General features: G+C 36.6%; 5 protein-coding genes and 1 pseudogene across 7 annotated transcripts in view; 3 read left to right on the top strand and 3 right to left on the bottom strand.

Moving 5' to 3' along the window:
* LOC114262904 (phosphoserine phosphatase, chloroplastic) overlaps nucleotides 1-785 on the bottom strand; it is a 4,863-nt gene extending 4,078 nt beyond the window's left edge. The window contains exons 1-2 of the mRNA XM_082866655.1: nucleotides 383-785; nucleotides 1-75 (exon numbers count right to left, since the gene is read on the bottom strand). The exon at nucleotides 1-75 is cut by the window's left edge and continues 58 nt beyond it. Coding sequence (XP_082722781.1) covers nucleotides 1-75; nucleotides 383-605 — 298 coding nt within the window. The 5' untranslated portion in view covers nucleotides 606-785. The remainder of the gene's footprint in view (nucleotides 76-382) is intronic.
* Nucleotides 786-15,968: 15,183 nt separating this feature from the next.
* On the top strand, nucleotides 15,969-16,664 carry LOC145824159 (uncharacterized). The gene has a single exon (XM_082923768.1). The coding sequence runs from the start codon at nucleotides 15,969-15,971 to the stop codon at nucleotides 16,662-16,664; it is 696 nt and encodes a 231-aa protein (XP_082779894.1).
* A 14,838-nt stretch (nucleotides 16,665-31,502) lies between these two features.
* On the bottom strand, nucleotides 31,503-37,144 carry ATP3 (gamma subunit of Mt ATP synthase). The gene is made up of 9 exons (XM_028203334.2): nucleotides 36,857-37,144; nucleotides 34,851-34,894; nucleotides 34,586-34,738; nucleotides 34,047-34,160; nucleotides 33,821-33,948; nucleotides 32,581-32,703; nucleotides 32,366-32,485; nucleotides 32,063-32,184; nucleotides 31,503-31,953 (listed from the first exon to the last, which is right to left on the bottom strand). The coding sequence occupies exons 1-9, from the start codon at nucleotides 36,952-36,954 to the stop codon at nucleotides 31,884-31,886; spliced, it is 972 nt and encodes a 323-aa protein (XP_028059135.2). The 5' UTR covers nucleotides 36,955-37,144; the 3' UTR covers nucleotides 31,503-31,883.
* A 3,665-nt stretch (nucleotides 37,145-40,809) lies between these two features.
* LOC114308540 (Mitochondrial substrate carrier family protein) lies at nucleotides 40,810-47,047 on the top strand. Its single transcript, XM_028254151.2, has 9 exons — nucleotides 40,810-40,971; nucleotides 41,831-41,946; nucleotides 42,225-42,282; nucleotides 43,015-43,164; nucleotides 43,586-43,790; nucleotides 44,415-44,460; nucleotides 45,680-45,800; nucleotides 45,925-45,997; nucleotides 46,551-47,047. Exons 1-9 carry the CDS (start codon nucleotides 40,890-40,892, stop codon nucleotides 46,783-46,785), a joined length of 1,086 nt encoding a protein of 361 aa, XP_028109952.2. The 5' UTR covers nucleotides 40,810-40,889; the 3' UTR covers nucleotides 46,786-47,047.
* Nucleotides 47,048-48,353: 1,306 nt separating this feature from the next.
* LOC114308538 (PHD finger-containing protein 6) lies at nucleotides 48,354-63,908 on the bottom strand. 2 transcript variants are annotated; one of them, XM_082866653.1, is made up of 9 exons: nucleotides 63,607-63,793; nucleotides 62,476-62,944; nucleotides 57,183-57,268; nucleotides 56,099-56,571; nucleotides 54,532-54,652; nucleotides 50,023-50,250; nucleotides 49,822-49,943; nucleotides 49,093-49,646; nucleotides 48,354-48,935 (listed from the first exon to the last, which is right to left on the bottom strand). In XM_082866653.1, the coding sequence occupies exons 4-9, from the start codon at nucleotides 56,508-56,510 to the stop codon at nucleotides 48,675-48,677; spliced, it is 1,698 nt and encodes a 565-aa protein (XP_082722779.1). In that variant the 5' UTR covers nucleotides 56,511-56,571; nucleotides 57,183-57,268; nucleotides 62,476-62,944; nucleotides 63,607-63,793; the 3' UTR covers nucleotides 48,354-48,674. The 2 variants fall into 2 exon arrangements, with proteins under 2 accessions (XP_082722779.1, XP_082722778.1); XM_082866652.1 differs by lacking the exon at nucleotides 62,476-62,944 and having other exon boundaries at nucleotides 63,607-63,908.
* LOC145789617 (UBP1-associated protein 2A pseudogene) lies at nucleotides 51,197-52,529 on the top strand (annotated as a pseudogene). The gene has a single exon (XR_014327728.1). The product of XR_014327728.1 is annotated as a UBP1-associated protein 2A pseudogene (transcript).
* Nucleotides 63,909-72,089: the final 8,181 nt, after the last annotated feature.

Below are 72,089 nucleotides of genomic sequence, written 5' to 3'. Positions count from 1 at the left end.
TCCCCTCATCCAGGCATACTGTACTATCCACATCGAAGCATACTGCATCTGCATTTTGCCACACCTCAAGCACCTCTACAAAGTTAAGAAAACACTCATCAACTGTGGCACTACAAATCCCAAGTATCAAGAACCCAGAATGCAAAAATCCAGTATTCAACAATTAAATCCATTACTCAATCTGTCACACTTTTACTTAATGAGCAATGTTTCAAACCTTTGACAACAGAAAAATAAGAACTTGTCACATTTGATGGGATATTCAACTCAATTCAATCCAAAAACCAACCTAATTTTCAAATCAAACCCTATTCAAGATATGAAACATATTGGCCATATCTAAAATAATAAGAGAATAATTACTTGCATTCTTGAATATAACCTTTGGATGGTAGCGTATTGTCAAGGTGGCCCGCTGCTGAAGCTTCCAGAAGCTGAACTGGAGCAACTACAGAATTCAATCGTTTAGGATATTTCATTGTCCCAAATGGACTTACAAGCACTCTTTTCGCCAGCTGCAAAGTAAATGTTGGAGTAAGAGGAGAATGATGTTGTCTACAATAAGCACAAACTGGGATGATTCGTGCACTGATCAACCCTTCCATCAAAATTTTCTGTTGTTAACAAATCGAACAAACATTTTTACAATGGTAAGTTTTGTGTCAATCACTTCAAGATTTCAATCTCTGAAATAGCTTGCAACAACGCAAGACTAAAATAAATGCCCAATAATAAATCACATAAGCATCAGTTCATACATAAAGTCCACTCTAAAACTATGAAGCACGTGTATAGATATGGATATGGATATGGATACATCAATAAGGTAAAATCTAAAAAAACGTAAGGTACATGTACGGCTGCATACGTGTATAAAAAAATAAAAAGCAACTCCTAATTAGTATACGTTAATGTGTGTTTGGGAGGTAAGAGATTGAGAATATTTATTTTAAATTAGTACACGTTTATAAAAAAAAATATTTATTTTAAATTTAAAATAATGCAAAAATTAGTTAAATAGACCAAACCTACAATTCACATTTAATGTCAAAAGTAAAGACTAAGGCCCCATTTATTTTCTGAGTAGCTGGTTGTTTGCCGGGACATCCAGCAGGTCAACCAATCAACACAAAAAAATTATTTTTTTATTTTTTTTACATGTTGGCCATTTTTTTTTTGAACATTAATGTTTAATGATTTTATACTTTCTGTTAAGTAAAAATCATAATTTTATTTGTTTTATTATTTTATATAAAAATAATTTAACAATAACCACACTAATAACTATCGTCAAAATAGACACAACTTTACTAATCCCCTCACTAACAATTCCGTTACTATCAATCCCCTCTATTCTATCTCTGAAAATAAATGAAGCCAAAAGGTGTAAAACCAAAATTAAACATCACTATATTAAATAACTTGTAAACCATAACATATATCACATATGAACAAAAGAACCCATTTTCCGAAGCTAGCAGCCAAAAACACAAATACCCAGAAACAAATAAATAATTATAGTAACAAAGAATGTGAATACAACATGAATGTGATTATTCATTCGAAGTACAAGATTATCTGAATTTGTTTTTGTTAATAGAAAAACTGAAATTTAACTTGATCAAAACATAATTGAGCCTCTGTTTGGCAAGTTGGTTCTTGGGCTTTTTTGGCTATTTTAGCCACAAAAGACAAAATAGGCTATTTTAGCCATAACAAACAAAACATCACATCCAACCCATAATCATTACATTCTTCTCTCACAACAAAACTCAAAAAAGCCAAAAAGCCAAAAAGCTCTTCCCAAACCAAGCTTTTAAGCCCAGGCTAAAATAGTCAAAAAAGTCAAAAAGCCAAAAAGCCAACCTACTTCCCAAACGGAGGCTGAGAATGAATGTTACAGATCTGTCTTCAATTAGACAAATATTGAAGCCCTGAAACAGAAGCAAATCTATAACATTTGGAACAGTCTCTCTACTGTTTATGGAGGAAAGAGAAAAGCCTCTCTACTGTTTATGTTTGTGTTTTTAAAAATAAAATATTAAAAATTTGTGAAGTTGCCGACCATTTTTCTTGCACTTGATCCAAACGTGCAAATTAGAATTTAAAAAATGTTTTGTAGTTCGAAAATGCTTTATCTTGAATGGCTCGAATGTCTTAAGTGACGTTATTTTGATTCTTTTTTATTTTTTTCTTTCTTTCCTTTTCATTTTCTCTTTGAAACAGACCAAAGAAGGAGAAAAATAGAAGAGGAAGAAGAGAGAATGAGAAAAAAAAAGAGAGGGAACAGATCTATGGGTGTATACATAGAGATTTGTGTATACACAAACAGCAGAGGGTCGCGGAGTCGCCTGTGGGTAGAGGGGTTTGCGACGGTGATGGCGGCGCCGGTAGGTGGAGGAAGAGCATAGATCCGTGTATATACACAGATCTATGTGTGTATACACACAGAGGATGGTCGATGGTGGTGCCAGTAGGTGGAGGGGTTTGCGACGGTGATGGTGGCGCCGGTGGATGGATGGAGTTCCGGCTCTATTCCCCCTCTTTCTCTGTTCTCCTCCCTCTTCTCTCTTTCTTCTGTCTTCCTCCATCTTTCTTCTTTGGCCTCTTTGTTTGAGAGAAAAGAGAGGGAATTTTTTTTGCCAAAACAACGTCGTTTTGAAATTCGAGCCAGTCGAGCTACAACTATTCGAGCTACCTGAAAGGACTGTTATAATTGGAAAATGACTGGTAGCTCGAAAAAAGTGGCCCGATTTTTTTTGCTAAAACGACGTCATTTTGCGATTCTTTTTTTTTCTTTTTTTTTTCTTCCTTTTCTTTCTCTTCCTTTTCTTTCTTTCTTTTCTTCTTCTTCTTCTTCTTCTTTTTCGTTGAACACAGGAGAAGAACAGAGGGGAAGAGGAGGAGAGGGGGAGAAAGAGAGAGGAGATGAGAGAAGGGCCCCTCCTATGCCTCCGCCGCCGCCGATCGTCGCAGCCCCGCCTCCAACCCCGCCTCCTCCAGCCCGATTTTGATGGCCCCCTCCCCTCCAGTTCTCCTTCTTCCTCCTCCTTCCTCCTTCTTCTTCTTCTCTTCTTCTTCTTCTCCGAATTCGAGCCAAATTTGAGCCTCCGAATTCGAGCTACGAATTGGAGTCCGTTATAATTTTATTTATTCAAAGGGTCAGGGTTTAAAATAATTTATCTAAAAAGATAAATTTAAATAAAATGATCAAAATATCATGTATATATATATGATATACACAAATCAAAACATGAAAATCAACTATCTTTTCCTTTCTCTCTCTCTTCTATCTCTCTCCTAGCCTCGCCTTCGCCGCCCACTGCCTCGTCTCACTGTCGCAGTCTACCGTATTTTATTGCCGTCATTGCCACCAACCCCCCTACCACCTTCACCGCCCTCTCATTCTCCATTTTTGAAATCTTCATTCTCATTTTCCCAAGATAAATTGCTAACTCTAACTCTCACTCTCATATTGTTATGACCCAAACCCGCCCCCATGGGTTAAGGGCATAACCAGCCAGTAATCAAGAGATTACCTACGGCCTCAAACCAAGCCAGACATAACTCATCAGAGTAAAGGGGCCAAACGGAAGCAAAATTCAAATGAACTGTCCATAGCGCTGTGCTTACATGGCACCTCATCACAAACCATACATACACATATTAATAACTCACGTCAGAAAATACAGTAACATAAAGTTCTGTACAAACAGGATCATTCTAGTCTAGGTCAACTAATCCAAACTATGTACAAACATAAATTAAAGTCCTCACCAACATAACAAAATAATACAAAATAGCATAGGGCGAAGGCGTGTCTTGTGCGTGAGACGCAAATGCTGACTCTTCAAAATCTTGGTTATTCCACACAAGCTTCACTGAGGTTGGGTTTGGACCTCTCTAGGCTCACCTACAAACACATGAATGAGCGTGAGCGAAAGCCCAGTGAATAATATCAAACGACCTTAGGCCCAATTCATATTTCTATCTAATACATATATATACTCATATGTAGGTCAAATAACTGCGGTTCCAAACACATTGGACGGCCTCAGGCCCAATCTATTCATGTCAAACTGGCCTTTGGCCCACTTATCTTTCATTCATGTCAAATTATCTTTCATTCATGTCAAACTGGCCTTTGACCCACTTGTCTTTCATTCATGTCAAACTAGCCTTTGGCCCATTCATACTTTTATGTCAAACTGGCCTTTGGCCCATTCATTCTATCATTCAAATCATACTGGTCTCTGGCTCATTCATTCTTTCCTGTCAAACTGGCATTTGGCCCATTCGTTCCATCATTCAGATCATACTGGCCTCTGGCCCATTCATTCATGCATGTCAAACTGGTCGCTGGCCCATTTATTTGGCATAGCAAACATTTGTCCACCATTCAAATAAATAAACTTATAAGGCTTACATAGGAGTAAACAATTGGACAAATATTATACTTCAGATATCTTTAATAAGATATTACTCATAGTGATCGGCTGGGTGGTTTGCCCTGGAGCTTGACCCTACACGTTACATGAACACAACGGGTCACAAACAATTCAATCCGTTCTTAATTCACATATCCCTCTTTAGGCATCATTCTTATTCTTTTAATTCATTCATAATGCCCAATGCATGCCTAAGAGTGCTTGGAAGTGAAAAAGAATGGAAAACGAAACACAGAATGCATTTTCAAAATTTTAGAAACAGGGGTCCCCACTCGAGCGTGGACTTCCCCGCTCGAGCGGACCCAAGAGGTCTGCAAAAGTACTGGTTATTTCATTTTCGCGCTCGAGCGTGAACTCAGACGCTCGAGCGGAAGGTCAACCTACACAGCTCCCCGTTCGAGCGTGAACTTCCCCGCTCGAGCGGACACCATGTCTGCAAAAAGTTCTGGAAGCCCGTATTTTAAGCTCGAGCGGGCGCTCGAGCGGACTTCAAGAATTCTGGGTTTTCCAGAACTTGTTCTTGAGTTCAATTTCGACATTCAAAGGCTCCAAAGCTCGAATTAAGGTACCAAAATGGAGAAACACAATATATAGAATGAGCACACAAACAATATCGAGCCAATTGCTAGAAATCATGGCCCAATCTTCAAAATTAATCAACATTTCTTTTGTATAATTCAAACTCATGTCTTCAAACCTCATACAAGCTCCATATCTTTAATATTCAAACATGCATGCTAATTTTGACTTCATTTCTATTTCAAATGATGCAAATGGTGTTCATTCTCATGGAATTCAACATAAACATGCTTGTATGTATGATTCAACTCACAATCTTTCATAATTCACATACTACATGCTAGATTATGTAATTTCATAAGAATTCTCTACATGCATGCACATATGGACTTCAAATTCATCAAAACCAACTCATTTCATGTTCTAGATCACTATTTAATCTTCAATTCATAAAATCACAACTCAAATTCATGAGTTAAGGGTTGATTACTCACCTAGGAGCTTTAATCTCCCAAACTTATGCTTAATCCTTGAGTTGGCCTTCAATTTATTCTAGCTCAAGACCAAAACTTCAATTGTCTCCCTCTCTCTCTTTCTAGCCGACCCTCACTTCCTTTCCTTGGAGCAATTTTCGGTTTTGAGCTCAAAAAGATGAATATAAGCATAATAGTCCTCCTTTTATAGTCCCTCACTAATCACATTGATTAGACTTAAATAACAAAACTTAATTAATAGTTCTGAATCTAATTATTTTGATCCGAATCAATTTTCAATTAAATTTCACCATAGGCTCTAAAAATTACGCCAATTATAATGGCGCAGTCAATTTCAGGTTTTGTGACCGATAAGGCCTTCAATTGAAATTCCAAAGCAGATAATCAAATAGATATTCCTACAATGAACAGATAGAAATTCAAAACCACATATTTTCACATAAATGGTGCACAAAATCATATCAAACACATAATCACATTCATAATAAGGACCAATTAGCGTAATACGGAACAGGGTTATCACATATATTCCCTTCTGCAAACACTCCAATCGATGTCTCTCTCATGGTTCACTCCTATCATCGCCTCTGCTTCGGTACCGTACGGGTAGTCTAGATGTCATCCCCACCTCGCATCGCCTCCCTTCTCCATCAATACATTCTCCACTGCGGAGATCTGAATTAAGGGTTAGAGTTGATCCTCAACAAGGTTCCATCGGCATGCCCCAACAACAAGGCAGATCTAGAGCTGTCCGATTAGCGACACAGAACTCTTTCTCTTTCTCTCTCCTCCTTATTGTCTAATATACAAGTATTTAGCTTTCGAATGTATGTATATGTATGTATATTTATATATGTACGGGGAGCAAATATTTGTCACTTTTTGTACTCCTCGTGTCCAAGCTTCTCTTCACTTAGAATAACCTGAAAACATAACGACGATGAGCTACCGAGTGGGTGATGGCCAGAATACCCCTCCGAGGGTCACGGTAGCACAGTTTTAGAAAGAAATAAGACAAAAGAGAGAGAGCTTTGATAACCAGAAGATCGCAGTGTGTAAGGGTTCCAGACCTCTGTATGGAGGCGTTGCACCGTTTATATAGTTTCTGCGCGCACCTCTCTGTCCACTCTCTTTTCTTCTTTCACGTGTAAGCATAAATACTGCCAAACACCAAATAGTGAAACCGCCTAACGGTATTTACCCGTACAGATGGCGAAATCTCCTTCCTACAATCCAATCATGCCACGTGATACTTCTTACCAAGCTGTGCCTAGCGCGGCATCACAATCTTCCCCCAGGACTACGCTACTTGCCCGGCCCTAACAAATAGACCTAAATGTCAGCTCAATTGAGTTGGCAAGTTCACAATAAGCTCCTGCTTGGCCGAACATGGTCCACCATGGATAGATTCCGTCCAACTCTTGGTGAGATTTACATCTCCAAACCGGGCTAGAACCTCAAACTCCCATCCTAAACCTAATCGGGTTAATATCTCGAACTGATGCGTATCCAACATTTGGTCGTGCCAAGACCCCGGTCGAGCGTGTGGCAATTAAAACCTCGATCGAAGTTACCAAACTAGCTCGGCCCATGTCTAGTCACAAATATCCCTCTCAATTGCCCCTTAATTTCGATTGCGCCTGCATAATTGGGATTATATTCGCTGGCTGAGCTCATTTTCTTGCTTGGTCATTATCTGCTCAGTCCTGCACTTGGCCTCCCGCACTTCCAAATTAGTTCACAATCTTCAATCGCGCTAGTCCTTATGCTTACTTAGCCTGTCTTTTCAAGACTTACACCGGTCTCATCACAGACACGTGTCGTTCGTCCGTTGGCTCCATACAGCCAACCCAATTGTCCCACACCGTCCTTTTCAGATTCAAATTTTGGCGCACCTCCCACTCTCATACATATTACACACTTCTTTGTATCTCTACCTTCACTGTTCATTATCCTCTCCATAAACGAGCCATGCAAACTGACTTTTAACAAGTTGTACTTGGTAAATGGTGCTTACATGTCGACCGGGCAAATGGGGCAAGGACGTCGACCTTACAAACGACATGCAAGTGTCGGTCAAAAAAATGATGCATGATGTTGGCCTCGTAGTGTGGACAAATATTAAGTTATTGAGATCGACCCTACAACTTTCCCGCCAGACTGGACTCCTGCCTTAAAATTACGAAGGCAAAGCAATGACCTAGGCTAAATGGATTGTCCCTGGACCATGTCGGACCATGTCCACTACTCAGTTAGAATTCTTTTCGACTGAACAAATCATCAGTTTTCTGCCGAAAGTTGGCTAGCAAAATCGGCTTGGCAACTTCTTGGCAAGCAAAATTAGCTTAGCTCGGCGATTTACTTCTCGGCGAGCAAAATCAGCGCAACTCCTTGGTAAGCAAAATAAACTTAGCTTGGCGATTTACTTCTCGGCGAGCAAAATCGGGTTGGTAACTTCCTTGGCGAGCAAAATTAGCTTGGCAACTTGCTTCTTGGTGAGCAGAATCATCTCGGCAAAGAATTTCAAAGTTGGCGAGCAAAGTTAGCTCGACAACTTGCTTCTTTGTGAGCAAAATCATCTCGGCAAGGAACTCCAATGTTGGCGAGCAAGGTTAGCTCGGCAACATGCTTTTTGGAGAGCAAAATCAGCTCAGCATAGAACTTTAAAGTTAGTGAGCAAAGTCAGCTCGGCAACTTGCTTCTTGGTAAGCAAAATCAGCTCGGCAAGGAACTCCAAATTTAGCGAGCAAGGTCAACTCGGCAAGGAAATTCAAAGTCGGCGAGCAAAGTCAGCTCAGTAACTTGCTTCTTGGCGAGCAAAATCAGCTTGGCAAGGTGCTGCAAAGTTGGCGAGCAAAGTTACCTCGGCAACTTGCTTCTTGGCAAGCAAAATCAGCTCCGCAACTTGTTTCTTGGCGAGCAATATTAGCTCAATAAGGAACTTCAAAGTTGGTGAGCAAAGTCAGCTCAGTGTAGACCGCCCGAAACTCCACTCCGCGCGGAGGGCGCGAATCGTGGTTCTTAGCTACTACAATTCGGACTCATGTCACTGTTCTGAATCTAATTTCACAAAGTGCAATGTAAGACTGATAAATCACCAAAGAGTCCAAATCCGACAAATCGTTTTGGGAAATCGATTTTAATCAAAAAGTGCCAAACATGGACTGCTTTGCCAGTTTTCATATTCACCACCTAAATATTTTATTTTTGGAAAATTTAGGAAACCTTGACTCGTGCCTAAGGCCACGTGTCCGTCATCACCAAAGTTGCCTTGGCTAGGGAACTTGGGTACGAGAGGGGAAGGTCTTGAAATGAGCACCTTCGCTCGCCCGATCAAAGATCAGCCTTTACTAACATGATATGTTGTTTTTGAAAACACATGTGCTCTTATTCTGGTTTATTAGCCTAATTTACTATGTGATGCGCACAACATACAAGTATAGACTCAATCACAAGAATTGGAACAAAACAATTCAATGTTTGTTTTTGAAAATGGTTTGAAGTTGCTACCCTCAAGTAGGCTAAGACGCGGATTTGCCACCCTCAAATGGGCTTAGAAAACATGATTTGCCACTCTCAAATAGGCTTAAAACGCACATTTCGATGAATTATTCCAATTCAAACAATGAAGCCTTCATCCACAGGCATTCATGCAGTTAAACACTTAAGCAATTAGCCTCATGGCAAAAATGCTATACATGGCAACATACACATCTCATGCAGTATATTAAAGCGTGAAAGCTTATCTAGTACTCTGAGCCAAAACAGAAGCTAGTTAGTAACCAATGCATGATCCTAGCTATGTCAAGAATGCCTAATACAACACATGCAAAATGCAACTAAGATAGGCTCGGCTATTCTAAGATGTCATGTGAACGCAACTAGATAACATGTATTCAAATTGGTATTGAAATACAATGCAGTTTGTATGATACGTCGAGCCTGGTGCATGCAAGACAAATGAATGATGCACGCATGCAAGCATAAGTATGCTAATCGAAATATGCCCTAAAACTAACCATCGAAAGCTAATAAGTAAAAAGGAGAAAGAAATTGAGGTTAGAAGACATGCATCACACATACGCACACTTATTACAAAATTATGCCCTCTCGACGGAGGGTCCGAATGAATCAACTAACTAGCTATGCTAAGCTAATTAATTACAAACCAACTAATTAATCAAATTAATTAAGTTACAAAACCAACTAAGTATGAAAAGCATCAAAATTAGGCTGCCACAGCTCCGCCTTAAATAATAAAGGATGCATGCTCAGTCGCGTCCTCCTAGAAATCCACTACTGTGCCTCGTGATGCCTCTGTTTGCATTCTTTTGGACTTCTGAAAGTTGTGCCAACTTCCAAGATACGTCTGATCCACCTTAGGAATATGCTGATGGATGATCGGCCAAGAGGAATGGTCATCGACCAAAGTTAATGGTCATCGACCACCTTTGATAGTCGATCAGTAGCCTTGATGGCCGGTCGGCCACTGATTCCTGCAATCTCTCCTTTTGCTGCAACAGAGCACAAACAGAGGCATGGTAGTGTATTTGCAAGAGAATGTGTGTGCAACCACACTCCTTATCATGTCTCAAGCTCAAAGGAGTGTAGTGCTCTGCTCTCAAGCCACCAATCACGCATTTCGATGCATGATGGCCAAAGAGTCAAGCTTGCACAATGTTGATAAATGCACAAATAACACATAGGACTCGAGAGGCCTCCACCCTATCATGCACAATCAAGGGGGACGGCGACTAAGAAATGAGGCACGTTTCATCACTTCAAGTATGAAACGTTCCTCGTTCCTCGTGTTTGGATTAGCGTCCGATCCAAACACAATGCAATGCAACACAAACATGTTGTCTTGGCATGTTTTACTTTGATTCATTTTGTTTAGCCATTTTAGATTATCGATAAGTCCTTTAACCGGTTAAGTCCAAAAGTGAGAGTCCTCTAATTTTGAAAGAGGATCTGAGCCACAAGCACCTTGAGCATGGAAGAAGCCTCATGCTTTTGGTTGGTAGAAACCCTCAAGAGAAGGCTAAAACCATTAGGCATGAGAGTCTCAATTTCATGCTCAAGCCAACAAGGGGTACAAGACCACTTTCAAAGTGATACAACAAATGAAAAATAGCATGCAATGGTATGCATTTCAGCACTGAAATAAGATGCTAAATGACATTAAAGCATGCAAATGATGCATACAAGACATGCTTGAAGCCAAAGGCATTGAAACTAGCAAAGAGCTTAGCACTATAGGCATACAATACTAAGCCTAAATGACCAAACTAACCCCGAACAGAGGTTAAACATGCCACATGCTGAAATGGGAGCTCAAAATGCTAGAAGAACATGCACACGTGTTGGCCTATGAGCAAGGCATAATGGCACAACTCTTAAACACAATTAAAGAGTGATAAACATGAGAGTATGGCAAAGATATAAGCTCTAAAATACCATGCCAAATGATGCCAAGGCATACAAACATTACAAGTATAGCATGATAGAGGTCTCAAAACTCAAGACTAATCAAGGCATTTGTACTATAGCTATACGAAATATGAGTCATATGACCAAGGCAGCCCAAAACGGTCCTAAAACAGCCCAAATGGAGTTCTAAAACATTCTTGAAACAAGTCAAAAATAGCTAGAATGAAAGGCTAACACAATAGCACATGTTAGGCAATTTAGCACAATTGCACTACAAGTATACAAAGAAAAGCTTGAATGATGAAGACCACTCAAAACAAAGTTAGAGCTGCCAAAACAACACCAAAAATGGGCTTAGACTAAGCCAACACATGCTAGAATAACAATCTAACTCATTAGGCATGCAAGGCTAGCAAAGAGGATTTACACTACACGTGCAATAAGCATGCAAGAGGTGACCAAGACAGCCAAAAATAGAGTTATGGCATACTGAAATAAGCCCAAAAATAAGCTAAGAACAAGCCAACACATGCTAGAAAAACATGCTCAATAATTAGGCCAATAAGGCATACAATCAGGACAAGAGGAGAGGGGACCACCCCCTCCCATTTTGAACCTCAAAACCACATTTTTACCACTGAAAATCCACTGGATTTTAGTGTGAAAACCCATCTTTTAATTATTCTTTAAAGAAAATTTATTAATTAATTTTGTCTACAGTCTATCTGAATTATGCATTAGTGTAAAAGTTAGTTTTAAATTGACTCAATTCAATCACTAACAAGACATTATTAAGAATAATAATTTTGTGGGTGTTCAATATTTGTTGTTTATAAATTATTTAAATTATGATTCAATATAATAACTATTCTTACTAAATACCTTAGTTAAAAATCTTAGTGTGTCAATTTTCAGAAACCCACACAAAAAAATATATATATATAAATAAATAAATAAATAAATAAAATACAAACAAACAAACCGTGGGCAAACAACCCACAGCTCCTACCAAACCCACCATCATTTATAAAATTTAGGGAAGAACTTATGAAAATTAGAGAAAGTTTGCTCTTAGAAATTGGAGAAAGGAAATGGAATGTTTTTGAGGAAATAAAATAATGGAAAGAATGAGAGGGAGAGAGAGATGTCTTCAATATTTATATGCATGCAAGCCTTCCTTGTGCATGCAAGCATCCGGTGAGAAAGAAAAAAAAAAAAAAAAAAAAAAGAAGAAGAGAGAAATCCCCAAAGCCACCAAGCTTGGTGTTAGGAGAGGAAGAAGAGTAGGAGATTAAAGAAGTCAAAATTCTCAACCATTTTGTCACTCTATTACTAAGTAAGAAAACCCTCTCAACCCTCTCATTTTGTTTTTATATAATTGAAATTTTTCAGATTATGTACATTTGATACATTGTCTAAAACTGTGTTGAGAATAATCTGTCTTGAATCTGCCAGCATGTTACCTGAATTTTTAGACAATTTTATACTCAGAATTTCGAGATGATTTCTTCTACAAAGTTGTTGATAATGATGTCTAGTTTATCCAGAAATTTTTGGAAACAATTCTTGAGCTTTCTACAAATTTATACAAATTTTTAACTAAACCTGAAACTGTGTTGAGAATACTCTGTCTTGAATCTGCCAGCATATTACCCGAATTTTTAGACAATTTTATACTAAGAATTTCGAGATGATTTCTTCTACAAAGTTGTTGATAATGATGTCTAGATTATCCAGAAAGTTTTGGAAACAATTTTTGAGCTTTCTACGAATTTATACAAAATTTTAACTAAACCTGAAACTGTGTTGAGAATAATCTGTCTTGAATCTGCCAGCATGTTACCCGAATTTTTAGACAATTTTATACTCAGAATTTCGAGATAATTTCTTCTACAAAGTTGTTTATAATGATATCTAGTTTATCCAGAAATTTTTGGAAACAATTCTTGAGCTTTCTACGAATTTATACAAATTTTTAACTAAACCTGAAACTGTGTTGAGAATACTCTGTCTTGAATCTGCCAGCATGTTACCCGAATTTTTAGACAATTTTATACTCAGAATTTTGAGATGATTTCTTCTAAAACGTTGTTTATAATGATGTCTAGTTTATCCAGAAATTTTTGGAAACAATTTTTGAGCTTTCTACGAATTTATACAAATTTTTAACTAAATCTGAAACTGTGTTGAGAATAATCTGTCTTGAATCTGCCAGCATGTTACCCGAATTTTTAGACAATTTTATACTCATAATTTCGAGATGATTTCTTCTAGAAAGTTGTTGATAATGATGTCTAGTTTATCCAAAAAAATTTTGAAACAATTTTCGAGCTTTCTACGAATTTATACAAATTTCTAACTGAATCTGAAACTGTGAGACAGATTTTACCTTATATTTGAAAATTTATTTAAAATTCTATACCAAGCCAAATCTGGTAATTTCTAACTAGAAGATGAAATTTGAGAAGTCTAGTTTCATAATAAATTCTTAGATTATGGGTTTGATCTATAAATTTAAGCATGGGATTAATATAAGGAAATGTGACAAATCTGTGTCATAAACACCCTTAGAATTTGTTTAGAATTATTTATAAGTTATTTTTCGAAAAAGCTTTCTGAAAAATAACCATAACATGTTTATTTAGTATCCTGTAGATTGATATGAATTTTAGAGTTGTATAAGTAATGTATTTATAATTTTATTTGCAAGATATATACTCTGAAAATTTTTCTGGACAGAATAAAATCACCACTTTAATATTATGCTAGTCTAATTTTGTAAATCAAAAATTTGTGCATGTGTGTGTTTAGGGTTTAATTCTTGTATCTAAGTTATTATTTCATACCATGGTTTAAATAAATTGCTTATTTACATTCTATACTTTTATTTAGTATTGTGTGACACATGCAATATTTTATGATTGGGAATTTTAATGAGTTGGTATAACATTATTTGTGATTAAAAATTTGAAATTATTTGTGATTAATATCAAAATTAACTGAAATGATTAACGGCATATACAAAGTTAACAATTGACGGTTAATACCAGTTGTTCGGAGTGAGTCTTGGTTTAAAGACTATACGGAATTAAGGGTTGACGGTTAACACCGGTTGTTCAGAGTGAGCCCTGGTTTTGAGAATTCTCACGTAAATTGTGTTGCGAAACTCTAAGATGGCACGAGACTTATTTGAACCCTTTTCGGTATTCGATTTTGGAATAAGGGTGGATGTGCAGGTGGCACACAGGGAGGTTGCTTACCCCTGGCAGACCGTTTCCTTGGGGCAGACCACGGATGCCACTACTTGGGTATATAACTCCGGACGTGGGCATCCCTGGTAGTTACGGTTGGTAACACTTAAATATTTGACCAAGGGAGGGTTTCAAATTAACCGTTGCCATGCTTAGTGGTTGGTAAGTTAAATCTCTTTGGTGAGATTTCGAGTGTCACCTAAATTATTAAAATTACTGAAACTATTCTAATGGTTGTAATTTCTGTGTATAATTATATTGTTATCTCAGGTTTAGAATATTATTATTTGTCTCTTAAAAAGAATGGTAGGTTGGTTACGTTTTCTTACTGTGTTGCAAAACTCATGGCATATATCTTGTTACCCTGGCGTTTCATGCCAGATTATGTTGAAGAAGGGACTGAGGCTGAAATTGGAGCTGCTGCCAATATCGAACCTTGGCTGACTTAGAGTCAATATTTTGTCAGAATAAAATCCTGTTATCCCTTGTATTAGGATTAAACTATGTTGTGACGTTGTGTGTGAACTTGTAGTTTTATTCTGTCGTTGGACTTTGGCTTTGTAAGAACTTAAAAGTTCCTAACTAGTAGTTAAAATTCTATCTAGCAAGTTATTGTTATTTAAAATCTTATGACGTTTCAAAAAAAAAAAAATTTTTTTTGGGGCGTCACAGCGTGGTATCAGAGCCTAGGTTTGAACCTTTGGGCCATGGGTAGTAGTTTATTATTTTTACAATTAAGAAAACCTTAAGTTAAATTGTAATTCTCGATGACCTAACTAAGTTAGAACCTTTTTATTTGTAGGATGCCAGGGTCATCAGACATTAACTCTAACGAGGAAAATTCAGTGGAAAACTATGACATAGAATCCGACCCAAGTGAAGACGTGGAAATGCCTATAGAAGACTATGAATCTGAGCCTGAGCTTGACCCTGAACCTGATCCTGAACTTGAGCCTGAAACTGAGTCTGAAGAAGTTGAAGAAGTTGTACCAATATACAACCCCTCGGAGGTTATTGTGATTGAATCAGACACTGAGGATGAGTCTATGGAAGGCAATACCGAGGGGAACCCTGGAGATATAGGAGCCACGTTTAAGGGTTGGGATGTGCAAAACGGGTTGCAAATTGGCTCTTTTGTATACGTCAGACTTTATCCCCTCGGAGGTTGTGCTTGGAAAAATGAGAGTTAGGTGGGCACCTATATCGGACCTATCCAGATTCTAAGACAAGAGACTCCCTGGGTATATCAACTAGGCCCCTTTCCGGACGGTTTCACCGAAAGAGTGGGCGACCTTTTTGACTTTTGGAGCCTTCAGTATATCATGCCCGACCCAAGCAGAATTGTGAGGAGAGATGGGTCAGTGGACTTCAGAGATTGGAGGACCTATCGGGAGGAGCCGGTGCTGTTGCTAGGGCATTGTGTGTGCGAAACTGCTATCTTCGTAAGGGTGCTATGGCGATTCATGGGACTTTTCCAAGCCACATGGGAGCCGGAAGCCCTGGTGTGGAGAGACTTTCCTTGGCTATTTTAAGGGGTCTTAAGGGGACTATAAACTAGGCTAACTGATTGTTTTGTATGCTAATATGTAAAAGAAATTGCCTAGTTTAGAATTGTGAGTGTAGGAGTTAACTCGGATTGTAGGGGCTATCTCTTGCCCGTAGTATGTTATTTAATCTTTTCCTTTGTTCTATTTGTATTTTGCTAATTGTAGCTTATCTAATCTAATTAATGAAGTTTTTTTTTTTTACTGTCTTTGCACATAAGTATAATAATAATACTGATAATAAATAAGTGAATAAATCACAAGAAAATCCCGTCATGCAGAATGGCTGGACGAACAAGAAATAATAACAACGGTAATGGCGATGGAGTGCCTGATGGCGATGGAGCTCGAATTATACGCGCGATTGTTGATAGGGTAGGCAATATACCACCCCGCAACCAAGATCAAAACAAATCGGAGATGATAGCAAAGTTTGAAAAGCTACGTCCCCACAAATTCCTTGATGGATCAAACCCCCATGAAGCTGAAGCTTGGTTAAGACAAATTAAGAAGTTGCTAGATACTTCCGACATCCGAAATGAACAAGATAGAGTGACTATAGCGGCATTTCAAATGGAAGGGGAAGCAGATCATTGGTGGGAAATGATCAAAAGTACTCGACAAGTAGAGACATTAACTTGGAGACAGTTCGAAGACCTGTTCATGGAAAAGTATTTTCCTAACTCGCTAAGACAAGAAATGATTCAAGAGTTCCTTCAACTGAAACAAGGAAAAATGTCAGTCGCTCAATATGCGAACCGTTTTGAAGCTCTTTCACGGTATGCTTCAGCCATAGTAGCAAATGAAGGGGATAAGGTTAGGCGATTTGAATGGGGTTTGGACACAGGCATTAGAGGAAAATTGATCGTAGTACAACTCTCCACTTATGCCCAAATGGTGGATCGAGCTTTAATTATGGAACGAGAGTTAGCAGATTCTGAACGCATTCGAAATCAGCGATCAAGGAACAACAACTAACCACGCGGAGGAGGCCCAGTCCGCAACACCAGAAACCATCCTGCGCCAGCACCTTATGCCGGAGGGATGCAGCAGCAACAAAGACAAAATCGAGGAAACCAGCAAGGAGGAAACTTTGTAAGTGAGTGGAAAGGAAGATGTTTCAGATGTGGTCAACAGGGGCATCGTCGAAGTGAGTGTCCTCAAGGAGGGAAGTATTTTATGGATCAGCGAGGGGCACAACCATACAACAAATGCCAACCAGGGCAAGGTTCTAAGCCTACTCAACATGCCCAGACCAACAAGGGGCAGCCTCAAGCCTCTAAGAATGCAGGCCGACCAAGAACACAACCACAAGGAGCTGGAAATGGAAAGAAACCGGGAGAGACTAACCAACAGGTAGTAGGAAGAATGTATGCTCTCCAAGAAGAAGAAGATGTTGATAACCCATCAGTAATTCAAGGTATGTTAATCCTTATGAATTCTTGGGTTAAAGTATTATTTGATTCTGGAGCTTCGCATTCTTTTATATCCACTGCATGTGTGACAAGTTTGGGTTTAAAGCCAGAAGCGTTAGAGATAGCTATGAGTGTCGCTTCATCCTTAGGAGGTCAAACCCGAGTAAATCTAGTATGTAAATCTTGCGAGCTAGAAATCTCCGGTTCACATTTGATCTGTGATCTAAGAGTTATGGATATGTCGGATTTTGACGTCATCCTAGGAATGGACTGGTTGTCAGTTCATCGAGCCATTATTGATTGTTACTGTAAGACAGTGACATCATCCTCCCTTAACGGCACGAAAATCCAATTTAAAGGGGATAGACAAGATTCTCTAACTCCAACGTGTCGCAAGTCGCGATGGCATGATCAACTAACTGGATGGTTGGCAAGCCTAATTTTGGAAGACGAAAATCGAGAGGATCCAGGATTACCCCATGTGGTGTGCGAGTACGCTGACGTTTTCCCTGACGAATTACCAGGATTACCTCCAAAACGAGATGTAGATTTCACGATTGAGCTTCAACCCGGGACTTCACCGATTTCAATAGCACCACATCGTATGGCGCCAGCTGAACTTCGAGAATTGAAGGAGCAGTTGCAAGAACTGTTGAGTAAGAAGTTCATCAGACCAAGTACGTCCCCTTGGGGAGCGCCAGCATTATTCGCAAAGAAGAAGGATGGGACCTTAAGATTGTGCATCGATTATCGATAACTAAATCGAGCCACCATTAAAAATCGATATCCCTTACCCAGAATTGATGACTTGTTTGATCAATTAAGAGGTTCAAAATGTTTTTCCAAAATTGACCTTAGGTCGGGATACCACCAACTTCGTGTTAGAGGAGAAGATATACCCAAAACTGCATTTCGAACCCGTTATGGCCACTATGAGTTTGTGGTAATGCCATTTGGTTTGACAAATGCTCCTGGGGTATTCATGAGTTTAATGAACAAAATCTTTACCCCCTATTTGGACCAATTTGTGGTAGTATTCATTGATGATATTTTGATATACTCACGATCGGAGGAAGACCACGAGCAACATCTGAGGACCGTTTTGCAAATTCTAAGAGAAAACCAATTGTATGCTAAAGCTAGCAAATGTGAATTTTGGCTAAAGAAAGTAAAGTTCTTAGGTCATGTTGTATCTGAATCAGGGATATCAGTGGATCCCGCTAAAGTAGAAGCAGTGATGGGGTGGAAACAACCTAAGAATACGTTTGAGATTCGTAGTTTCTTGGGATTAGCAGGTTATTATAGGAGATTCATTCAGGATTTCTCCAAATTAGCCAAGCCGATGACACGCCTAACGCAAAAAGGAGTAAAGTTTGAATGGAACGAAGCATGTGAACAGTCATTTCAAGAACTCAAGAAGAGACTGACAAGCGCTCCTATATTAGTCATACCCGAACGTGACGTTGGGTACACTGTTTATTGTGATGCCTCTAAGGAAGGGTTAGGTAGTGTGTTAATGCAAAACGGGAAGGTAGTAGCTTACGGATCAAGACAATTGAAGAATCATGAGAAAAATTATCCTACTCACGATCTGGAGTTGGCAGTTGTGGTCTATGCACTTAAGACTTGGCGACATTACCTTTATGGCGAAAAATTTGAGATATTTACCGATCACAAAAGCTTGAAGTACTTGTTCACACAAAGAGATTTGAACATGAGGCAGAGACGCTGGATGGAGTACCTTGAAGATTACCAATTCACCATATCTTATCATCCCGGGAAGGCTAATGTTGTAGCAGATGCACTAAGTCGAAAGACAAGAGAGATTGTAGCCAACATATCAATTAAAGAATGGGAAATGGTAAGCACTGTGAATGAGTTTAAGTTACAACCAGAGACTCAGAATGGGAGGGGTAGGTTGTTTACAATAGTTACAACACCCCAACTTCTTACCAAAGTGTTGGAAGCCCAAAGGTTTGATCAGGAGACCGACTCCATCAAGGCTCGATTAGTGTCCGGGGAATATTCACCAGATTGGACGCTCCATCAAGATGGTAGTTTAAGGTATTTAGGTAGAATTTTTGTGCCAAACATCGAACAATTAAGAGAGGAAGTACTTAAAGAATTTCACCATTCGGTTTTTGCGGTTCATTCGGGAGGAAATAAGATGTACCAGGATCTTAAGCGACAGTATTGGTGGAGTGGAATGAAGAAGGACATTGCTCAATTCGTATCTAAGTGCTTGACGTGTCAGCAAGTGAAGGCAGAACATCAAAGGCCGGCAGGGAAACTCCAACCTTTACCAATACCTAAGTGGAAATGGGAACACATAACAATGGATTTTGTAACGGGATTACCCCGATCGCCGCAAGGCCATGATGCAATTTGGGTGGTGGTTGATCGATTAACTAAGACGGCACATTTCCTACCAATAGGACCAGCAGGCACACTCGAATCTTTAAGTCGATTATTTATTCGAGAAATCATTAGATTGCACGGAGTACCAGTCTCAATAGTGTCAGATCGTGATTCTCATTTTACGTCACAGTTCTGGCAAAGTCTGCAAAAGGCCTTGGGTACAGAGTTGTGTTTTAGTACAGCTTTTCACCCTAAAACTGACGGTCAATCGGAAAGAACAATTCAGACTTTAGAAGACATGCTTCGAGCTTGTGTGATGGACTTTAAAGGTAGTTGGGAGAAATATTTACCACTAGTCGAATTCTCTTACAATAACAGTTTTCAAACAAGTATTGGTATGGCACCGTATGAAGCTTTGTACGGACGACCTTGCCGATCACCAATATGTTGGACAGAAGTCGGAGAAGCACCTCTTTTAGGGCCAGAGTTAGTTCAGGAAACTATCGAGAAGGTGAAACTAATTAGGCAAAGGCTTGAGACCGCTCAGAGTAGGCAAAAAAGCTATGTAGATCAAAGAAGAAGACCTTTAGCATTTAAAGTTGGAGATCATGTGTTTCTGAAAATACAGCCTCGCCGAGGAGTTGTTCGTTTCGGAAAGAAGGGAAATTTGTCACCTCGCTTCATAGGGCCTTTTGAAATTTTGGACAAAATAGGAGAAGTGGCGTACCGTTTGGCTCTACCGCCTCAACTGGCTGGAGTGCATAATGTTTTCCACGTCTCTATGCTACGGAAATACGAGCCACACCCTTCTCACATCATCAATTGGGAGGAAATTAATCTTGATGAAGACGTGACATTTGAAGAAAAGCCTGTCAAGATTTTAGATCGTCGTGAGAAGAAATTACGAGGCAAAACTATACCATTGGTTCGAGTTCTCTGGAGACATCGTGGGACGGAAGAGTCAACGTGGGAGCGAAAAGATATGATACGTATCAATTACCCTCAACTATTCGAGTCTAAAGGTACGAATTAATTTCGAGGACGAAATTTTCTTTTAGGAGGGTAGATTGTGAAAACCCATCTTTTAATTATTCTTTAAAGAAAATTTATTAATTAATTTTGTCTACAGTCTATCTGAATTATGCATTAGTATAAAAGTTAGTTTTAAATTGACTCAATTCAATCACTAACAAGACATTATTAAGAATAATAATTTTGTGGGTGTTCAATATTTGTTGTTTATAAATTATTTAAATTATGATTCAATATAATAACTATTCTTACTAAATACCTTAGTTAAAAATCTTAGTGTGTCAATTTTCAGAAACCCACAAAAAAATATATATATATATATAAATAAATAAATAAAAAAAAATACAAACAAACAAACCGTGGGCAAACAACCCACAGCTCCTACCAAACCCACCATCATTTATAAAATTTAGGGAAGAACTTATGAAAATTAGAGAAAGTTTGCTCTTAGAAATTGGAGAAAGGAAATGGAATGTTTTTGAGGAAATAAAATAATGGAAAGAATGAGAGGGAGAGAGAGATGTCTTCAATATTTATATGCATGCAAGCCTTCCTTGTGCATGCAAGCATCCGGTGAGAAAGAAAAAAAAAAAAAAAAAAAAAAGAAGAGAGAAATCCCCAAAGCCACCAAGCTTGGTGTTAGGAGAGGAAGAAGAGTAGGAGATTAAAGAAGTCAAAATTCTCAACCATTTTTGTCACTCTATTACTAAGTAAGAAAACCCTCTCAACCCTCTCATTTTGTTTTTATATAATTGAAAATTTTCAGATTATGTACATTTGATACATTGTCTAAAACTGTGTTGAGAATAATCTATCTTGAATCTGCCAGCATGTTACCTGAATTTTTAGACAATTTTATACTCAGAATTTCGAGATGATTTATTCTACAAAGTTGTTGATAATGATGTCTAGTTTATCCAGAAATTTTTGGAAACAATTCTTGAGCTTTCTACGAATTTATACAAATTTTTAACTAAACCTGAAACTGTGTTGAGAATACTCTGTCTTGAATCTGCCAGCATGTTACCCGAATTTTTAGACAATTTTATACTAAGAATTTCGAGATGATTTCTTCTACAAAGTTGTTGATAATGATGTCTAGATTATCCAGAAATTTTTGGAAACAATTTTTGAGCTTTCTACGAATTTATACAAAATTTTAACTAAACCTGAAACTGTGTTGAGAATAATCTGTCTTGAATCTGCCAGCATGTTACCCGAATTTTTAGACAATTTTATACTCAGAATTTCGAGATAATTTCTTCTACAAAGTTGTTTATAATGATGTCTAGTTTATCCAAAAATGTTTGGAAACAATTCTTGAGCTTTCTACGAATTTATACAAATTTTTAACTAAACCTGAAACTGTGTTGAGAATACTCTGTCTTGAATCTGCCAGCATGTTACCCGAATTTTTAGACAATTTTATACTCAGAATTTCGAGATGATTTCTTCTAAAAAGTTGTTGATAATGATGTCTAGTTTATCCAGAAATATTTGGAAACAATTTTTGAGCTTTCTACGAATTTATACAAATTTTTAACTAAATCTGAAACTGTGTTGAGAATAATCTGTCTTGAATTTGCCAGCATGTTACCCGAATTTTTAGACAATTTTATACTCAGAATTTCGAGATGATTTCTTCTACAAAGTTGTTGATAATGCTGTCTAGTGTATCCAAAAAATTTTGAAAACAATTTTTGAGTTTTCTACGAATTTATACAAATTTTTAACTAAATCTGAAACTGTGTTGAGAATAATCTGTCTTGAATCTGCCAGCATGTTACCCGAATTTTTAGACAATTTTATACTCATAATTTCGAGATGATTTCTTCTAGAAAGTTGTTGATAATGATGTCTAGTTTATCCAGAAATTTTTGGAAACAATTTTCGAGCTTTCTACGAATTTATACAAATTTCTAACTGAATCTGAAACTGTGAGACAGATTTTACCTTATATTTGAAAATTTATTTAAAATTCTATACCAAGCCAAATCTGGTAATTTCTAACTAGAAGATGAAATTTGAGAAGTCTAGTTTCATAATAAATTCTTAGATTATGGGTTTGATCTATAAATTTAAGCATGGGATTAATATAAGGAAATGTGACAAATCTGTGTCATAAACACCCTTAGAATTTGTTTAGAATTATTTATAAGTTATTTTTCGAAAAAGCTTTCTGAAAAATAACCATAACATGTTTATTTAGTATCCTGTAGATTGATATGAATTTTAGAGTTGTATAAGTAATGTATTTATAATTTTATTTGCAAGATATATACTCTGAAAATTTTTCTGGACAGAATAAAATCACCACTTTAATATTATGCTAGTCTAATTTTGTAAATCAAAAATTTGTGCATGTGTGTGTTTAGGGTTTAATTCTTGTATCTAAGTTATTATTTCATACCATGGTTTAAATAAATTGCTTATTTACATTCTGTACTTTTATTTAGTATTGTGTGACACATGCAATATTTTATGATTGGGAATTTAATGAGTTGGTATAACATTATTTGTGATTAAAAATTTGAAATTATTTGTGATTAATATCAAAATTAACTGAAATGATTAACGGCATATACAAAGTTAACAATTGACGGTTAATACCAGTTGTTCGGAGTGAGTCTTGGTTTAAAGACTATACGGAATTAAGGGTTGACGGTTAACACCGGTTGTTCAGAGTGAGCCCTGGTTTTGAGAATTCTCACGTAAATTGTGTTGCGAAACTCTAAGATGGCACGAGACTTATTTGAACCCTTTTCGGTATTCGATTTTGGAATAAGGGTGGATGTGCAGGTGGCACACAGGGAGGTTGCTTACCCCTGGCAGACCGTTTCCTTGGGGCAGACCACGGATGCCACTACTTGGGTATATAACTCCGGACGTGGGCATCCCTGGTAGTTACGGTTGGTAACACTTAAATATTTGACCAAGGGAGGGTTTCAAATTAACCGTTGCCATGCTTAGTGGTTGGTAAGTTAAATCTCTTTGGTGAGATTTCGAGTGTCACCTAAATTATTAAAATTACTGAAACTATTCTAATGGTTGTAATTTCTGTGTATAATTATATTGTTATCTCAGGTTTAGAATATTATTATTTGTCTCTTAAAAAGAATGGTAGGTTGGTTACGTTTTCTTACTGTGTTGCAAAACTCATGGCATATATCTTGTTGCCCTGGCGTTTCATGCCAGATTATGTTGAAGAAGGGACTGAGGCTGAAATTGGAGCTGCTGCCAATATCGAACCTTGGCTGACTTAGAGTCAATATTTTGTCAGAATAAAATCCTGTTATCCCTTGTATTAGGATTAAACTATGTTGTGACGTTGTGTGTGAACTTGTAGTTTTATTCTGTCGTTGGACTTTGGCTTTGTAAGAACTTAAAAGTTCCTAACTAGTAGTTAAAATTCTATCTAGTAAGTTATTGTTATTTAAAATCTTATGACGTTTCAAAAAAAAAAAAATTTTTTGGGGCGTTACATTTAGTGGTTAAAAGGCCAAACAAAGATGGTTTCAAAAGCTTAGGAAATTGGCTCTAAAGGCTTTAGAAGCCAAAGAGCAAAGGGAGAGACAACCCCCTAATACAAAATAGGCCTAAACCATCAATTTTAGGACTAAAAAATAGAGATTTTCTCAGTTCAAAACTAAGCCAAAAACAGTTTACAAAGGTGGTAAAACAAGCATGCAAAGCAAAGGTTTAAAGGAACAAGTGCTTTCCCTTGAAGCACCTTGAAGCTTAGCAGCAAAACTAGCCAAAATCAGCCTGTGAGAGCTCAAAATAGGCTCCAAGGGACCTCAGCCCAAAGATATACAACTTTGATGAAGGATGCCTAGGCAAATAAAGGGTGTATTTCCAAGTGTATCTCTTGTTATGCACACAAAGGCAAGAAAATGAGAGAGAGAAGCAGAGATTTAGCTCTGAAATTTCTGGAGAGAGAGCACTTTTTAGAGAGAGAGGCTTCCAAAATTGCTTCAATGTTCTAACCCTTTGAAAATGAGATATAAGACTCTCATATATAGCAAAATATCAACTTTGGTTGAAAATATCTCTATTAGGACAGCTGGAGGAGAAATATCTGCCAATTCTGGGCTTTTTGGACATTTCTAGCCGACCGGCCACTTTGTTGGCCGACCGGCCACTTTGTTGGCCGACCGGCCATCATTTGTGGCCGATTAGGTTCACTTTTGGCCAACCTATGGCCGATGAGCTCCAATTGTGGCCGATGCACTCCAATAGAAGCCGACGGCAAAAATCAGTCCTAATCCATGACTTGAAGCAAGCTTAACTCCTTCATCTAGACTCCTTTTCAGGTCATTCTTGAGCCTAAACTGTAGCCCCGAAAGTCTTCTTTCCAATTATTGAATCCTCGCATAAAAATTCCATGTATGCTAAGAGATATCCCTCTTTTAGTGAAGATTACTCAATTTCGGTCCAATCGGATTGATGCCCAGCTTCAACCAGCCACATCTCTCCCGTCCGGACTCGGCTTCAGGAGATTCTTGAGTGCAAAATGAAGTCCCAGAAGTCTTGTTTCCAACGGTGGTGGCCTCATATCTTAAATCCAAGTATACAAAAGGATAGGCCTGATTTACCGACGACTGCTCGTCTCTCTCTTAACGATTCTTGCCTAACTTCCTCCTCAACTAGGTTTCTTTTCTCCACTCCTCTTTTCTTCAACTTAAAACCCCCAAACAAGGTTTTTTGAAATATTTTTCAAATATTTCATCTCACTTTCATTCATTTCCACTGTCCTCGCTCGGTTTACCGAAAAGTGCAACATTTAACAAAATGCGAGCGTTGGAACGTCGTAGGAACTTATTTTCAAAAAACATTTTGAAAGAGAGGGCCATAAGGTCTAAAAACCATTCAAAATAGTTTTGGTCCAAAAAAAGGGTGCGAGGTTTGGATTTGACGCTCTCTTTGCCAAAGAAATCGAACCTTTGCACTGCACACCTTTCATCACCAAGCAAGCAATTAGTAGCGCCCAAGTCTTAAGGGCGATCAAAAATAGGGTGTCTACACTCAACAACTTGCTTCTTCACGAGCAAAATCAGATCGGTAAAGAACTCCAAAGTTAGAGAGTAAGGTCAGCTTGGTAACTTACTTCTTGGCGAGCAAAATCAGCTCGGTAAGGAATTTCAATGTTGGTGAGCAAAGTCAGCTCGTAACGAGAAAACTCAACTCGCTAAGGAATTCTAAAGTTGATTAAAACCATCAACAAATCTTTTATTGAGCAAAATCTGCACGGCAAGGACTTTTAAAGTTGGCGAGCAAAATCAACTCAGCAACTTATATCTTGGTAAGCAAAATCAACTCGGCAATACTTCTTGGCAAGCAAAATTAGCTCGGCAAGGAATTCTAAAGTTGGCGAGCAAAATTAGTTCGACAACTTATATCTCGGTGAGCAAAACCAACTCGGAAAGACTTCTTTGTGAGTAAAATTAGCTCGGCAAGGAATTCTAAAGTTGATTAAAACCATCAACAAATCTCTTGTCGAGCAAAATTTGCCCAGCGAGGAATTCCAAAGTTGAACAAAACACCAACTTTCATCTTGTCGAGTAAAATCAGCCCGGCAAGAAATTCTGATCTTTCCGTCAAAATAATTGTCAGTTGCCCCTTGGACCGCGCTAATTTTGCTTGGCGAGGCAAAAATACAACAATTTTCAAGAAAACAGTCTACTTGTTTCATTACTTCAATAGTAGAATGGGTTACAAAAGTAAAACTAAGAGTAAAACTTCAGATTGATAGTGTTCTACGTTATAGGAATAGATCGATCATTTATATCCTATGAATTTTATGCCCTTTTTCCTCAGCCTTCTTACTGCCATCTTTCAAAACTGATCTCTCCAGATCTCTTTAATCAATCACTCCTTGAGGGGAGATGTCTTCGATTGCTAGGCTATTTGGCAAGGTTTGCTTTGGAAGAGCCGCCATGACCCCCTCATCAACGTACCGATCCAAATGCCCTACAGTTACCATGTAACAACCCTGACCCATGATTAACTGTTAAACCATGATTAAGCCATGATTAAGTATGCATAATAAGTAATTAAAATAAAATTCTGAATTAAATGCATGTGTGTTGCGTTATTTGTATTTATATCTGTTTACCATAAGAATATTTGTTTGAGATTCTGTTATATTTTGCGAATTGAAGACCTTATTGACATCCAACCATGAAATTGGCTTAGTATATGTGTTAGTTGGAATTTTTAGAATGTTATGGTAGGTTTAATTAAAATTCGATTCGGAATGAATTAATTAGAATAATTAATGTTAATGTGATTAACCTAAGCCAAGATTAATTAAGTCAACTTAATTAAACCTATATAAGGCATGAGTGGACTCTAGTATACATTTTACACTTTCATTTTATTCCCTTGAGACGATAAAATGTGAGGGAGAGTGAGAGTTAGATGGAGAAAGTGAATTCAAGACAAAGAAAAGGGGAGTTGGTAAGATTGCAGCAAAATTTGTGGAATTGAGCAAGAATTTGCCAGAATTCAAGAGAATTGGGAACTCTAGGTAAGAATCATGCCCTCAAACTTTGTATTTAAGACATAGGTGGTTAAATTTAAGAGGTTTAAGTGTTAAAATGTGAAAATTGAGCTTAGATTAAGGAATTAGAGCATGAATCCTACATGCATGCATAAGTCACTAAGAATTGTAAGTTGATTCTCAATAATTTCTACATGCATGTCCATATCTTGGTTTTGTTCAAAGAATTCAACATGCTTTTGACCTAAACATCTCATTTGCTCATGATTTGGAAACTTGGAGCTCAAATCATTTCATACATGTCATGTTCATGTTATGTTTTCACATTTCAAGCTTGAGTTTGTATAATTGACATGCTTATGGGCCTTGATTTCATGAAATGATCTTTAATTCTTTATGTTTTCCAAGTTTAGACTTGTTTTCTCATCATAAAAGGTGCAACAGTATCTCGGATTGAACCTTCTCAGCGCATCCCCAAAATTGGCCGGCCACTGGACGTATTCTTCGTCACGGATTTCACTCAATATGTGATAGATTGGGATCTTGAAGAACGTAGTAATGCCAATCCAGGATTTTAACTTTCTCTTGGCATCATCCTCCGCGTCACGTGGGTTGCTAGCCCGATTATTGTTACGACCCTTGTCCAAGTTGTTGCGGTTAACAGTCATGCTCTTTTCCACGGTTGTTTGCATGGCTATCTTTTTGTCCGACTGCATTGACTTTTCCCGCAACTCTTTTGTCTACTACTATTGGATTTATCTTCATGGTAGTTGCGGCTACGTCATCCTCGACTTGGATGTGTTCGTTGATGCGTTGCATGAGCAACCACATGGTCGTCGATTGATTCATGGTAAGTGAGTCTCTAAGTCTCTATCCGAATGGAAGACCACACTTGTATTGAGTGATTACTAGGTTTGTCGGGCAATTGAGATTTTCGTTGAATGTTTCCCAATACTTGGCGTTGTATGCCTTCAAGAAGTCGTATGTTTCTATCTTGATTCCCAAAAGGTGGTCGACTTTTTTGGGTGTTTTGGTGTTTGTCTTGAATCATGTCACAAATGCCTCCGCCAATTGTTGCCAATTCTCAATACTTCCCTCCGACAGCCTCTCGAACCATTTTAGGCCCAACTCGCCTAAACTCAATAGAAAAATAAGGCACATGAACGCATCGTTTCGCATGTGCCCAGCCATGACTTGTCACAAGTAGCTCACGTACATGTACGGAGCGGGGTCTTTTCGTCATAGAGCGTGAACTTTGGCTGATAGAATCCGGGGGAGAGTAGTGTGTTCTCGATCTCTACGAAAAAATAGGTGGCCATCAGCTTTGCCAACTCTCTGTATAGTGGCGTGTACAGCCAAGCGTGGCAGTGGCATGGCGACCTTTTCACTGGTTTGCCCTGTAAGGGCTAGCCGCTGCAGTGCAGGCACCCTTTGCGCTTCCCGCCGGCTAACGCGCTTCTCCAACACATTCCTCAGGCTTTCCAATGGTGAGAGCGTGAATCTCTCAACACCATCATCGGACGTGAGGGGTGGTAACTGTTGTCTTGCGTACGAGATGTCGCTGCTGGCGCGACGTAGTCTCTAGCTTTAAAGCTTCTCGTGATCGAGAGTGAAGGAGTGCAGCATCTATTTGACTGCTGGAACGGCGAGAATGGGCATTCTCACAGTGGTTCCCTACTCCAGCGACGCCCTTTCGTTTCATCTGGCATTTTATGGCCTCCATCTCCGTCGTCATCTTCTTGATGATTGTATCTTGATCTCTCAACTTGATTGCCAAGTGTTGAGTATGTGAGCCTCGCTGTCGGCGACACTCTTCTAGGTTAATAGAGCGCCTAAAACTCCTTGCGCGCTTGTCTCGCGCATCTCTGGGAAGTCCTCGCGCGGAGGTCTCTAAACCAGCCATCGTCAGAATGGCGGGCAGGCCATCTTTGCGCCGAAGGGACTTTCACGTGATGCTGTCGATGGCGGACAGTGGAATGTCGTCGTTGTTCGCCATAAAAGATGACCGGAAAAGCTTGGAGGATAAGGTTTTGTCTATCGGATTCCTAGGTTTTGTTTGTTGGATTCCTACAGACGGTGCCAATTGTTCGGGGAAGAAATATTTGTCGTTCTCTGTACTCCTCGTGTCCAAGCCTCCTTTCACTCAGAATAACCTGAGAACACAATGACGGTGAACTACCCAGCAGGTGGTGGCCGAAATACTCCTCCAACGGTCAAGTTAGTATAGTTTTAGAGAGAGAGCTTTGATAACTAGAAGATCTCAATGTGTAAGGGTTCCAGACCTCTAAATGGAGGCGCTGCACCATTTATATAGTTTCTGCGCACACCTCTTTGTCCGTCATTCCCTGGACGCGTGGATGTGTTCCCCTCTTGTCTTCTTCCATGTGTAAGCATAAATACTGCTAAATACCAAATGGTGAAACCGCCTAACGGTATTGACGTTTACGGACGGCGGAATCTTTTTCCTGCAATCCAATCATGCCACGTGGCATCACAATCTTTCCCCAGAACTGCGCTGCCTGCCTAGTCCTGACAGATAAATCTGAATGTCAGCTCAACTGAGCTAGCTAGTTCGCAATGAGCTCTCGTTCAGCCGAATATGGTCCACCATAGACAGATTCTGTCCAACTCTTGGTGAGATTCACATCTCTAAACCAGGCTAGCGCCTCAAACTCATGTCTTAAACCTGACTGGGTTAATATCTCGGACTGACGCGTATCCAATATTTGACCGCGCCAAGACCCCGGTCAAGCGTGCGGCCTCTTCTTGCTTGAATTAAGACCTCGACCGAAGTTACCAAACTAGCTCGACCTATGTCTGGTCACAAATATCTCTCTCAATATATGTGTATGTATATGTATACAGATTTGAACCTTTTGGACCGGGGTTCATGGATAGTAAACACCACATAGTTTATGGTCATGGCGTTTTTCGCTAAAATACGTCTCACGTTTGCAGTTTGTTGTTGTTGATTAGGGTTTTGTTGTTGTTGTTAGTGATGATGCTGATGATGAATTTATGCTGTATTGATGATGAATCTTTGTTTGTGGAATGATTTCAGTAGATAGTGGATAATGAAGAATAAATAAATTGCAATAACATATTTGTTTTAAACAGATATGTTCTAGTTGATTTTTAACGGATAAAATAACAAATCTGTTCAAATAGGATAGAAAATTGGACCGATAGACAAAAAATTGGATAGATAGAATTTTATTTGGACAAATATTTAAACAGATAAGTGAAATTTGGATCGAAAAGGTTAAAAAATTAAACATATAAAGTAAAAAATTTGTACAGATAGAGAAAATTTTGAACAAATAAGGTAAAAAATGAAACAGATAGGAAAATTTTTGAACATATAGTTAACAAAAAATCAAATGGGATAAAAGTGGAAACAAAATGTCTTACGGGATTTCTCACCAAACTATTTCATAAAACGTGAACCTCTCAACAACAAGAAATATTCATTGGACCTAATGCCTTAGATACTCTCTAAATTGGATTACTAATTTTCTCTTCTTTTCTTTTTTTAAATATATATATTTTTTAATATTGTCATTATTTTTTTTTTTTATTTTGTTTCTTAGTAAGTGAGTGATTTTAGAAAATGCCTTTTCATACAATTTTTGAAATTGAGGCCCAAACAAGTATTTTGATCTGATAAAAATAGTCTCGAAGGAAATTGCCATTTTGATAATATGATGTTTATGATTTGTTACAGTACCCAAAATTATGTAATGCAATCTTTTTTTGACGAATACCACATTTTCCATTTCTTCCAGAGAATGATAATTTGCTACAAAGACATGAAAGGTAAAGAATCCGGTCGGTTGAGTTGTCAAAATTTGTTAATTAGACATTAAAAATTTAAGTATAAATTATTTATATATCCTAATAATTAAATATAATTCCCATCACGTTCTATTAAAAACGAGTTTTAATAAAATCATTGCTAAATTATTTCTTTTATAACAATTTTTTACATATGTCGTTAAAAATTAACAATTAATAATTTTTTTTTGTTACAATTTTTATAAAACTTATAATTAGTAACATTTTTCTATGACAAATTTTTCAAATTATTACTAAAAGTTAAAAATTAATGACTTTTTATGATTTTTTTAAACTGTCATTAAAACTTATTATTAGTAACATTTTTTGACACAATTTTCCAACTGAAGTTGAAAATTTAGTGATATTTTTTAGTAATATTTAATAAACAACGCAATTAATTATCATAGAAATCATATGAAAATACTTTCTTTGAATAATAGATTTTGACAACTTAACCAAATAGACTGCTTATTTTGGTAACTCAACCAAATTACGTCAAGTAACCAAGTTCCTCTTTGTTTTTGCTCTCTTAAAAAAAACCCTAATGCTATGTTGACACCCAAAGTTGAATCATGTAATCATTTAAAATAAAATTAAAAAAGAAGCTATATTCAACTGCAGAATTTGGCAAATGAACTACCCGAATCCAAAACTAAGTAGGTTTACACCGTGTTTGGATCATACAGTTTTATCCATTCAACTATTGCACTTAGTTGGCAAATGAACTGCACGAATCCAAAACTAAAGTAGGTTTATACTGTGTTTGGATCATACAGTTTTCGACAGATTATTACCCATTCAACTATTGCACTAAGTTGAAATGAAAGTTTCGGTGCCAAAATAATTCTTCAATCAGAGATGATAAGAAAGATTTCCAGAATAATTTGAAATCACAAAGACAATCTTCTTCTTCAGGGGACAAAAAAAAAGAAAAAAAGAAAAATATGAGTTGACCTAGGGAGACTGTTGAAAGAAGCCGACAAAAATAATATGCTCTCCACTAGGGTTTTATTTCGTTGCCATCAAATAGAGAGTATGCAGCGATTCACACAATCAGCCCTCCAATGCAGATGCTCCCGAAATAATCTCAATCAGTTCTGTGGTGATTGATGCTTGGCGGGTTCTATCAGAACGACAGTAAGTAAGATAGATCAGATACAAATACAAATGCAACAACAAAAAAGTCACATATATATATATATATATAGAGAGAGAGAGAGAGAGAGAGAGACCTGTTATAAGTAAGTGTGAGGCGATCAAGCATGTCACCAGCATTTCTGCTAGAGCTATCCATGGCAGACATCCTTGCTCCTTGCTCACTGCAAGCATTCTCCAAAACCGCATTGAACATCACCTGCGAAAATCATCGGAATTTGTTTCCAATCAAACAATCTTAGACTTGGATAATCTACATAAATGGATAATTTATTCTGGAAAACCCTCTTCGAGTTAGAGAACTACAAACGCCCTTTTAGCAGCATTAGTACAGTCCAAATTCAAGAATTGTTAAAAACATCCAATGTGGTAGGACTCACACAAGAAAACTGGAATTCTGTAAGATTCTGAAGTATTTCTGACTTTGTCTCGCCACCTTCAATTTCATAGGAATCCAGATCACCAATCTTTCCCCCTGCTTCAGCTTCCTTCTCCACAATCTATATTAACACAGTCAAATTCATATCCACAAAAAAAAAGCACAAATGAAATTTGTGGTTTTTTTATTTTAATAAATTCAAAGCACTCTAATCACCTCAGGAGATAATATAGTTGCTGTTGTCGGCATAAATGAGACAACTGAACCGAATTTGTTGAAAACAATTCTCAATGCATCATACTCCACATTCTTCAAGATTTCATCTGCAATAACAGAAACCTGCCAGGGCAACAATTTGGATATAGCAAGGGAAGAAAAAAAGAAAATAAAATCAAGCATTAACCTAGTGGCCCAGAGAGTTCGTATCCTGATTGACCAGAGAGTTTTGTTTGAAAGAAAAGGAGCATTTAAATGTGCAAATACCTCAAGCAAGATTGATTCTAGAGTACCCATACACACACATACGGACATACCTTTTTAGTATATACAACTTTGGAATTGTATGCCTGATTTTGATGGAACAAAAATGAAATATGAATGGTCAAAGATTTGCATGCGAGTGTATAAAAAGACAAATGAAGCTTTCATGAATCATGGTAATTTGGCTAATGATACTTGAGTTCATTCTCAAGTTCAATTAATTCTTGATCCCTACACAAATTTTTTTATTCAAAGTTAATGTTAGGCACAGCCAAACAACAGAAAGTTAAAATTAAAAATTAACATAAGCCTCATAGATCATTGGGAGCCATCCACAAAATAAATACAGGAATATAAGTATATCTATAATCATACTCTTAAGATTAATTCACTTATCAACAAAAACAGTTTTTTCATTTGGGATTTTGTTGGGGATGGTTTTTCCAGACCAACAACTGCCAGGATATTATGAGGACAGCTTTGCCATTTAGATTATTAAAAAAAAAAAATACTCAACTGAACACTCGTTCCTCCTCACTCTCTACAAATCCCTACTCCCTAGTCACATATGCTAAGAAAACTGCCATTGCAACTCTTCACCAAATATATCCATGGCATACCCAGGAACAATATGCAATGCAAATTAGTGAAGGATTGTCTCTATCTGCAGATCTGTGGGTTGAGAGTGCTTTTGCCATCTAGTTGGATGGAGTATGAAACTTAGTTTCATTTCCATCCATATATCTACATTAGAACAAGAATGTTTTCCAGCAAAAGAAACTCCCATTTCTGTCAAATAGATCAACAAGAAACCTTCTAAAAGAATGGAAGGAACTGCCAACAAGATATTCATAATCAAGCATAAGACCAAAAGCCAAATAATCAAAGAGAAAATGAACAGATTGAAAATTTGAGAGAGACCGTAATCTAATTTCTTCCTTCAAATCATAAACAGCAATAAATACAATAGACTAACCTGGGTGTAATTCAAAGGATTTTTCTGCAGCTCAGTTAAGGTTATCTCAATGTCCTTCCTCGAATCCCGTATCAGTTGAGCCTTTGCCTTCTCTCCCAAAACAACATATCTATTTTCTTTATCAGGACCTGCATAGTAGTACAACATTCAACTAGTAAAATGTTTTCAAACTTTCCCAATGGTAAAAAATTGGAAATGTCACCGCAACAGTTGCTAGCAGAAATACCAGAATTCAACTTAAAAAGAGCCCTGCTTGTCTTGACTGATGTAGAATTAATTCCACCACAAAGACCTTTGTCAGAAGAAATTGTAACAATGACATTCTTCTTGACATCAACACCTAGTAATGCAACAAGCAATACATTAAAGATAAGGCCATACTTAATGAATGAACGAATCAGAGATGCAGTCAATAAAGGATCACAAAAACAAAACAAAAAAGGTATGGCCAAACTGATGCCTATCATCCTAAGCTGCACTTAGGACCTTGCATTAAGGCTCGTGCTACATTGAATCATTTTAGGTTGTTTCTAAGTTGATAAGCTGCTGGTTTAGTATTACTGAAGTTCAATTAAGTTTTAGGAGTTGAGGGTATTTTATCATACATATGCGGATTGTCTTGGTGGTCCATGGGTCTACATTGTGTCTAATTATGTTACTTGATCTTTATATCTCATCTTAGTTGGTTTCTATAAGTGACACTTAAACTTCTACTTTTATATTAAACTTAAATTATGATTGGCCAAGGTTTGTTGAGGAACATACTTGGAGTGTCACCAAGAAGTGCAGTAAATGGCTGCCATAAGCCACGGGAATTCTCAGCTCTAACTTGAATCGCTCGCAGCTTAGAGGCTGCAACCATTTTCATTGCCTTTGTGATTTTCTGGATATTCTTAACACTCTTCATCCGGTTTCGGACTGCATACATAAATATTAGCATCATAAACAATCAATAATCACAAGAACGGTTATATTTACTGAATGACAGAGACCATTTAACTGCAGCATCAATAGTTGAGTAATGTCTTACCAATTTGTGTCGAAATAGAACGGACTCCAATAAAGGCCTGCTCCCTGCCCACCCAAGCTAATTTGTTAGAGGACTAGAAGTGCAGATGCAGATGCAGATGCCAGATGTAGGTAAAACTTTCTTCTTCTAATTTTTTTTTTGGATAAATAAAGATGCAAATAAAACTTGTAGAAGTTAAATGAAAAGTTAGACTTATATGGATATTATGCATGCCCAAAAATAGAAGGTTAAGCTTGTTTAAGTGGATTATTACAATAAAAATAATAAGAATATAATCAATATTCAAAGTTTGCACCCTTAGTGGTGATAATGTATGCATAAATCCAAGACAATCCAATATCAGCTCCCACGCTTGGCCAGCACTTTTGTAAAGACAATCAATTAGCATTACCCACAACTTTGAAATTAACAGGAATATAAGTACTATCCAAATTTGGAAGCCTTATGCTTAATGTAGCTTCTTGTCCCCGCCATCTGGGTTGGTGACTACATGATATTCTAACATCCAAAACGAAATTAAAACCTATAGATGCGTCTTAGAGAAGCCCTACTTGGCTCCACCTATTTTCAGTTTTCTATCTGGACCTCATGGTCTTCAAAACCAAATATATAAGAATTCATTCCTCTACATCTCCATGACCTTTAATCATTAACTCATCGTTTAGATGACAAATGAAAATTAATAACAAGAAGACCAAAAATTCTAATGTTTAGAATCTAGCTTATCCGAAAAGATTGACCATCCCCAAATCAACTGTCAATTAGCTACTAACACACTCATGTTTCGGATATAGCTTATCTTATTTGGCTCGTGAACGCAGAAGAATCCTCCCCTAGCATAAAATTGTATTCTATGCTACATGGACTTTGGTACGGTTTTAGGTATTCATCTAATTCCATGTGCAATAACACGAAGACACAGTGTTCACAATGTATCATATAACACTTCCTGCATGCAAATTGACATCTCTATTCTACATAAAAGATAAATATGTTGGTGTATGTGCTAGTATATATAGTATATACATTTGCACCTTTGTGTACCTGAACATATATCTTCCTTGACATTATACAACATATGTCTATATATATTCTGTTGGGAAAATTATAATAAAAAAGCCCCCAGAGTTTGAACTTTGTATCAAAATAAACCCTAAATTTTTAATTTTGTAAATTTAAATCCTAGTCTTTTGATTTATTAGAATGTTAACCACCAGCATATTTCTGTTAAGTAAAACCAATGAAAAAATATATTGTAGCCATTAAACTCAATGTAGGTGTACATAAAATATTTAAAAGACCATTTTCATTGATTTTAATGACTAAAATACCAATTTTTTCCATCAGTGTTACTCAAGGCTCTGTTTGACTAGAAATAAAATTTGATAGAAAGTGACAGTGAAAGAAAAGAAAATATATTTTCTTGCAAATTTCGTAACAAAAAGATAGAAAAATTTAAAAGTCTAGTTATAAATAACTCACACATTCAATTTTTCATGGGTTATTTTGAAATAAATTAAAAATTAATTGCAATACTACTATTGGTTTTACAAGAAAATTAGTTTTCTTCTACTTTCCACCATTTTCAAACTAAACAAACTCACTAAAGTTTTTTTTTTTTTTTTCATCATATAAACAAACTGAGCTTAACATAAATAGTCAAATGGTTTAAATTGAAATTTTCAATTGACATTTATTTTGTTACAATGTCAAATCCTGGGGCTTTTTTTTTTTTTTGGTAATTTCCCCTATTTGGTTAACGATCAGTCTGACGCACTACGCATAACTTTTGAGCTAAAGATAAACTACAAATTTTGAACATAAAAACAAAAATGAACACCACAATCCGTGCAAATTAAATGAAAAAATAAAAGCAAATAACGATCGGTGAGAAGAAAATGCACCAAAAAGTTGCAAATCAAAGTAAGAAAACCCTAGATCACAAGTATTCATAAACATTAAAATTGCGAGAAGCTCGTAGTAAAAGAAATCAGAAGAGATCGAACTCGGAAGGAGCGAGGGAAGATCGGAGGGAGTTCATAGGGTTGGGGGAGATCATAGGAGCGAACCGCCTTCCCTCACGTCTCAGAGCAGCCATCGCCATTTTTGAGATTCGATCTGTGTTTTGTTCGACTTTCCTCTGCTTCCAAACTTGATTTGATAGGGTTTACTCCTCCCAATTTAATTTGGGTTTTGCTATTGGATCTGTTCTTCTCTAACACTTCTTTTCACGGCCAAATTATATACAGAATTGCGGACCCCACGGCGATCGTGATTTATTTGATAAAAAATTTGACATATTAACATCACACTTTCGCTCAGAAAAATGTTACGGAGGCAAAATTTTTTACCAAATAAATGAATGTTTTTACAAAATTTTAGATTTCATATCTATGTGAGATATTAGTCATTTATTTGATAAAAAATTTAGTATCCGCAGCATTACTTTTGGCTTAAGAAAATGCTATAAGTCTCAAATTTTCTACCAAACAATTTATCAAATGATCAAATGTCTCGCACGAGTGTGAGATATTTAGTCATTTGTTTGGTAAAAAATTTAGTATCCCTATCATTATCCTTTGGCTTAGAAAAATGCTATAGTTCCCAAATTTTCTATCAAACAAATGACAAAATGTCTCACGTGGATATGGAATCCACAAATTTACAAACCATACACCCATGTGAGACATTTAGTCATTTGTTTGGTAAAAAATTTAGTATCCCTAGCATTACTCTTTTGCTTAGGAAAATGCTTTAGGTCCCAAATTTTCTTCCAAACAAATGATCAAATGTTTCATATGGGCGTGGGGTCCACAAATTTGCGGATTCCACACCCATGTGAGAGATTTGGTCATTCATTTGGTAAAAAATTTGGTATCCCTAACATTACCTTTTTCACTTAGAAAAATGCTATAAGTCCCAAAATTTCTATCAAGTAAATGACCAAATGTCATCACATGGATGTGTGGTCCATAAAATTGCGGACCCCACGCCCATATGAGACATTTAGTCATTTATTTGATAAAAAATTAATATTCCTAACATTACCCTTTCACTTAACCTCTCACTTCTCGGCGAATGCCCAATCGATTTATGGTACCGAGCAATGTCGTTTCACTACTTGTTATCTAAAGGTTGCTTGTTATCTAAAGGTTGTTTGGGAAGAACTATATTATCACACTTTTTTATCTTTTATTTTTTTAAGTCACATTATTATTTTTTTTACATATTTTTTAATAGAAGTTAAAAAATAGGAGATTTTTTTTTAAGTCTCTGGTATTAAGATTTTATAGCATAAAGAACATTAAATATTTTTATAACGTCTAAGGTCCCTCAACATTGATTTAGAAAAAATTCAATCCAGAAAATTTCTCTCCAGAGAAATTCTAAATTTCTCTAGATTTTCTGTCGGTGTTTTAACCAAATTTCTCTGGACTTTGGAATTTCTCTCCAGAGAAATTCAGTGAGCACATCATCTTGACAAATAGCAGAGATCTGATCAGTATTAGCATTCTTAGGCAACAAAAACTTCCTCATCAACTTCCCAACCCTCCGCCTGAACCTTGATGAAGGCGATAATGGAGACTAGGATAACGAACTGTGGCTCAGACATAATAGCCACGTTGAAGAAGACGCATAACGAGACATGAACCAATGAAACCTGAAGCTTCGGTCACGCACACGGTGGTTCCACTACCACCACCATAACCATTTTTCACTTCTACTACTTCAATTACAAGAGAGAGAGAGAGAGAGAGAGAGAGAGAGAGAGAAGTTGAGAAGTTTAGTGGTATTCACTGGTCATCAGTTTGCTTTTATTCATAGTTGTAGAGCCACGAGGACAAGGCCTCCAGAAGCGTGGCCAGGAATCAGGATCTTTTCCCCCTGACTTTAGCCCAGGCATGTCGATGATGAACACGTACGAGTTCGGGTACTTTTCACGTCCGCATGTGTCGCCACCATGGCCTTGGCGTTGCGCGACGTAGTTGCGCGACGTTGCGTTGTTGCGTCGGCGAAAGCTTCGGATGCTTCAGCCACATCCATCATGTGCTGGAGAGTGTAGCCTCAATTTTTTGATGAATTGGTATTGGTATTGGTGTTGGTATTGGAATTGGAATTGGAATGAAGTGAAATTGTTTCGAATTTGGAGAGGGAGAAGTTTAGAGTGACAGACAGAAAAAAAAAAAATGAGGTTTGATTCCAGAGTGTCAAATTTCTCCGTGATATATGGGTTTGGAAATTGAGGGACCTTAGAGATTATAAAATAAAATTGTGAATCTCTTCCATTACTAAATTTGGAAGAGGTGAAAGAGGGACCTTAGACTAATTTTCCTTAAAAAATATACTTATTTACTTTATGAGAAATTAAAAAATAAATAAATGTATAAAGGCTTGACACTCATAACAAATATTTTTTTTTATCTTGTCAATTTAAATTATTTATTTATTTTCATTAAGTAAAATTGATAAAAATAATATTTTAGTTATTAGGGGTTGTTTGGGGTGTCCTAAATAAGTGCACTTTTTGTCTTTTTGGACTAAAAAATTGAGGTTCAAAATATGGATGTTTGGGTTAACTTTTTGACTTTTTATGGAAAAATGTGTAATAAAAAATTGTAAAAATTTATTTGTAAGGAAAAATTTGAATTGGGAGTTGTGCAGCCGTAATTGTCGACTTTTGGTGAATAGTATTAACTTTTTAACTTTTTGAGTAACTTTTTGACTTTTTGACTTTTTTGCAAGTACCCAAACTTGGCCTAAGGCCTGATTTGAGGGTGTTTTAAAAAATTTAAAAAGTTACAAAAAAAACAAAAAAATTATCATAATTCACAAATTAAAAATATTAAAAAATTAATATACATAATATTTTAATCAAACCAACTTTATACATTTTTTGGGACTGAATTGACCCCTTTAGTACCGTGGACAAGGGAAAAAAAAAATTATGTATATAAAATCACTATCTTGGACGTTAATGTTGGGTCTGTGGGGACTCATCACGGGTCCTGTTTTGATAATTCGAATCGTTCAATGTGTAGAAATCGTCCAGAACTATATGCTTGTAAAAAGCATGTTGATCGGATATCGCTAACTACATGATCAAATCAGTTTTGTATAAAAAATGGATGGTGTTACAATTAACAGTTGACAAAAAAAAAACTAATCCACAATACGATAGTTATCGATATCCAATCAACGTAATTTTTTACTCGACGAGTTATACACATTGAACGGTTTCGATTAACAAAACGGGATCTGTGGTAGGCTCTCATCGGCCGAACAACACGGTCAAATTCAAGCCCGAAAAAGGAGGTAATCATTTCTCATCTTATAACCAACCCACCACCCTGCCCAACTTGTACGGCCTAATCCACAATCTTCTTCTACACATTTATTTATATAATTTTTTAGTATATATTTTTTCGTAAAAATTCAAAAAGTTAACTAAAACATCTATATTTTTTTTCTCAACTTTTTAATCCAAAAAGGTAAAAAATGCACTTATTTATGATATCTCAAACAACCCTTAAATTTAACAAAAATTTATATTTTAGACATTTTATATATACCTATAATAATTTAATGATTAATTTTTTTTCTTCGTTTCACGCAAGTTTGTTTTGTTTCAATGGTCAAATTCTATTTTTTTAAATATTTATTTTCCCTTTAGTTTATGTCGGATCAAATTTTAAAATTAAAAATTAAAAATTAAAAAAAATGAAGAGTTAGTTTTGGTATTAGATGGGACGTTCGAATTTTTATTTTTTTTTAAAAAAAATTCCAAATTAATTGATGGGATGAAATTGGGGAGTTTGGAAAAATTATGTTAGTAAAACCCAAATTAAATTGGGTGTATAACAGAAGTTGGGCCTGCTAAACCCAAGACAGCCGGGCCCAGTAGAAACTATCGGGTCGGGCATTAAGCCGAATCGTTTCGAAACATATAAAAGGGGTTTCGAAATACGCGCCCTCTTCAAAATCCCCACCCCACAACCCTAACCACACAGTGCGCGCGCGCGCGCGAGAGAGAGTGTATCAATGGCGATTCACAGCTCGAATTCCGTTGAAACAAAAGCTTCAACACCTCATTGCAGCAAGGCCAATCACAACCAGTTCTTCGGTATGCTTTCTTATCTATCTATCTATCTATCTATCTATCTATCTATCTATCTGCAAATTTCATTCAATCATCGATCCTCAGCTCAACTCCAAACGAATATAACTTCTGTAGAAACCATATTTAACCTGCATAGTATACAGAATCTAACGTATGTAGTTTGTGTATACACACAGATGCTCATACTACTGCCGGTGGTGGAGTTCATCTGAAATGGAGATATTGTGGAAATTATGAATATATGTATATATTTGGGTGGATTACACTTTGCCCCTGTTTGGCCATTTTTTGAAAATTTTTATTTTTATTTTTTACTTTGGCCTTAAAAGTTTTTTTTTTCCTTCAATTTACTCCAAAAGCTGACTCATGTTCAAAATTAGATAAAAAATGACACATCGACAGTCACGTGATGTAATTTTTTTTATTGTATATAACTTACACATCTACCGTAAACTCAAATCCCAATATAATAATATATTTTTCAATGTTTTGTGGAAGTCAACATTTCATTTTCTATCTAATTTTGAAAAGAAGCTAGTTTTAGGAGTAAACTGGGAAAAACTTGAAACATGGCCAAAGTGGGAGAAAAAACAAACTTTAAGAGTCAAAATGAGAAAATGGCCAAACATAAAGGAGGCAAAGTGTAATTTACCACATATATGTAAACTATTTGATTGGCCTATTGTAAATTTGTACTACTTTGAATATCTAATATATATATCGTCCTTGTCTAGTCGCTTTCACATCTGATTTTTATTGAGGATAATGTAATTTTGTTTTTAAGATGTGTTGAAATAATTGGTTATTATGATGTATTTGTGGCATTAGAGAGTGTTGAGCTGTATGTGTGTTGTGGTTGCAGTATGGAGAGAATTCTTGTGGGGAGGTATTGCTGGTGCTTTTGGGGAAGGAATGATGCATCCAATTGATACTGTAAAGACACGGATGCAAAGTCAAGCCATTTTTAATGGATGTCAGGTATAAGTTGTCAAGTGGGTTCAATAATTCACGATATCATATGGAAATGTACGAGGGTTGGGCTTTGAATAAAAAAATAGTAGTAATTTTCATTGTATATAGTTGGCTTTTATTCATTTAACGCTTCATTATTTGAAATATTAGTGACAAGGCTTAGTTGAATTGAATTGAATTGACTTTTTTGTAATTATAAATTTGGTTAAGGGATCAATCTCATGTAAGCCTGCCATTTTTTTGTTATTTTTTATGTTATTGATATATGGCTTAAATACTATCAGAATCAGAAAAGCATATTACAGATGGTTCGGACAGTCTGGGTCACTGATGGGCTAAGAGGTACATCATCTTTAATTTGCGTAGGATTTTAATTTTGTAGATGACAGTTCTTTGTACATTGAATGTCTTTTCGTATTCACAAAACTTCTGCATGGATGATCTTGATTGAGGAATATTTTCTCGACTCGTTAATCATTTTACGTTCTAAAAATATATATTTTACAAACTAGGGGCTTCTTGTACTGTATTTCCAGATGAGGTGAAAGCATGGTTACTAAAGGCTTTTTGAAAGCGTGAAAAGTAACCACACTTAAATTTCCGTTTTTTGAAGCTAGATTTGGTGTAGAAGCCTACTAATAGTCGAAGTGTAAAGAAAATGGGGTTGCTAACCTCACTTTTATTAAAAAAAGTAGTTAGCAATCATGTTTTCAACAGAGTTTGAATATAAATAAAAAATGTGAAAGTGAAGTTACTAAAAACGTGTCTAGCAACTACTTTTTCATGTTGTTTGGGAAATAATTTCAAAATACTCCTATTTTTTTATATTATAAATATGTTTAAAAGATATGTAAAATGGTTAAAGGCCCAATTTTGTCTGTACCTGATATGCATTTTGGAGTTCATATACTGTTGAATGTAGAGAAGATATGAGAACAGTCAAATTTTTAATAATTGATGGATTTACAAATCTGATGTATAGGAACTTGAATAATTGGGATCTTTCTATTGCCTCTTTCATACATCAGTGAACTTGCTGTTTCATAAGTTTGTCTGAATTGATTATGTTAACAGGCTTCTACAGAGGAATAGCTCCTGGGGTTACTGGATCTCTTGCAACTGGAGCAACGTATTTTGGTGTTATAGAGTCCACTAAGAAGTGGATTGAAGAAAAACACCCTAGCCTTGCGGGCCACTGGGCACATTTTATCGCTGGAGGTCTTGGTAAGCTGTTTACCTTTTCATTCTTTGTCAAACATTGGCAGTTGCCAGCGTTAACAAGGGAAATTGGGTCCATCTATCTATCTGTGCTCTTTTTCTTTTTTTTTTTTGATAAATCTATCTATCTGTGCTCTTTGTACTCAATGTGTGTTGGGTTTGATGTTGTCTTAGTGCTTGTTACAATCATTGTGCACGGACCCCTCATATTGGTGCATCAAATGCATAAATTTTCTCTTAACTATTGTTTAATGTCGATGTCATTGTTGTCCATATTTTTTGTTATACTACGGCATGCTTCTTTTTTATTTTATTTTATTTTATTTTTATTTTTTGTAAATTAACAACATTAGTGATCTTGGATTATGAGCTGTTGGCATGCCTTAGAGAACTCAGAATATGTCTTCCTTTTCTCCATGCATTTCAGGAGATACACTTGGCTCTTTTGTGTATGTTCCATGCGAAGTGATAAAGCAACGCATGCAGATTCAAGGCACTAGAAAATATTGGAGTTCTGTAGTCATAAAGGACAATATGAAACCTGGCATGCAAATATATGGCTACTATTCAGGAATGTTTCAGGCTGGCTCTTCAATATTGAAGGAAAAGGGGCTAAAAGGATTGTATGCAGGGTATATTTTGATATCAACTCCTCAACCTTAATTCTTTGGAACATGTTTTCTTTAGAGAACACCTATTGGACTTGACTCTTGAGATGATTCGAGCTGCACCAGTACCACTTAGAATTAACCCCCTTATTGGAACTCCACTGAAAGTGGAGTTTCCTAATTATACATAATTGGAAGAATAATGCTAGACTAGAGGTACCTTAAATTTTACATTATTTTACTTTCCCTCTCACATGGCGTGTGGGACCCACACCATCACATCATGGGGTCCCACACCCCATGTGAGAGGGGGAGTAAAATAGTGTGTAAAATTTTAGGTACCTCTACCATTGTTGTAATTGGAATCATCATTATTTTAGACATTCAACTATTCAATTGAAAAAAGTTGTGAACAAGCAGGTCTGAGGCTGGAAATCTTTGGTAGAATTGTAATGGATTCATGGTATTGGGTGTACATTTAAAGTTGAATTGAAAGCTTTCAATGCATGCTGTCACCTATACCATGGCAGCTTTATCTGTTTCGCTCGCATAAATTTGTGCTTGATGAACTGTGTTATTGACATTTGTTTTCTTTAGTTCTCTTGAATTCTACATGTCATTGTTTTTCGTCTCGTGTTTCTTTGGCAGATATTGGTCTACACTTGCAAGGGATGTGCCGTTTGCAGGTCTAATGGTAAATAAATTTATTTCGGAATTCTGCTGTTTCTTACTTCATTGTGGTTCTTTTTTAAACTGTACATAGAGATTTAAGCTATCAATTTATATGGCTGTAGAGGAGATTGCTCAATTCTGTTCAAGCTGACTGAGTCACTAAAATCAATACACGACTTGCCTGGTCAGTGAATTGAGTGTCGAGTTCTTGTATGAAAAGCATGCTTAATGATCCACTGAAAATTCTTGAGCTATGTTGTTGTTTGCAATCTAAGTTATTCTTCAAGGCGTTGGACTAATGTTCCTGTTTGTTTTAATATATTAAGTTTTGCATGTCTTTCTAACAATTGTTTTTTCGAAATTCAAAATTGTTGTGAATCCTAGCTTATGCTTTTCCTTGTTGAAGTTATAGACAATAATTTTTTTTTTAATTAATTGCATGCCGAAATAGTTAGAGTTGGTTCAAATGTGAAAAGATCAAACTGGATATTTGGTAAACTAAAAGGACATTATTACTGGATGTTGCTCCCTTTTAATTGAAAAGACTGGATACGGAAGTAACATTTGCCATTTTTAATGCAAAGTGTCCGCACTCAGACTCTACCCGTGTTCTCATGCATAGCAATGTTCATCACGTTTGGTGAACTAAAGAAAAATATAATAGAACCTCATCAAAATGGAAAAACATTGTACGTAATTGAAAACTCCTAATAATTATACAGTGTTGTAAGTAAACCAAATATTTCAGATGTGTATTGCTTCATCAAAGTGATTATATTTTATTGTCCATGGAAAGGTTACACATCAGTACATAACACCGAAAAAAACTCTCCTTGATATATTATTTGCCACATGATTTGTATCCAGAACAGAAATTCGTTTTCTAACTGCTTTGCAATTCCAGCTGTTAGGATTTCATTTTGATTTGGGTCTAGAGACAGGTAAATGTGTTCACTAAAACTGGGACCCCTTGGCTTCCCTTCTGTTAGCATGTTTCAATCAGTAGTGTGTGTGTATTATATTTTAAATTGAGTATTGACTGATGGTGTACCATAAGACTGTTAATTTCTCAAGCTGGAATCACATGTGATAATGCTTGATTCTGGTCTCTCTTCCTCCTGTAAATGTAGAAGCTGCTGCCAATATGCATGCATCTATTGTTTTGGTTGACTTCTATTGATCTGCTTTGACTCTCAAATTACAGTAATTTGTGTTCATATTAATTTTTTTGTTGTTTCCAGGTTACCTTTTACGAGGCCCTAAAAGATTTGACGGAGTTTGGAAAGAAAAAGTGGATTCCCAGTTCAGGTTACCATGTTAATAGTTCCATTGAGGGACTCTTGTTGGGAGGACTAGCTGGTGGTAAGTGTCTTGCTCGTGAAACTTCTAACTAATAAAGTACTGGAATTCTTGTAATTGAATTTGGCAAAGTACTTTTTTAACTTATATTGAAACTAACATTTTTGACATGTTGAAAATTTTATAGGTTTTAGTGCATATCTCACCACTCCCTTGGATGTCGTCAAGACAAGATTGCAAGTACAGGGATCAACTTTAAGGTATCACCTATTTTGTTTCTTTCATTATTTTAATGAGATTTAGGTGTGGTGAGACTAATCTTCGGAAACTTCTCATAATAAGCATCTTTTGTATGCCTATACTAGATGTTTTCGAGCATTGGTCATGGGTTTTTCTTTCCTTCATTTGTTCTGCTCATTTTCATATGACAGTTCCTGCTTGCTCTTTCCCACTTCATCAGCTGGTTAGCTGTTCAGTTGCCTAGTCATTCTCCTCCCTCTTTTCCCATCTGTGTTGCTCACGCACACACATACACACAAGGGAGCACAGTCTCACACTCCTCCCTCTATTTATATTACTCAAATGCACTTCAACTTAGTACTCTAGGCTAAAGTTGCCTGAAGGTTGCCGTTACATGAATGTAGTCTGTTGCGTTCGTGGTCAAGGGATTTGCTTCTTTCAGTTGATCTGTCACAACTGTAATAGTTGTTTCTATGTTTGAGCAATGCTTTTTGTTTTTGATTGAATGGAGAGAAAATGAAAATGAGTAAAATATCAAATTTAAGATCTCTAATAGTGTGGTATCATCTTCAGGTATAATGGTTGGATGGATGCGGTTCGTACTATATGGATGACTGAAGGCATAGCAGGAATGTTCAGAGGTAGCATTCCCAGAATCATGTGGTACATTCCAGCATCTGCTCTTACGTTCATGGCCGTTGAATTCCTCAGAGACCATTTTAACGAAGCATCAAACAACGATAAAGTGCATGAAGTCGCAAGCATATCAATCGACAAAAAGGAATCTTCTTTCCAAGAGGTGTCTTAAAAACTTATACTGAATTACACGACTTTGCTTCACCATCCAGTTAATTTTAATGAGATAGAGCTCTGTACCGTATTAGAATTCAAGATCAATAGGTTGCCATATTGGATCAATTGTATTCTTTTGATGAAAGCCTCAGGAACATGGAAATGACATTGAGAATTTGTCCGAGTTAGGATTGAATTTTTTTTTTTTAATATGCTTTGTATTACAATTACAGGAACAATGATGAAATGTTGTCCAATCTTGATTTTTGTTTCTTGCAGCTGTGGTTCTTATTGTGTGATTCGCAACTTTTTTGTTTTCATGTCAAGAAATGGTTAAATGGTGTTTTTGGGTGATGCTATTTTTGTGATTTAACCTTTCCTGGACAAATTTAGGCTGTGGTATGGAGTTTTATGATTCCACAATGTATAAGGTGGCGTTTGGTAGAATTTTATAAATATAATTTAAAAATAGAATTGTATTTTGAGTTTGTAAATTTTGAAATTATGATTTGAGTGTGAAAAATTTGTTTAGTTATGAGTTTTAAATTAAATTTGAAATTTTTGATGTGACATGATATTTGATTTAAAAATTTACAACTCATAACCAAACATAATTCAAAAAAATTTAAAAAACTCATTAAAAACTTAAAAAAATTTGAAAAATAGTTTTTATTTAAAATGTAAAAAAAATAATTGGTGCCAATTGTTTAAAAAAAAAAAAAAAAAAAAAACCATATTCCGGTCAACCAAATTTCAAAATTCAAATTCCGCCTGAAAAGTGTTTTCAAAAGGGACGTGGAAATGTATTTTGAAAGCTTTATCCAAACACATAGCTCAAAATACATTGTGAAATCGTAATTAAAACTCCACACCAAACAAGATTTTTTTTGGGTGGGTCTAGTTCACACTAACAAGATCTTTTACAAGGATTTTAAAGGTTGGTGGTGGAGAAGAGAAGATGGCGGTAAGGGTAGGTGTGTAGCTTAGGATTTAGAAGATTAATAAGATGAGGAGAATTTTAATATTATAGATGTAATAAACAAATAAGAAAAATTTAGAGACAAAAATTCTTAGATCATAAAATGCATAAGAACATAAAGATAAAAATTTAATCATTTGCTCATTCCAATCAGCAAGACAAAGCATTTAGTTTAATTTTTTAAAAGAAAACAAAATTTTGTGTATCATGCTGTTATTCTCTTTATTTATTTTATTTTATTTTTTATTTGTGTGTCTCAATGACAATGCCAAGCACTTTAAAAATGATATAACAGACGTATAAAGTACTCCAAATCAAAACTAGTAAAATCTATTTTCCTATTGAATGGTTAACTAGCAAAATTTCCAGAAATTTCATAAAAATGTGTCTTATGAGGTTGATTCCAACAATCTCATACAAACACAATCATTCAACATACAAATATTTAATTTAACTGAGCATATAATTCTTGACAATAAAATGGCAAAAAAAATAAATTTAAAATTAAAATTAAAAAATCATGTGGACTCCATTTCATCAGGACACAAGATATGGTTTAGTTTGATTTGGTTTGTTTTCACATAACCATAATAACAGAAAAAGCCTTTCAAAAATTTTGGAGATTGATTTCAGTCTCAAAGTTACTGTTGTTTCAGTTTAGTGTGGACTGTCATGCACACAAACACATCACAAATAGTCATCAGCCACTGACTAATGGGAACAAGGCAGCATTCAGGAAAAATACCTAAGAGCAAAGTAACAAGTATGATCTAACAAGACTAGCACTAGACTCAAAACTAGGGCTCCACTGTACATCAAATGACTAATCCTTTCTGTTAACCTCTACATGGTTGCAATCGAGCTTCTCAAATTCTTACTTTGGAACTTCGGTTTTGACTTTCACAAAGAAACGTTGAAGATAACCGCTATTGTCTTCTGGGGGGTACCTTGTCCTTGAATTGGGAGCATAAAGGACTCTTAGAGCAATCTTCTTTAGATATTGGTGTAGGCATGAATTCATTCTTCTCCGTTTTGACACATCTTTCATTATCATGTCCTACAACTTTTTCTGCAACGTCAAATGCATTTCTCTTTACAGAAAGCGGGCAGGTATAGGCAGCCATGGAATCTGTTGCTAGGGTACGAGCAGGAGCTTGTTGAAAGCACTCGTCATCTTCATATTGTTTCTGTTTTTGTCCAAAAAGGGTTTTTGAAAATTGAAAACATCTTTTTGTTGTTATCTTCACCAAACTAGGTTTTAGTATTTTTAAGAATACTGATTCTGAAAACCAAAAATCAAACAAAGAGGTAACATATGGTGCATAGTTTAATGATTTTCAATACCTGCCGATGCTTCCCCTGAAGTCTGGGTGAATCTGAATCTTCAATAGGCTTCGGTTGCGATCTACATGCACTACCCTTTGCTGGGCTGATAACTCTCCCATCAAGCCTGAGCTGTTTTTCCACCGGAACTGTAGCTTCCTTATGTGCATAATTTTGAACTTTCAGCTTATAAATCCCCTCGAAACCTGGAGGAATGTCGTTGCACAATTCCTTTTTAACTTCTCGCGAGGGCTGTTGAATTGCAGAATCCACCTCTCTCGAAACAGAATGAATCTCCGTATTTGAACCAGGCACGGAGATTATAGTAGCATTTTCTTCCCCGGAGGTTCCACAACTCCTCCTGGATGATTCTCTTGAATTTGCTATATCAACTCTTCCAACATCTTTTCCAGCAAGCATGTCAATGTCCATGTCAACTACACCGTCATCCCCATTAGCATTGCCGGTGTCTTGTGCACAATCTGAAGAAGGATGTTCCTCATTAAGCTTGCATACATCTTTATGCTTTTTGACACGACGAAAGACTCCCCAGAGAAAGTATTCCCCATTCCATCCTGTTATATATAGCATTGACATGGACAAAACTGTCAATCATCAAAATTCAAGCACAAGCCTAATGATGATGTAGCTCAATAAAGAAAAAGACACCCCTCGAAAAAGTTCACAGATGTATTCAGCAATTTTCTTTAAACATCGAGGAAAAATGGACATACAGACTCGAGAGTTTACTTTGAGATTTGGACGAGAGAAGTTTGGATGTAAACACAAACAACTCTACACCATCCATGTAACATCTCATCACCAATTCTTGTGTCTCCATGAACTCCAGGAGGAAGATATAATTTGCAGATCTACAATCCAACAGAAACAGAGTTTTCAGAATCTTAAAGACGAAATTCTCCACAACCCAAGACAGGTATTAGAACAGACCTCTGACTGTTGTTGGAGAAGAAGTACATTCCAATATCATCCTCGTTTGGACAGTCATCCTGAAATATCTCTGTCCAAATACTGTCACGGGGAAGCATTTTAAATTGAAGAACTTCGGGCAATTTTTTTGAGAACTCGTAGATTTTGCGACGAACTTTTGACGGAGGATGAGCCCGGAACCCATCATTGAGTTCCTTATTATTACTAGTAACAATTTCAAAGCTTCCCCTAGACAATACAAACAACAAGATCGTTAGGCAGGCAATGCTTGTGTCTTTTCTGATTTCAAAGAATGGAAACTAGCTGCAGTATTACGTACCACAATAAGCATTATTTGTCAAACAAGAACGAATTTAATTTTAAAAAAAAGAAACTATAATATGATTGTTATAGAAAAGTTACTTGTTCTCATACATAATAAGAGATCAACTGGCAAGTTTGATAGTAAATGATTTAAGTCAAAGGAGTTCTACAGGTCAATCATAATTTGGAATTACAAAGATAATATTCCTCATAAAAGCATTTCTTTGAACAATGAAAGCAGGAAACCAAAGACAAATTCCACCAACATAGCAAATAGAAACTTAATAATATAATTAAATGCAATTCCATGAGAAAGAAAATTTCATTTTAATCCATTATTTCAGAAGGCAAAAATAAGGACTTGAACCCAGCTAAAAGCCCTTTGTGGCAGGAAATGCTCAACCTAAGAGTTGGTGGTAGCTAATGATAGATAATTTAAAGAAAACCGTTACATGCAAAAAACAAGAGAGTTAATTTCCATCAATATTAAATTTCCAAGAGAACAAGATCCTTCAGAGTATAAACAAACCTATATCACAGCATACACTCCAATAAATAGAAAGCAACAGAATTCCAATCAGAGAAAATGCAACCAGAATAGAGACTTAACATAATAACAAAAAATATAATGGAAACTGTTAGAATTTACCTACACCTACCACCACCTACTACCACACCTACTACACCTACCACCAATTTACCCTCACCTACTCCTCACCTACTCCTCACCTACTACCCAAACCCTCTCCTATATAATGAGCTACTCTGATTTGTAATAGAACACAATCAATCAATAATAAATACATACATTTTAACATGGTATCAGAGCCAAGTTAAGAAGCTAGTAATTCTGTTTCACCAGCGGGCGGCAGCCTCGCCTTGGCCGCCCGCCGGACATCCTTCATTCCCTCTCTCTCTCGTTTTTTCAGGTACTTGTGCTTCTCACTCTGCGGACGCTGTACTCTCTCACCACCCAACAACAACAATGGCAAGAAAACGAAAACTCAAGAAGCAGCAAAGAGAAGTACAGCAACTTCAATATTACGACGACGAAGAACAAGAACCCGAAAGAGACGATGACGACGAGGAGCCTTTCCAGAAGCTTCTAGAACCATTCAGCAAAGAACAGTTGATTAATTTGCTCTCCGAGGCTGCCGAGAATCACGCCGATGTAGCCAATCGCATCTACAAGATCGCCAACAGTGATCCCTCCCAGCGCAAGATCTTCGTCCACGGCCTCGGATGGGACACCAATTCCGAAACCCTAATCAACGCCTTCAAGCACTACGGCGAGATCGAGGAGTGCAAGGCCGTTTGCGACAAGATCTCCGGCAAATCCAAGGGCTATGGATTTATCCTCTTCAAGACCCCCGCGGTGCCCGTTGCTCCGCTTCCGCCGGCGCCGGCGTCGGAGTACACGCAGAGGAAGATCTACGTCAGCAACGTGTCGGCTGATTTGGATCCCCAAAAGCTGGTTTCTTTTTTTTCCAAGTACGGTGAGATTGAAGAAGGGCCTTTAGGGCTCGATAAGCAGACTGGGCAGCCTAGAGGGTTTTGTCTATTCGTGTACAGGACAATCGAGAGTGCGAAGAAGGCATTAATGGAGCCTCATAAGAACTTTGAAGGGCACATTTTGCATTGCCAGAGAGCAATTGATGGTCCAAAACAAAGCCATAATCATCATGCTGCCCATACCTCATCCTCTAAAATAATAATTCTCCGCACACACTCCCACTTTGTCCTATTTTTATTATTATTATTATTATTATTATATATTTTCTTTTTCAGACCCATTAACTTGTCAAACAGTCTGTTCCCACCTTTATTCTTTTTCTTCATCATTTCATCACCATCCCCTTATTTCTTTATTTATTTTATTTTATTTTTCGATTCCCTTCTTTTCACAACTTAAAAAAAAAAAAAAAAAAAAAAAAAAAAAACAAAACAAAACAAAACACAACAATTTCCAAATTTTTCCAATAGCCCATCTTTTATTCATGACAAGATTCAACCCCGATCACATTTTTACAAAAAAAAAAAAAAAAAAAAAAAAAAAAAAAAAAAAAACACACACCAACACAAACACAACACCCACACCCCCAGCGAGATTTTTCTTCTCTACTCTGCAGCAGGTCTCTTCTTCTTGCCTCCGTCCTAGGCGGCCCTTGCCGGTGTTGCCTCCGTGTTTCCCACTCCACCGAGCACATTTACTCCCTGCTCTTCCACTGCCGCATATGGCGGCCCTCCAAATCGGAACATCACGGTGGCCTTCCGCTTCAGCTCCTTATTTTCTGCCCTTAGCACGCTTATCTCTGCTCGCGCATCCTTATACATGCGTTGGAGCAGAGCCAGCTGGGAGTTTATATGCTGCACCTCATTTGTCCTACTCTGCAGCCGGTTCGACAAATTTGTGACCGCCGTCATGGTTTCCACGCATGACTTCAGAGTATACTGATTGGCCTCAATATCAGTTTGCACCGCCATTTTTTGCTCCACCGACCGCATCGGAAAGTTCAATGGAGCAAAACCATAGGTGTTTGGTTGAGGTTCACTGGCCACCGCACCAGTTATTTCTCTTGTGGGCTCGTTCAGTTCTGGAAAGAGCGTGAGCAGGTTCTGGGTCACTGGACGGGAAGAAGAGGCCATGTTTTGAGTTGCTACGTGTTTCAGCGCAGGGTTTTCAGAGTGTTTCAGACTGCAAAAATTCAGAGGTTTTTCGCAGCTTTTCTCTGCCTCAGCCTCAGCCTCCGTCTTATAGACGAGGCAGCCACGCGCATCGCGCGCCTCTTGCCACCAGCCGACAAACTGGCACGCCTTTTCATGGCACATCTTTTGATAAAGTGGGCACGCCTTTTGATGGCACGCCTTTTGAAAAATTGGGCACACCTTTTGAGGGTGCATCTTCTACAACGGTCCGACATGACCCCATAAACTGTCCCGACATTAATTCCGGTTAGCTCCTTTATGGGTCCGACAAGACTCTGTAAACTGTCCCGACATAGATTCCGATTAGTTTCTACAAGGGTCCGACAAGACTCTGTAAACTGTCCCGACATAGATTCCGGTTAGTTTCTACAACGGTCCGACATGACCCCATAAACTGTCTTCTACAACGGTCCGACATGACCCCATAAACTGTCTTCTACAACGGTCCGACATGACCCCATAAACTGTCTTCTACAGCGGTCTGACACCGCCATCCAGTGTCCTCTACACCATTATGACACCACCATACCGTGTCCTCTACAACGTTATGACACCCCCATACAGTGTCCTCTACAACGTTATGACACCCCCATACAGTGTCCTCTACAACGTTATGACACCACCATTCAGTGTCTTCACCAACGGTCTGACACGACCATACAGTGTCTCCTATCCTTTTTTATTTTTATGTATTTTCTTGTTTTGTTCCTCTCTTCAAACTCAAGTTGGTTAGTTTCTATCCTCCTTGAGTTTGCGGGGGGCTGTTAGAATTTACCTACACCTACCACCACCTACTACCACACCTACTACACCTACCACCAATTTACCCTCACCTACTCCTCACCTACTACCCAAACCCTCTCCTATATAATGAGCTACTCTGATTTGTAATAGAACACAATCAATCAATAATAAATACATACATTTTAACAGAAACATTAGTAATTAGTAAACAACTAACATTTTTAACCAGTTTGTAAGGCCGGCAGTTCATGTAATTTAAGGCATTAGCAAGATGCCTTCTAAACGACAGTCCAATGATAAAGAGAAATATAGGTTCCATATATTTTAAAAAATAACATATATTTCCTAACAAAACCTTCAGTTTGAAACGCCAGCATGATGCAGCTAAACTTGTCCAATTGATATTCGCCATATTATAACACGTTCTTGGCAAATTTAGAGAAAAGTTTCTCAAGGGGTTTGTTTCCACCACTTTCATCTTGCATGAAGAGTAGATGTGTCACAGTCATTACCATTTAACACAATTGCATTATGTAATTTTCCCAACAAAGAACATCCATCGCAGTAAAATATTTTTAAATATTTTTCCATTTTAAATAGCCTGCATAGTAAATGAAGAACAATCGAACACCACAAAAAAGAATACTTTTTGAGTATTGAATTTTGTCATCCTTGTTGGATGAACAGTGTTAACAAATATTTTGAACAAACAGAGATATATGGGATTGATGAATGGATATATATATATATACTCACTTCCAATAAGAATGTAGAGCAGGAACTTGAAAGCATTTCTCAGCTTCAGGCAGAATATCTGTCAAGTCATGATTCTCAGCATCAAAATTTCTGGACTCCACATTCGCACAATCATTACCACCTAAAAGAAAAGATGTTCACCGTTTAATTCAAGTAATTTGATAATCAAATGACAAGTCATCAACCCACAGTCAGAACTGACCAAATTTTGTATACCATGTGAGAAGAGAATATTCAGCAGGGGAGAAGGAGGCCAACATGGGTGGGTTCAGGTACAGTTTGATAAAACCGACCTTGGTGGTTCAACCCAAGGCACATATAAAATTTTGAGTTTTTTTGATTTTGGTCAGGTCTATTTTCCTTAAAAATCTAAGAAGATTAACTAGCAGCACAATTTGTCAACTTGACCCATAAAGTTGCAGGCTCGAGAATTTGATAGAGCATGGGTGCTCTTTATATAATAGAGCGGACAAATCCTATTACAGCATAAATAAGGTGGACAGGAGAAAAATATTTGGTGTATGCCTAATTGGAGATCCATCACTCACCTCATTGGACTTAACAGAAAAGGCCAGTCACATTGCACATGGCTCCCACCACTGCAGTGTCTGGGAGTAAGGAACGTTACCCCCGCTAGGGCTGCCAACGAGCCAAGTAATAGGTTGTTCAAGCTTGGCTTGCAAATTTAACAAGGTTCAAAACATGTTCAAACCTGACTTGTTTACATAACAAGCCAATTTTGAATGAGGTATTGAGTTGAACATGAATTGCACTTGAGTAGCTTCGTTTTTATAGTGCATATATGCATATCGAGCCAAGTAGTGAGTTGTTTAAGCTTGGCTTGTTAACATAACGAGCCAATCTCGAACAAGCTTTTAACGAGTCAAGTTCAAGTAGCTTGGTTCGTTTTGCCGCCATAACCCCCACGTGCGGAGAGGCTGTTTCCATGGTTTGAACCTATGACACTCACGCCACAATGGAACAACCTTACATCTGTGCCAAGGCCTGCCTTCATTGGACTCAACAATTTGACCATGTTTTTTGTATCTCCAATGATACTCCAAAATACAAATATTACCCACCAAACATAAAAGACAAATGTTGACTCAAGTTGACCAAATAGAATTTATTTGGACACTTGATACAACAAGAAACAACTCATGTGAACATACATGATTAGACATATATACAGATAATACAACATTATTCACATTACAAGTTCATAAAAAAGTCACTGAATTGGTATTGAACTTTGGTATTCAAGATTTCAGTTCATTTTTCATTAAAAAATTGCAAAAACACAACCAATTATAGTTTACCAAGATCAAATTTGGCACAAGTTAGGTTCACTAAATATTGAACAACTGACAATCCAAATCCTAGAATAAAGCCTCCAATGTGCATTGAGAAATACAAGATCTAAATATTATAGAATACTATGCAAATGCCAGATCATCATTCCTCATTCCTATTAACATTACTGAGTGATAAATTTTATCATCACTAATTGGGACAAAGACTTGTTATGTAAGAAATTTTATGCAAAAAATCTGTAGAGATTTATCACCTTTAGGACCTTCTTGCTGAACCACAGAATTGATCTGCATTTTGCCATGTCTGGAAGGTAAAAGTCCCGAAGGCCTGAAACTAGGATTTGCTTTGACAACCACAGGGGACTTTGGAGGTGTAGCTCTGGGCTTGATGGGAGTCCTCGAGGACACAAGTCCCAGAGTTACTGCTGGCCCAGAACTTGAGTGAACATTAATCTTGGAAGGAGAGTGAAATTTCTTGGCTCCCGAAGACAGCAAGATTGCTTCTTCAGCAGCAATATATTTCACTTTCCCCGTTTTAACAATCTTTTCCCATTTGGGAAGTTTGCTACAATCAGCTGAACCCTTATTTTCCTTGTCCACCGTACCCGAGGGTTTTGTCTTAGATGAGTCATCCTTCAAAGATTTTGGTGAAATCTTACCTTCCATTTCGCATGTTTCGCAAAGCCACTGATTTGGGATATCGTCGTTGAAGCTTTTCCTGCAGTAACTGAAAAGGCAGAGGGATGGCAACATATTCAAATGAAGATAACAATACAATGTAACTATCATGTACAACAGGTCCAATCAGAAATAGGCACCAAATGAACTATATGCAAGCAACATTAGAACTTGAAACTAAGTGCATATATGTCTTCATTGATGCGCTGATGTGCTAAGCAACTTTAGAAATCAGGATAATTAAAACCAAGGAGATGGCCACATGCCCAAAACCTATCAATTACGGACACCTCTTTGGAGGTAACGTACCGGTGTCCGACACATGTCGAACACGCTGGGACACTTGGAACAAGCCGCGGACATGCTAGAGACACACAACCATTTTTTTAATTTTTTTTAACTAAAATAACATACCTAAGGTTGATAAATTTAGCAAAATTAAATATTTTGATATAAAATAAATATTAAATATTTAAAAATATAACATATAATAGCTATATAAAATTATATGTTCAACGTGTCATGTACTGCATTTTTTAAAAATTTATATGTCTGTGTGTCCGTGTCGTGTCACATGTTCATGCTTCTTAGCCCAAAACTAGAAACACCACACACACACACACACACACACACACACACATAGTGAGACAGAGATTTTACACATGCTCACGAGCTGTTTTGCATTGAGAGCACACACTGATTGCATCTACAACACCAACATCACCACATATGCCACAAGGTTCTTCCTGCACAGAGGGAGAGATGATATAAGAAATGTTAAAAATGATTCTCTCTTTACAAAACATTGCAACTTATTGAAGTTAAAGAAGCTGTTGGTTGATCACATTCTGGCATTGAATGGGTCAGTTGAAAGCAGTTAAAAGGCATCTTGAGAGCAGGCAATCTAAACCATTTCAGTCCAAACAGAGTAAGTGAAGATTAATCTCTGTTAAAAGTCAGTTGACATAAAAGATAACTGGTTGAAAATTGAATGAACAATTAAAGAGTTGTGTTCTAAGAATTAGGATTTGTACTCATAAAACAATCAGCATACAAGCTACAAGTCTAGGTCAAAAAAATAACATAAAATAAAATAAAATAAAAAATACAAGCTACAAGTCTTGCAATAAAAAGTTGCACATAGATGCTGAGGAAAATGAGACACAATAATAAAGGAAAGGAAATTTATAAATTTCAAAAGTATAACAAACAAAAACCTAATCAGCTAACTTTGTTTACCCATAACCACCATGTCTTGCAATAAAACTAGAAGTAACACTATGTTTGGGAAATTAGGTGGGAAAAGAAAATAAATGATTTTATAATTTATGAGAGAAAAAAAAAAAGAGAAGAAGATAAAAGATTAAAAAATAGGAGAGGAAAAAAAGAAGAAAATATAATGATATCTTTTCCTATTTTGTTTGGTTAAACTACATAAAAGACATGAAAATAAATAATTAGATGTTATAACATTTTATAATTGTTAATTTTTATTTTTTTATTTTATTTCTTCTATATCTAAAGGGCGGTTTTGGTATTATAAAAAAATAATAATTAGTTGGTTTCTCTTCTTTCATAATTTTTCACTTTTGGAGAGATTTAAAATGAGGGTGATGAGATAGATGAGTTTCTCTCAATTTTTTTCTCATTCCATCCCATTTCTCTCCTCTTCACTTATCCAAACAAGTGATTAATGTAAACAAGTGATATGAACCAGGAGAAATGCATTTTTCTTCTTTTTTCCACCCCAAATCACATAATCCGAACGGGCTTTTAAGAGATAAAATGAGGAAAAAACACAAATCTACATAATAATGAAGGTACAAAAATTAAGAAATAAACTAAATAAGCAAACCCCAATTTACAAACTACTACATTAGCAAGAATGCCTAGATACCAAAAAGGCAGATAAGCAAGCAAACCCCTCATTTCCCTTCTTTTTTTTTTTTTTGGTACATGATGTTAAGATTTAAGCTTTAAGGTTTATTTTAATAAATACTGTTATCTACAGCTAGGAGATTGGTATTATCTAGTCTATTGGAGAATCCCTAGTTTGTAGGAGTCATGGTTGGTGTGTATAACCAAGTCATGTCATCAAGGGTTTAGTTCCACAAAATCTGCTAAGTGACATTGTGGTTGTTTGCAGATGTAGCTTTGCTGCTCTTATTTAAGTTGTATTCCTTCATTCAATTCAATTCAATAAAATTAGCTTGAAGCTTTTAGCCATGTTGTTATTGTTTTAACACTTCAGCATTTATTCATAGAATCAGTTTTTTTCCAACATCTAGTACCACAGCCACCACTGGCCTGATAAAAAAAAAAAAAAATCCCAAACAAGCAGTAGCTTTTGCCTCTTGCAGCAGCAAGCATTCATGGCGACTGACAAATCAGCAGAGAATTTTGTCAAGCCAGCCATACCTCGCTTTGATGGTCACTATGATCATTGGAGCATGTTGATGAAAAATTTCCTATGGTCCAAAGAGTATTGGGATCTTGTGGAAACGGGATTTGTTGAGCCAGAAGGAGCAGTACTGACACAACCACAACAAAAGAAACTTGATGATCAGAAGCTAAAAGATATGAAGGTGAAGAACTACATGTTTCAGGCTATCGATCGTGCAATTTTGGAGACCATTCTCCAAAAGGATACATCCAAAAACATTTGGGACTCCATGAAGAAAAAGTAATAGGGCTCAGCAAGAGTGAAGCGAGCACACCTTCAAGCCATAAGAAGAGATTTCGAGACTCTTCAAATGAAAAATGGAGAATTAGTTACTGATTATTTTGGAAGAGTTATGGGGATAGCAAACAAAATGCGAAGCCGTGGTGATAAGATTAAAGATGGTGATGTTGTTGAGAAGATCTTGAGATCTATGGCTCCAAAATTCGATTATATTGTGTGCTCTATTGAAGAGTCTAATGACATTGATGAAATGTCAATTGATGAGCTGCAAAGCTCCTTACTAGTCCATGAACAGAGGCTGAATCGATGCACCTCAGAAGAGCAAGCTTTGAAAGCTTCTACCTTTGCTGAATCCACAAGCACAAGAAGAAGAGGACGAGGTAGAGGTAGAGGTAGAGGACGTGGAAGCAGTGCTTGAGGCAACCGAGATGGAAGCAGACAACGCAAGTATTTCAGAAGAGATGATGATCACTTCCAGTTTCAGAATAAAAGAAGAGGACAGGTGGACAAGTCCAAGATTGAGTGCTATAGGTGTGGAAATCATGGGCATTACAGCAATGAGTGCTGCACAAAGATGCCAAAAGACAGGAAAAGAAGAGAAGTCGAACTTTGTTGAGAAAAGGGAAGAAGAAACACTTTTGATGGCCTTTCATGCCAAGGACGACCCTGAGCTTGATGCATGGTATGTCGACACAGGTTGCAGCAATCATATGAGTGCTAGTAAGTTTTCTTTCTCATCTTTAAATGAAGACTTTCAAACTACTGTAAGTTTTGGTGATTGTTCTAATGTAAATGTGATAAGAAAGGGAGATATTCAGATTAGAACTAAGAATGATTTTGTTGAAACAATTTAGAATGTTTCTTATGTTCCTAATCTGAAAACTAATCTGTTGAGTGCTGGCCAATTGCAAGATGAGGGTTATATTATAACAATTCAAAAAGGTGCATGTGAGATATATGATCCAGCAAGGGGTGCTATTGTTGTTGTTCAGATGACACCAAACAGGTTGTTTCCGCTGAAAATCAAGACTGTTTAGGCTTGCTTGTTGGCTAAGGAGAATGATCCATCATGGCTTTGGCAGTTTCGTTATGGCCATTTGAACTTTAATGGGCTGAAAACACTTCATCAGAAGCAGATGGTGATAGGCCTCCCTATGATCACTCCTCCATCCAAAGTTTGTGAAAAGTGTGTTGTTGGCAAGCAACATCGTGATCATTTTCCAAAAGGGAAGGAAATGAGAGCTACAAAAACGCTGGAGTTGGCCCATTCCGATATTTGTGGACCCATAAATCTGACGTCTAATGGTAATAAGAGGTATTTTATTACATTCATTGATGATTATAATCGGAAAACATGGGTAGCAAAAATCTGAAACTTTTCCAGCATTTAAAAGTTACAAGGCCTTGGTTGAGAAAGATATTGGGAGAGTTATTCAAACTCTTTGAATTGATTGTGGTGAAGAATACAACTCACGAGAATTTGCAGATCTTTGTGAGGAACATGGAATCAAAAGGCAGCTGACTGCAGCCTATACACCACAACAAAATGGTGTGTCTGAGAGGAAAAATCGTAAAATCTTAAACATGGTGCGAAGTATGTTGGCAAGGAGAAGCGTTCCAAGGAGTTTTTGGCCTGAAGCAGTCAATTGGGGCGTTCACTTACTGAATAGAAGTCCCACACTAGCTGTCCAAAACATGACATTTGAAGAAGCATGGGCTGGGCGCAGACCATTCGTTGATCATTTCAGAATTTTCGGATGTATAGCATATGCTCACATTCCGGATGAAAAAAGGAAGAAGCTCGATGACAATGGCGAAAAATGGTGTTAGTGAACATTCAAAGGCCTACAAGTTGTATAATCCCATCACCAAGAAGATTGTTATCAGCCGGGATGTGGTTTTTGATGAAGAAAAGATGTGGGATTGGACTGGAAAAGGCAAGGAACTGAAGCAAATTCCAGTTGATTTTGATGATGCAAAGAATAGGATTGAACTGCAGCAGCAGTCCTTTGATGAACACTTGCCCAGTTCTTCAGCGACTACACCAACAAATGAGTAGCCGCCTCCAACAAATGAGCAGCCACCTGAGAATCAACGTCCAAGGAAAAGACCAGCTTGGATGATTGACTATGTAAGTGGGGATGAACTCTCAGATGATGATATTACTGCTCACTTTACATTGTTTGCAGATTTTGATCCTATCACATTTGAGGAAGCAATCAAGGACGCTAAATGGCAGAAGGCAATGAATGTTGAGATCAAATACATAGAGAAAAATAATACATGGGTGCTGATTGACTTGCCAAAAGGACAGAAAACAATTGGTGTGAAATGGGTTTTTAAAACCAAGTTGAATGAGAAGGGGGAGACAGACAAGCACAAGGCTCGTCTGGTGGCAAAGGGATACAAGCAAGAATATGGTGTTTGATTACAAAGACGTGTTTGCTCCAGTTGCAAGGCTAGACACAATTCGTTTGGTAATCTCTTTAGCTGCTCAAAACTCTTGGCCTATTTTTCAATTAGATGTAAAGTCTGCATTTTTACATGGTAAATTGGAAGAACAAGTATATGTAGATCAACCTCCAGGCTACGTGCAGCAAGGCAATGAAGAGAAGGTGTATAGGTTGAATAAGGCACTCTATGGGTTGAAGCAAGCACCACGAGCTTGGTACAGCCGCATAGATGCTTACTTTGTCAAGCATGGCTTCCAAAAGTGCCCATATGAACACACATTGTATGTTAAGGTTGATGATGAAGGTAAAATGCTCATCACGTGTTTATATGTTGATGATCTGATTTACATAGGAAGTGGAGTTGATATGTATGATAATTTTAAAAGGTCTATGATGAATGAGTTTGATATGACTGATTTAGGACTGATGCACTACTTTCTTGGCATAGAAGTAGTAAAATCAGCGGCTGGTAATTTTGTTTCTCAAAAGAAATATGTCCAGGAAGTTTTGGAGGGGTTTCAAATGCTGAAATGCAATCCAGTTGGAACACCGACTGAAATAGGACTAAAGTTGACTAGAGATACTGATGGAGAAAGAATTGATAACACATTTTTCAAGCAAATTGTTGGAAGTTTGATGTATCTAACTTCAACAAGGCTTGACATCATGCATGCTGTTAGCTTAATTAGTCGCTATATGGAGAATCCCACTGAGATGCATCTCAAGGCAGCAAAAAGAATATTTCGATACTTGCACATCTGATTTTGGAATTCTTTACAAAAGGGGTGAAAAACAAAGTTTCTTTGGTTTTACTGACAGTGATTATGCAGGTGATATTGATGATCGAAAGAGCACTTCTGGTAATGAGTTCTTGATGAGCTCAGGTTCTATTTCATGGTCATCAAAGAAGCAGCAAATTGTGACACTTTCGACAACTGAAGCAGAGTTTGTAGCTGCTGCTTCATGTTCCTGTCAAGCTATCTGGCTGAGAAAAATGCTTGAAGTCCTTGGTCATCAGCAGCAAGGCCCAACAACAATATCTTGTGATAATGTTTCTGCCATTAAGCTTTCCAGAAATCCAGTTATGCATGGGAGAAGCAAGCATATAGATGTTCGTTATCATTTTTTGCGTGATCTTTGCAAAGATGGTGTGATTGAGTTAGAGTTTTGCAAAAGTGGAGATCAAGCAGCTGATATCTTGACCAAACCTCTCAAACAACCAGTGTTCGAGAAGCTCAGAAGCATACTTGGAGTTTGTTCATCAGCAGAAGCTGGTTGCATTGTTGCTGATACACAAAAAAAAATGAGTTGCTGAAATAATGTTCGAATTCTAAACTGTTTTCTGCACAAATCAGTATAAGGGAGGGTGTTGAGATTTAAGCTTTAAGTTTTTATTTTAATAAATACTGTTATCTATAGCTAGGAGATTGGTATTACCTAGTCTATTGGAGAATCCCTAGTTTGTAGGAGTCATGGTTGATGTGTATAACCAATTCATGTAATCAAGGTTTAGTTCCACAAAATCTGCTAAGTGACATTGTGGTTGTTTGCAGATGTAGCTTTGGTGCTCTTATTTAAGTTGTATTCTTTCATTCAATTCAATTCAATAAAATTAGCTTGAAGCTTTTAGCCATATTGTTATTGTTTTAACACTTTAGCAATTATTCATAGAATCAGTTTTTTCCAACACATAAACCCCTCACTTCAAACCATAAAAGAGATTTCAAGCGAAAAGAAAACAATAAAGCAACCAAAATTATAATAAGAATCGCACATACCAACAAAGAAATTTATCAATCTCAACAGTGAAGTATTAATATATATATATATATATATATACAAAAAAAAACACAAGTATACACAGCGAACAATAAATTATAACTATGGTGGTTTTTAACAGTCCAATGGGTCCAACACAAAAGAAAATAAGAGTTTTTTAGGGTTTTACCATGTGGGTTTGAGTTGAATCTGGTATCTTTTCTCAGAAATGTAGTGTTTTGTACCCTCGAGAGTGAGGTAAAAAGTTAGCGAGAGCTCCAATACAGCTTTGTGATGCCACAAGACGAAGAAGGAAGGCCTACCGACTGCTTCTCTACCACTCCTCGTCAATACCCATCACCAATCTAGGCTTGTTTGCCAAGAAAAGTAGGATTTTTCCCGAGAAAATGTGAGTTTGGCGAACTTAATGCGGCACCATTTTGCTGTTTTTTTGTTTTTTTTGGGCAAATTATAAACACTCCTGTCGACATTAGGTGAAAATATAGATTCTGTTGAGGTTTAAAAAATTATATCTTGTTCCTTAAGATTTATATTTTTATAACAAATTATTTCTTAAGATTTTCATTTTTATATAGATTTCCTCTTAATTTTTTTAATTTGTTATGAAAATTTGACCTTTAATGGCAATTTATAATTTCTCAAACTTCAAGAATTTATATTTTTACCAAATCTCGAGGGGTGTTTATAATTTGCCTTGTTTTTTCCCTCTCCTATGGAAAATATAATAATAATATATAAGTGACGTGATTTATTAAATCATTTATGTTTAATTTAATAATATTAGCCCTATCGTGCTGGAAAAATGTAATTGAAATAAATATATAATGATTTTATATAATATTAAATTATAATAATATAAAATAAATATTTAGGTCAAGTTTGAGAAGATAAGAAAAAGTTAAAAAGTCAAAAAATTATTCAAAAAGTTAAAAGGTTAACACTATTCACCAAAAGTCAATAATTATGACTGCACAACTCTTAATCCTAATTTTCCCCTACAAACCAATTTTTACAATTTTTTAATACACATTTTTCTATAAAAAGTCAAAAAATTAACCCAAGCATTCATATTTTTTCCTCAATTTTTTAGTAAAAAAAGACAAAAAATACACTTATTTAGGATATCCCAAACAATCCCTTGGTAGGTGTTTTTACATTTTTTTCATACATATACTATTGGGCCATATTAATCAACATCTCGAGGTATTTTGAGAAGCAAAAAAAAATCAATTTTTAATTTTTTTATCAATTTTGGGTCACATCACCTGTCACATTGTTTACCCTCAAAAAAACAAAATAGACTAAAAAACTAAAAAATTAATTTTTTATCAATTTCCCAAAATATCACCTCCTCTTTATTTTTCTAATTACTTTCTCTACTTTTTCACATATTTTTTTATAGAAAGTCAAAAAGTACACTTAGGTAGAACATTCCAAACTAGTTAACTTGGAAAGATAAATAGTAGCATTCAAAGTGATTCTAATTATTTATTTATTTTTATTTAGTTGGAAATTTAAAAGAAAAAATAGGAATTAAATTTTTTTTAAATTAAATATAAATATGTTGTGGTTAGATTAATAAAAAATAGATAGATTAATTAGGTTGAGTATTAATTTTTCTTTAATATTTATTTTAAAATCGTTTATATATTTTATACAATTATATATATGTATATAATTTTAAATTAAATGTAAATTTTTCGTAATAAACAACTTCCTATTAAACAGGAAATTTAATATAATTAATAATAAAATATAAATAAGATAGCTAAAAAAATAATAAATATATTTAATTTTTATATAAAAATTGAATATTTGAATAAAAGTAAAAAAAAATAGAAGAAAATTAATTCGTAAAGTATTTATTGGTACATATAATTATTTTAAATTTTATTTATGGGTAATTTAGATTAATTATAAAATTTTTAAATATTAGATTTTAGAAATAATTAAATATAAGGGTATGTTATGTGACATTTTTTTTTTAAAAAAAAAAAGAACAAAAGAGAGACATCAATAAGATAGGCAAAATAAAATATAAAAAAATATAATTTAATCTGTGCGATACACATAATTAAGCACATTCCGTCTTATTTATTTATTTATTTATTTATTTGTAAATTGAGATAATTTTTTTTCAAATATCATAATAATTAAATTATAATTATATATATGAAAAATAAGTATTTCTCAAATAAAATCTATATAAAATTAGTTATTATGATTGAAATTGAGTTTGTGTACAACTTTATATGTAAATAAAAAAAGGCATGCTAATGTAGATTTTTTAGAAAAAAATAAATCTTTAGAATGTGCCACCTTAGCAAGAAAAAAACACTACTTACATATATATATATATATATATATAATATGTCATGTGCTTTATAAATTATTTAATTGTATAAATTCGTAACAGAATCCTAACTAAAAATGTTAACGTCAACAATATAATACTTTGAAATGATTAACTATTGAGTTTTAAAGTTGAAGGGGATAAAATGCAAATAGTCATAATTTAATTGTTAAGTTTTAAAATTTAGGAAGACTTATTTATAAGTCATTTTTCAGACACTTATGGTAGGTTAAGTCATGTGTAATTTCTTATAGAGTCTCAAGTCCTATTTAGATAGGAATGTATTCCGCAAGATCCTACATAAACGTAACGTGACGTGACACTTACATAAACGTAACGTAACGTGACACCTACATAAACGTAACGTGACACCTATATAAACGTAACGTAATGTGTCACGTTACGTTTTGCAAATTTAATGAGTTTTTATTTTTTTAAATTGAATGTGAAAATGTTGTTGGCTTATGTTGGTGTCACGTTACGTTTCATATAAATATGATCTATGGCAACATTCAATTTCCTTGAATGTTGCCATAGATCATAGGTGTCACGTTACGTTTATGTAGGTGTCACGTTACGTTACGTTACGTTATGTTTATGTAGATATGATCTATGATAATATATAATTTCCTATATAGGAAATTGCATGTTACCATAGATCATAGGTGTCACGTTACGTTTATGTAGGTGTCACGTTACGTATAGGTGTCACGTTATGTTTATGCAGATGTCACGTTACATTACGTTTAAATAGATATGATCTATGGTAACATTCAATTTCTTATATATAGTTTTACTATTATTTATGATATTAACAACTAATATTGAGGGTAAATGTGTCAACAAATTTCCCATAGAACTTATGAGAACATAAATTTTTTAGTAGGACCATATGTAGCATAAGTCTCCCTAATAAGACTTACAAATAATTTTTCCTAAAATTTAAAGGGATAAAATGTAAAAGTAATTTAAAGGGATTTAATCTAATTTAGAGAACACACACACATATATATTTCAAACAAATATAGTACATAAATGTGTGCTTATTATATTTAATTTATTTAATTATTTTTATTTTATTGCATCCAGTGATAAAATTAAGTGGAACATTATTCAAACTATTTGTGACTTTGAGAAAACAACAAAACAAACCACATACCAAAAAAAAAAAAAAAAAAAAGGAAGAAAAATAGCAAAACGGTACCGCATTAAGCTCGTAGCAGCATCTCCCTTACTTTCTTGGTTAAGTATTTTTAGAAAAAATTGATGAAAACTCCTTTATATAATATATATATATATATATATATATATATATTTTAGAAACAGAAAAAATAGACCATATATCAAAAGAAAAATATAGTACAAGAACAATAAAAGAAAAAAAAACTATTACAAACTACAAAAAAAATATTTCAAAAAATCGTCGTTTGAGAAGATTACAAATCTACTAGCAGATGTTGTATGGGCTCCAACCTATGGATGAAAGGTTTGCCTCAAGCATAAAATCATACCCTCGACGTCACCGAGAACATTATTAACCATCGTTGTTGCTTGAACTCCACCACTACCATCGTTGCACCAAAAACTCACAACAACAAATAAATCATTAGGGATAAACTAAAAATCTATATATGAAACGAAAAGAATATCACAAAACCCCTATTACTAACATAAAGAGAATAGATCTATACTCTAGTAGTGCAGATTTACATTTTAAAAGTGTGAAGGAGGTCGTTGGACCATCACCGGACCAACATTGAAGCTCGGTCGAAAATCACTACGAGAGAAAAGCTCTCGCCTCTCTTGCCTAACAAAAAAATATTTAATGCGTAGAGATTACGAGAATATTTTTTAATCTATAATTTTATTTCCCAATAGTTCCTAAAGTATGCGTCGTTGGTATGAGAACTTTTTATGGACATTTTTGACGTTCATTTGTCAGATAAAGATTTTATTATTCGTAATGTATAGACGTTTTTTCATTTAACATGTCAACACTATATTTTGATGCGTAACGCATTAATTTCTATAAAATACATTGAGAACTTCATCACCAATCTAGGTGTATTTGTTTGCCAAGAAAAATAGAATATTTTCCAAGAAAATGTGGGTTTGTTGTCTATTCTCTTAGTTGAGTTTTTTTTAGAGAAATTTGATGAGAACTCCTTCATATAAAAATAAATAAAAAATTAATGTGTAAAGTTTATGAGAACTTTTTTTACTTTATAAAATTTTAATTTTACTTTTCATTGGTTCCTAAAGTATGCGTAGTTGGCATAAGAACTTTTATAACCATTTTTTACTTTCATTCATCAGAGATGTATTATTCATTATGTACATATGTTTTTTCATTCAACATGTCAATGCTATACTTTAATGGATAACACATTAATTTCTATCGAATTCATTGAGAAATCCATCACCAATCTAAGCGTGTTTATTTGTCAAGAAAAATATGATATTTTTCGAAAAAATATGGGTTTGACGTCTATTATCTTGGTTATGTATTTTAAAGAAAATTTGACAAGAACTCCTTTCATATATATATATTGTACAAGTACGAAATAATATTTCTCGTATAATCGTGTTGATCAAGCTTTAACTTCTCCAAACATCGTCGTCCAATCACCTCAAAACACAAATGTGAGCTAGCCGACGGGTGTGTGACTGAAACCCCTCAGATGCCTAAGTTAGCAAGTTGACAAAAGACACAAAAGCTCTGTGAATTCGGGAGCAAGAATTGCAATACCTGAGATTAAGGTTTGGTTTGAGCTTTTGTAGATTCCGTATGGCACAATCCTAATAGGACTCTAACTCTCCTATGTAAAGTCCTTATAGGAATCACATTCCCAAAGGATAATACTTATCATTTAACACCCTCCTCACTGCAAGCCAAGTGAGATGGCAAAAGCCGTGCAACCGGACTACTTTTGCTCTGTCCGCCAATAGCTTAGCCGTGCAATGTTTGCATGGCGCGTCATTAAGCTAACATTGCGTGGCACTCCTCCTAGCTTGGTTCTCTTCTTTATTTAACTACCTTGCTTGGTAGCTCGGCCATGGCGTTAACCGCCACTAGGAAGTAGCTAGGTCTAGAAATATGGGCATTTACTAGTTCGGTCAAACATCTTTGACCGCCACTCCAACCTAACTTGGCCCAATTTGGCTACATAAATTACCCTCTTATATATAAATTAATGTGTAGAGTTTATAAGAACTTTTTTAAATCTATATATATAGATTATTGATTCCTAAAGTATGCATCTTAGGCAAAAGAACTTTTCATGGATGTTTTTGACATTCATTCGTTAGATATAAATGTATTATTCGTCATGTACACAGATATTTTTCCATTCAACATGACAACGTTATACTTTAATGCATAACGCATTAATTTCTATCAGATCTATTGAGAAATTCATCACCAATCTAGGTAGGTTTGTTTGCCAAGAAAAATAAAATATTTTCTGAAAAAATGTGGGTTTGTTGTCTATTCTCTTGGTTAAGAATTTTTAGACAAATTTGAGAAGAACTCTTTTATAATATAAATAATAATAAAAAATTAATGTGTCACGACCTAAACCCGCCCCTATGGGTTTAGCGTCGTAACCGGCCAGTAATTCTTAGATTACCAAAGGCCTCTGTACAAATTAGCAAATAATTAATGTGTCACGACCCAAGGCCTTTGTACAGTTGGGCCTTTGCAATGTGACAGCGCCAACTTATCCGCGTCTGGTATGGATTTTCTACCAGAACCTGTATGAGTCACTCACCGGGCCCGGGCTGATGTCCACCATTGATGGCCATCTCGTCAGCATCACCGAATCCATGATTGCTGACGCGTTAGGGTTCTTCGCCAAGCCAGAATACCAACCCTTCCCGGAAGTTGAAGACCAATAATCTATACACAGTCTCATCCAACAGCACTTCCCAGGGGCCCACGGTGACACCAGTTTCTCATGCTTGCGGCGGAGCAAACTGCCTGGCCACTTGCTATTCATTGATTCTGTGGTCTATAAGAATGCCCTTCCACTTGGGCATAGAGCTGAGCGTCGCTTGGAGTTTGTTCGGGTCTTACACGGTTATCAGCATGGCTATCAGGTCTTGCGCTTGAGCATATCATTTGGATGCATATGCGGAAATTTCTATGAGAGGCAATTCGGCCTTAACCTATGCAGAACCTGACTTGGCCACTGCCATTTGCCAATTTGTTGACACATGTCTTTGAGCTGAACGGCTTCCCCATTGCTTCGAATGAGGAGATTGATAGAGCGTATTTGACTTTCGGCCAGCGGGAATGGCAGTATAGCATATCTCGCATCTCGTAGCAGGTTGGTGCCCCGGTTGATGAGGCCCAGAACCCCGTACACGACCACCCACCTCATCTTGTTCCCCCCGTGCCTCCTCAAGGGGACCTATTCTACATGACTCGCGAGGAGTGCTTATAGCTTCAGCACTTTGTGGATCAGGTCCCCAGTACTCTTTGTGATCACCACCAGAGTCTCATGGGGTTGTGTATGGATTTTCAGGCGCATCGTGACTATTTTCAGGCGGTCTTCGACCAGCTACACGCCCGCCAGCTTGACATCCAGCAGTTAGTTGCATCACTACAAACTGATTTTTATACTTATCGAGAGTCGAGCCAGCAGCGCCATGATCAGCTCGGCCAACGGGTTCAGGATAAAGGCTTTGAGACACAATCTTTGATGCACGCCTTGTTTGCCCAGCATTTCCCGCCACCACCGCCATCGAATTCTCAGTAGTACCCACCTGTATATTGCTTTATCTCTTTTATTTTTATTTTTCTTCTTTTCAAAAAAAAAAAAATATAAAAAAAAATAAAAAATGCAAAGGGTGTGTGTGTTACTATATTTCCATTGAGGTCAAGTTTTTGATGGGTCGTTGAACACAATGGAAAAGTAAAGAGAAATGAGGGAAGATTACCAGAAATTGTAGGTGCACATCCAGGTAGACATATAGTAACACACACACTCTTTGCATTTTTTTTTGAAAAGAAGAAAAATAAAAATAAAAGAGATAAAGCAATATACAGGCGGGTACTACGGAGAATCTGGTGGCGGTGGTGGCGAGAAATGCTGGGCAAACAAGACGTGCATCAAAGATCGCGTCTTAAAGGCTTTATCCTGAACCCGTTGGCCGAGCTGATCATGGCACTGCTGGCTCGACTCTCGATAAGTATAAAAATCAGTTTGTAGTGATGCAACTGACTGCTGGATGCCAAGTTGGCGGGCGTGTAGTTGGTCGAAGGCCGCCTGAGAATAGTCTCGATGCGCCTGAAAATCTGTGCGCAACCCCATGAAACTCTGGTGGTGATCACGAAGAGTATTGTGGACCTGATCCACAGAGTGCTGAAGCTATAAGTACTCCTCGCAAATCATATAGAATGGGTCCCCTTGGGAAGGCATGGGGGGAACATGATGAGGTGGGTAGTCGTGTACGGGGTCCTGGGCCTCATCAACCGGGGCACCAACCTGCTACGGGATGCGAGATATGCTATGCTGCCATTCCCGCTGGCCGAAAGTCGGGTACGCTCTATCAATCTCCTCATTCGAAGCAATGGGGAGGCCGTTCAACTCAAAGACAAGTGTCAACAAATTGGCAAATGGCAGTGGCCAAGTCAGCTTCTGCATAGGTTGAGGCCGAACTGCCTCTCGTAGAAATTTCCGTACATGTATCCAGATGATATGCTCAAGCGAGACCTGATAGCCATGTTGATAACCGTGTAAGACCCGAACAAACTCCAAGCGGCGCTTAGCTCTATGCCCAAATGGAAGGGCATTCTTATAGACCACGGAATCAATGAATAGCAAGTGGCCAGGCAGTTTGCTCCGCCGTAAGCATGAGAAACTGGTGTCACCGTGGGCCCCTGGGAAGTGCTGTTGGATGAGACTGTGTATAGATTGTTGGTCCTCAACTTCCAGGAAGGGCTGGTATTCTGGCTTGTTGAAGAACCCTAACGCGTCAGCAATCATGGATTTGGTGATGCTAACGAGATGGCCATCAATGGTGGACATCAGCCTCGGCTCGGTTAGTGACTCATACAGGTTCTGGTAGAAAAGCTGTACCAAATGCGGATAAGTTGGCGCTGCCACATTGCAAAGGCCCAACTGTTGCCGGAGTTGGAGCTGCTCAACGGCCCAAGAAGTGGCCGGGTCACGCTGAAAATATGGAATATTGAACTGCGTGAGCTGGTGAAGCGGGCGTGAAGCCCACTCCGGCCGTGGCAAGTCACTCGGTGGTGGTGGCGAGGATGGTGGTGACGGTGGCGGTGGTGGCGCCGA

Source organism: Camellia sinensis, chromosome 4 (assembly GCF_055761805.1).
Source record: "Camellia sinensis isolate YWXY chromosome 4, ASM5576180v1, whole genome shotgun sequence".
Lineage (NCBI taxonomy): Eukaryota > Viridiplantae > Streptophyta > Magnoliopsida > Ericales > Theaceae > Camellia > Camellia sinensis.
This window is presented reverse-complemented; position numbering and strand designations above follow the sequence as displayed.

Coding starts and splice junctions, on each gene's coding strand:
- LOC114308538 (XM_082866652.1), bottom strand. Junction 49,944..50,022: donor TTCTCCAACAACAGTCAGAG/GTCTGTTCTAAT, acceptor GTTGGATTGTAG/ATCTGCAAATTATATCTTCC. Junction 49,647..49,821: donor TCTCTCGTCCAAATCTCAAA/GTAAACTCTCGA, acceptor TATATATAACAG/GATGGAATGGGGAATACTTT.
- LOC114308540 (XM_028254151.2), top strand. CDS start 40,890: ATGGCGATTCACAGCTCGAATTCCGTTGAAACAAAAGCTTCAACACCT. Junction 44,461..45,679: donor TGCCGTTTGCAGGTCTAATG/GTAAATAAATTT, acceptor TGTTGTTTCCAG/GTTACCTTTTACGAGGCCCT. Junction 45,998..46,550: donor GTACAGGGATCAACTTTAAG/GTATCACCTATT, acceptor TATCATCTTCAG/GTATAATGGTTGGATGGATG.
- LOC145824159 (XM_082923768.1), top strand. CDS start 15,969: ATGGCTGGACGAACAAGAAATAATAACAACGGTAATGGCGATGGAGTG.
- ATP3 (XM_028203334.2), bottom strand. CDS start 36,954: ATGGCGATGGCTGCTCTGAGACGTGAGGGAAGGCGGTTCGCTCCTATG. Junction 34,161..34,585: donor ACTTCTTGGTGACACTCCAA/GTATGTTCCTCA, acceptor TTGCATTACTAG/GTGTTGATGTCAAGAAGAAT. Junction 33,949..34,046: donor TCTTTTTAAGTTGAATTCTG/GTATTTCTGCTA, acceptor ACTACTATGCAG/GTCCTGATAAAGAAAATAGA.